This window comes from Mytilus galloprovincialis, chromosome 11, assembly GCF_965363235.1.
Source record: "Mytilus galloprovincialis chromosome 11, xbMytGall1.hap1.1, whole genome shotgun sequence".
NCBI lineage: Eukaryota > Metazoa > Mollusca > Bivalvia > Mytilida > Mytilidae > Mytilus > Mytilus galloprovincialis.
In genome coordinates this window covers 73,801,169-73,873,257 of record NC_134848.1, presented here as the reverse complement: position 1 = coordinate 73,873,257, position 72,089 = coordinate 73,801,169, and the positions used below count along the sequence as shown (strand labels likewise).

Below are 72,089 nucleotides of genomic sequence, written 5' to 3'. Positions count from 1 at the left end.
GGTCAAAGGATCCCCGAACGAATCGAACCACAACTACGTATAACATGGTTTTCGCTAGTTTTTCATTACTCATGCGGCAGCTGACGGAATGCGTTATCGGAACAGAGTAATACATTTAGAAGGGCATTATGCAGTGAATCAATTTAAATCCCAATTTTGGCGTATTAGTATTTACACACAACTTTACACTATCCCCTTTATGAATACTAAAATTTCGAGCCATTATTTCATTGAGATAAACAAAAATAGTGATCTGGTAACCAACACGTATAGTTTTGGTTCATGATGTGTTGTTTCCTTGCATTATCTTTTTCTGATTGAAGATTTCTGTGTTTGCAGATTTTCAAGGTATTTTAAGAACTTTGAATACCATGCAAGTACAGATTGTTTTGTTCACTGTTGATGGTCGTACATTAACATGTAGTTGTTAATTTATGTGTCATTTAATCTCTTGTGGAGTGTTATCGCATTGGCAATCAAACCACATCTACTGTTTATATATTCTTTATTTATTGTGATACAGATCATTACGATACTTCATTTCACATTGTTTTTTTGTTGCTTTATTCACACATTCGAGGACAATTGATATGTTTGTATGAGAAAACCGAAGTAGAACGTACAGGTTTTTCTTTAATTAATACCTTGAACATTTGCATAGTAGAAACGCATCACAGCCTTGTTATATCGTATTCACATATTATTTTCCCGATAGTGCTTAAAACATGATAGTTGTAGTCTGTTTATGTACATGTAGTTCATACGTGTTTCTCATTTCCCGTTTTTATATAAGACCGTTGTTTTTCTCGTTTGAATGGTATTACATTAGTAATTTTTTGGACCCTGTATAATTTGCTGTTTGGTGTGAGTCAAGGCTCCTTGTTGAAGGCCATACCTTGACCTATACTGGTTTACTTTTATAAATTGTTATTTGATGGAGAGTTGTCTCATTGGCACCCATACCACATCTTCCTATATCTTTACACACTTGACTTTTAAAATCCATCCATTTATCATACGTGATTGACAAGACGAAGGAGAGGCTACACTGTTGTCACATATACATCACAATATATATAACATTTCATTTGTTTTAATAACATGTTTTTTAGTTTAATCTATTTCCGTTTTTATTGCGTATCATTTCGAGCCAACAACATAGTTAATTATCTGTATACATCTCTAAGATTCGCCATTATGCGGGAGGAATAAGTGATTGACATGAGTAGCATAAATTATCTGAAGCACAATGCATTAGTTAGATCCAGAAAATTATATAATGCCACAGATATTCATTTTGTTTTTTAAATTTCAAAAGTACAAAATTAGTCACGTGTTAGATTAACGTCACGTGTTACCTAACGTTAACATTTCCGTGTTCAGTACTGCAGTACTCTGTTATACTAGTGATCCAATTTCCTTTTGACAGTTCGTTTCAATTTACAAATGTATTTAAATTTATTTATGTAACTAATACAGGCTTGATCATTAAACTTACATTCATGACAGTTGAATGGATGAATATTTTGGAAAAAAGTTTATAAACACACATGCTATAATGCATTCAAACATTTATATTTAACATCAAATATAACACAGAAATCAAAGGAACTTGGTAAATAGTTTAAAAGTTTGTTTATTAATATTTTTCCAATATTTTTTCGTATTTCGTATTTATTTGTATTTCATTTTTAGCATTGACACGAATATTGCTTTGTTTTCTAGCAATACCAGGACAAAAGACGAAAACTGAAAATATCACGGGAAATGGCAAAACTCAGAATAGTTACCATTGCAAAGGACGAAAAACCACAAACAATGGCAAACAAAAATTAACAACGTCATTGCAAATTTAAAAACAACAACACCAAGACTGAAACGAAAACTGACATTACCATGGCATAATATGAACACTAACAATTATTAAACAATGCAAAAAGACCAAGAAAAATAGACAATACCGGTTAAAAACCGAAAATTAACATGATCAGTTCAATGACGAAAACAATCATTACCATGGCAAAAGAATTGATAAGCCATAGCAAAAGACGAAAAACAGACACTACCATGGCAAATACATAAACTGTGCAAAAGTCAAACACTTAAAATACCAAGACAAAAGACGAAGATCGACATTAACACAGCAACAAACGAAAACTAACATTACCACTTAAAAGATGAGAACAGACAATAACATTTTAAAACATGAAAAGCTGAAAATAATTTGCCAAAAGTTGAAACCCGCGATACCATGGCAAAAAACCCAAACAAGCCGAAAACATCATGACAAAAAAAACAACATCAACAATACTTAGCAAATAACAAAAACTTACAATGCCATGACAAAAAAAAACCGGCAATACCATGATAGAAAGGAACAAAAAATGACAATATTATGTCCAAAGACAAAATCAGCATTTACTTTTCAGAGTACAAAAAGGACTAACTATAATAACATGGCAAAAGACGAAAAACTGTCAATAACCCTTAAAAATCACGAAAACTCTCCTAACCTTGAAAAAAAAAGAAAAACTGACAATAAAATGGCAAAAGACGAAAAACTGTCAAAACCCTAACAAAAGACGAAAACTCTCATAACCTTGACAAAAGAAGACAACTGTCAACATAATGAAAGACAAAAAAACTGACAAGAATATGGCAAAAGAAGAAAAACTGACAATCACCTTGACAAAAAAATGACAATAACATGACAAAAGACGAAAACTGTAAAAACCCTTTCAAAAGACGAAAAGCTGAAAATAACTTGCCAATAATTGAAACCCGTGATGCCATTGCAAAAAAAAAAAAAAACCCCAAACAAACCGAAAACATCATGGTAAAAAAACAACACCAACAATACTTAGCAAACAACAAAAACTGACAATGCCATACCAAAAAAACAAAAAGCGGCAATACCATAGCAAAGAACAAAAAACAAAAATTGACAATGTTATATCCAAAAACAAAATCAGCATATACTTTTTCAAAGTACTAAAAGGACTAACAATAACATGGCAGAAGACAAAAACTGTCAAAACCATTACAAAAGAAGAAAAACTGTCAAAATCCTAGCAAAAGACGAAAACTGTCAACACCCTTACAAAAGACGAAAATTGTCAAAACCTTGACAAAAGACGAAAACTCAATAACCCTCACAAAAGACGAAATCACTCATAACCTTGGAAAAAGAAGAAAAACTGTCAATAACATGGCAAAAGACGAAAATTGTTAAAACCTTGACAAAAGAAGAAAACTGTCAATAACCCTTACAAAAGACGAAATCACTCATAACCTTGAAAAAAGAAGAAAAACTGTCAATAACATGGCAAAAGACGAAAATTGTTAAAACCTTGACAAAAGACGAAAATTGTTAAAACCCTTACAAAAGACGAAAATTGTTAAAACCCTTACAAAAGACGAAAATTGTTAAAACCCTTACAAAAGACGAAAATTGTAAAAACCCTTACAAAAGACGAAAACTGTCAATAACATGGCAAAAGACGAAAACTGTTAAAACCCTTACAAAAGACGAAAAGCTGAAAATAACTTGCCAATAATTGAAACCCGTGATACCATTGCAAAAAAAAACCCCAAACAAACCGAAAACAACACCAACAATACTTAGCAAACAACAAAAACTGACAATGCCATAACAAAACAACAAAAAGCGGCAATGTCCAAAAACAAAATCAGCATATACTTTTTCAAAGTACTAAAAGGACTAACAATAACATGGCAGAAGACAAAAACTTTCAAAACCTTGACAAAAGAAAAAAACTGTCAATAACCCTCACAAAAGACAAAATCACTCATAACCTTGGAAAAAGAAGAAAAACTGTCAATAACATGGCAAAAGACGAAAATTGTTAAAACCTTGACAAAAGACGAAAAACGGTCAATAACATGGCGGAAGTAGAACCTTTGACAATCTTGACCAATAACGGAAACTGACTATACTATAACAAAAGACGGAAGCTGGCATACATGTATCATGGAAAGACTTAATGACAAAAACTGACAATATAACTTTAACAAAAGACAGAAACTGGCATACATGTATCATGGAAAGACTTAATGACAAAAACTGACAATATAACTATAACAAAAGACGGAAGCTGGCATACATGTATCATGGAAAGACTTAATGACAAAAACTGACAATATAACTATAACAAAAGACGGAAGCTGGCATACATGTATCATGGAAAGACTTAATGACAAAAACTGACAATATAACTTTAACAAAAGACGGAAGCTGGCATACATGTATCATGGAAAGACTTAATGACAAAAACTGACAATATAACTTTAACAAAAGACGGAAGCTGGCATACATGTATCATGGAAAGACTTAATGACAAAAACTGACAATATAACTTTAACAAAAGACGGAAGCTGGCATACATGTATCATGGAAAGACTTAATGACAAAAACTGACAATATAACTATAACAAAAGACGGAAGCTGGCATACATGTATCATGGAAAGACTTAATGACAAAAACTGACAATATAACTATAACAAAAGACGGAAGCTAGCATACATGTATCATGGAAAGACTTAATGACAAAAACTGACAATATAACTATAACAAAAGACGGAAGCTGGCATACATGTATCATGGAAAGACTTAATGACAAAAACTGACAATATAACTATAACAAAAGACGGAAGCTAGCATACATGTATCATGGAAAGACTTAATGACAAAAACTGACAATATAACTGTAACAAAAGTCGGAAGCTGGCATACATGTATCATGGAAAGACTTAATGACAAAAACTGACAATATAACTTTAACAAAAGACAGAAACTGGCATACATGTATCATGGAAAGACTTAATGACAAAAACTGACAATATAACTATAACAAAAGACGGAAGCTGGCATACATGTATCATGGAAAGACTTAATGACAAAAACTGACAATATAACTATAACAAAAGACGGAAGCTGGCATACATGTATCATGGAAAGACTTAATGACAAAAACTGACAAAAATGGGAAAAGACGTAAAGTAATGAGACCATTGTCAAAAACTAAACTTACAATATCATAACAGAAGACAAAATATCATTATAATATAGCAGGAGACGAAATATGGCAATATCATAGCAGAAGACGAACTATTACAATATCATAGGAGAAGACGAAATATTATAATATCATAGAAGAAGACAAAATATTACAATATCATACAGAAGACGAAATATAACAATATCATAGCAGAAGGTGAAATTTGACAATATCATAGCAGAAGGCGAAATATGACAATATCATAGAAGACACCGAACTATAACAATATCATAGCAGAAGACGAACTATGACAATATCATAGCAGAAGACGAACTATGACAATATCATAGCAGAAGACGAAATATTACAATATCATAGCAAAAGAAGAAATATGACAATATCATAGCAAAAGACGAAATATGACAATAGCATAGCAGAAGACGAAATATTACAATATCAGCAGAAGACGAAATATGACAATATCATAGTATGAGACGCCGAACAATTACAATATCATAGAAGACGCAGAACTATTACAATATCATAGAAGACGCCGAACTATTACAATATCATTGCAGAAGACGAAATCTGACAATATCATAGTAGGAGACGCCGAACAATTACAATATCATAGCAGAAGACGAAATATTACAATATCATAGCAGAAGACGAAATATTACAATATCATAGCAGAAGACAAACTATGACTATTATGACAGAAGATGAAATCCTACAAAAAACTATAACGAAAGAAAAACGACGAAATTACAATGACATAAAATGAAAAACGACAAGACCATAGGAAAATTTCAACTCTACGGAAGGTACTTGATAAGTTCGTGACAAATTTATAAACGTCGAATCCCTCCGTATGTCGTCGGTAATATGTACGGGTCAAAGATTATAAGACCGACTGATGTATTTGACTTCACATAGCAGTTATATGTCCGGGTTAAAGTTGACAAGACCGAATTGACGTATTTGAAGTTATATAACAGTGAGCTAAGCAAAATGATACAGAAAGGGAGATAACCGACAACTTTATATTAAATATATAGTCACGTTACGTGCTTGTTTCATAACCTCCTTATATTTGAAACTATTTATTGATATTTTTAGAATTGGGACAAACGTAACAGATACTATCATAACTTCTTGAATTATTAAAAATATCAATAGCAAAGAAGTAACTATTTATGGAACTTACAATATACCTTTTAGTGCATTAAGTAATGGTTGATAGCTATTGAGATGTACATTAAAGTCTGTACTTTAACATAGAGCTTCCTGCTTAATTACCAGGAATTGGAGTAAAATAAGGTATATTTAGTAGAAAATCCATAATAAACATAATTTTATGACTTTCAATTTTTCATAGGTGCCATGTACATGATGTACTCATTTTCCTTTTGTTTTGAATGGAAAATGTGTTGAAAAAGTATCAAATTATACATATCAAGGTTTATTATTAACCCACCATTTGAGTTATGGGGATATGACAAAAGTAGTTGCCAAATCTGCCACTAGGGCATTTGGGTTATTAATAGCAAAATGTAAAGCTCATGGTGGTTTTCAAGATGATGTATTTACAAAACTGTTCAATTCAATTGTATGGTCAGTGATCGACTACAGTGCCTGGATCTATTTGGGTACTAAGGAATTTTCATATATAAAGCATGTTAAACACGAGGCTATGATATTTTTTTATGGGAGTGGGTAAATATACCCCTAACTTGGCACTTTATGGAGATATGGGATGGAAACCATGTACATTGTATTGTTAAACAAATGTATTTTGAGCAAGTCTGTTATAAGAGATATTGAAAACAAACTGTTTATTATATACATGTACCAACAAAAATGGCATTCAGATTTACTAGCTAATGAAAGCAGTAAATTGCATACGTACAGGTTATTCATATGAAATTATTGTACAGGAAAATATTTAATTATTACTATATGCCGGGTAAATATAGAAGTGCATATGCTAAATTTAGAGCAGGTGTTCCTCCGATCAAAATTGAAACTGGCAGATATGAAGGTATAGATGTAAATGAGTTGTAAAAAAAAAATGATTAGATGAAAAACATGTTTTATTAAAATGCTGAGAATACAATGTATGTAGATTTGTGAACGATATTTTTAAAAAACTGTATATAATATAGAAAGTAGTTTTGTAATTTGAGTAATGAGGAAAAGTTTGTATTTGTATTTCATAACGACAAAGTTTTTTTTATTTTACAGCCATAATCTGCTATGAAATATTTTTTGTGTATTTTATACTCGTAATAAGTGTATATAATGTTGGTTTCTGTTTCTGTATAATTGTTTTAATATTATGGTGTTTAATGCAAAAATATATTGATATATGTTATAGATGTAATATATAAATGTATTTTAATCGGTGTTTTACAGTCTCTCATAACTCCTGTTAGAGTGGCTCTTTTATTAATTGATCTGTTAATATCATATTGTGTTTTATATTGAAGGATTTAAAGAGTAGAGACTCTTATGAATTATTTCTTGCTTTTGTTGTTGTAAAGGTTGTAAAATCCAGAAATATGAAAGTACATTCAGATATGAACGTGTATTATAAAAGGATCCCGGGGCTACTAAAGCCTGAATCGATAACCCGGAAAAACATTTATTTAGGATTTATTTTCAGCTGTGTATGTATTTGTTTTACCAGTGAAATTATCCCAATTTCGTATGTGTCCAAATGTAAAATTTAAAACAATAAAAGTTAAGAAACAACAAGAAAAATCATTCCAATCAACAGTCAGCTGATAGGTTCACTCTTGTTATTTAGTTGCTGTCCTTGCCTTTGTTATCAATATTTTTTGTGTTTTATTATAATATGACCCGCTTCTTCCGCTTTTGGAATAAACCCATGCTTTAAATCCCATATTATTTTTGTATGTTTCATGTAAGAATTGAATGCTTTTTTTTGTAAATTCATTGGGGTGTACAAGTGTTGACCGAAGTACATTTTGTATGAACCCTATGAAGTTACAAAGAGAAGCCTTCAATACTTATAATTGCATTTTTTTAGCTAGGATCATGAAAACACGTATGCATGCTTATATGGAACTATGTCAACATATCATACAAAAGAAACAATTGACTTAAAACTTACCAACAATACCGACTATATTTGTATCTTCTGTAATGATAGTCGGTCAAAGGGTAGATTGTGGAAGACAGAATACCGATTATATTTGAATCTTCCGTAATGATAGTCGGTCAAAGGGTTGATTGTGGAAGGCAGAATACCGATTATATTTGAATCTTCCGTAATAATAGTCGGTCAAAGGCTCTTTATTAGATTTAATTAAAATATTATATATTTCTTTAAATGAAATTTTGTCCAGATTGTAATACAATCCATGGCTATTCATCTTTATGTCTTGTTGAAAATGAATTAGTATATGTAGATGTTTTACTCTTTAATTTTTCTTTCCAAGATTTGGGTATAGCTTTACGTAAAATACATGTTTCTGCTATCCAATTTTGTTTCCTTTTAAGTTTGTCTAAAAAATTTTGAGAAATTTCTCCTTTATCGTCGATTATGTCGTTAATAAAAATTATATCTTCTTCTATCCAATGTTTAAAATACAAACTTTTGCCTTGATTTTTAATATATTGATTTCTCCATATAACTTGTTTCCTTATATCTAAAAAGTTCTCAGGTTTTTTTGTCTTCCCGTCACCATTTTTAATCCAGCATTTTAAGATTTCTAAGTAAAAAGTAGGCAGGTTTTTTATGTTCTTTAATGATTTATGAGAACCCAGATTCATTTTAAATATAAGGTGCTTACCCCCAAACTCACTTAAATAGTAGGTTGGAATAATTTTCCAGTTTGCCCAAGTTTCATCTGTAAGCCTTTTAACCCAATTTATTTTCATTGCTTCAATGTAAGAATCTAGATCTGTCATTTTTAACCCCCTTCTAAATAATTTTTTCTTAGCACTGAGCGTTTTACTTTCTCACTACCACCGTCCCATAATAAGTTATATATCATCTTCTTAAACTTAGATATAGTTTCTTTGCACAGATTTATTAGTGATGCAATATATGTTATATTAGGTATGACAAGCTGAGCAGGGTATATTTTTTACTCTCACCCAAATGTTTAATGGATTTTCATTATTAACTACCATAGGATTTCTGGCGTATGTTTGAATTAGTTTCTTTCGAATTACAATACCATTGGTAAGCATTTTTTCCCTGTCCTCATGATTATCAAAGTATAACTTCCACACCCCATCACTCTTTATAAGCCTTTTAAGTGGCTGGGGTCAACAAGGAATTCAACTGCTTTATATAGTTGGACATGCGTGAGATATTGATCTCTTGTGGGCTTACTAGAGCCAAATAAATCATCTTCCATTATGAAAATGGGTTTTACGTCACTTACTGACTGATCTTTTGAGGATGTATCTTCGGAAGAGGCTATTTCAGCATACGTTTTAGTCTAGGTTTTTGGAATTTTCCGCCATATTGTATAACAACAATCAGCAAAACTACACTATTTTTACGATAAATAACTTCAATATGCACCTCAATTTACACTCAACACTAGGACAAATGTTTAATGAAGTCACATGAGATCAAAATTTAAAGAATTGCTACGTATGATATCAATATTTCTTTTGTTTTTCGAGGAGCTTAGCCTACCGTGTTTATGGCAAGGGCGCGTTCGAATATTATTATTTGCAGTATAAGAATGTATCATTTTTTAAAGCTTTAATTGCTTAAAAAAAGTGTACATCCAACTAACATGTAATTTGTTTTTGACGTTTGTGTTATGAATTCTGTCGAATAATGTGTTATGTCGTATCGTTTGTTGTCTAAATAGTTATAACATTGCTTTTATATCTTCATTTTCATATTCCTGAATATGACTGTTATACTGTAACTGAATTTGCTTTGCTGTGTAGCGTGTGTCGGCGTTTTGTATATCCTACATTCATAGATTTATGTTTGATGTTTCTGTTGTGGTTGTTTCGGTTGGATAATCTGTTTTGTTGTTTCGTTTGTAGTCCAAATGATTATAAAATTGCACTTCAATACCATGCATTGTCATAAAAATTGTTTGGACAAAAAAATTGTGGAAATAAATGTATAAAATGTGCTGTTCTTTTGACATGTAGTGTTTAAACCTCCCGTTTAAAAATTATAGCTGAGTGTTTAAGCGATATTTTTTTAAGCGGGATACTTGGCATGATATTAAACCATGTCCATCACAAACCTTTTTCTTAAAATGTCCTGTAACAAATCAGGAATATGGTAGTTGTTGTCAAATATTTCGTTTCTTTTTGTGTTGGCGTTTGATTTTGTTGCACATCGCTGTTCCTGATGTTCTTTTCTTTAATTGTATATCCCTCGGTTTTGGTTTGTAACCCGAATATGTTTTTATCAGTCAATTTATGACTTTTGAACACTGGTTTTTTCTGTTGCGTCTATTTTTTAACTTTTACTGGTAAATTGAATATAAAAATATGAAGATATGGTATGATTGAAAATGATACCACTCTTCATATAATTGCCAGATATCTAATTCAAGGATTTAACATTAAGCGAAATGATTAACTTGCTTTATGATAACTTCACACATATTCCAAAGTTAACTGTAGATTGCGGGGTGGGGGGGGGGGACCCATATAGTTTTTGAAAATCTGTCTAAATGTAGTTCAGATTATGTTTTTTTCAAAAATTTAATATAAAGGATCGGTTTCCGGTCTTCTCGAAGAAGATTGTGCAAAATTTACAGATTTTGAACTGACTATGCATGGCAAAAACAATTTTGTGTGGTAAAACGAAATCTACAAAATATAATTGTAAGTTAGAAAATGGGAATATACATGTACCTCTATTGATAACCTTTCAGGTAAAAAAAAAAAAAAGGATCAACGGACTTGTCTTTTGGCAACATTTTGAAATAGGTAAATTCACAACACATTCTGTTATTAAAGTTACATAATCTGATTTGTTTCTAAAGTTTATAAATAAAAATATTGAAAGAGAATGACTTTTCAACATACCATCTAGTAGATAATAGTTCCACATTTCAAACTTCACAATGCCTTGAATAATAAGATGGGTTGCTATTCCGTACATTTATAAGTATATTTTTCTGCGTTTCGTAGTATAGTAGAAACATAATGTATTGCACGGTTAATCAAAACTAAATGTAGCCACATGTTCAGAATGACCAATGGTCAAGCTTTTATATGTTTTTTTTCTTGAGTGGTATTCATCACTAATGACGGGGATAAAGAGTCAAGAAAAAGAATCTTTTATATTATTTCTGAAATAGACAAATCTGTTAGTCTAATTTATCATTTTCGTATTGATGTATTGTATATAAATATGTATCGTCACATAATGTCAGAATATGTCATATTAAATGGCAGCTAGTTCGTCCGTACGGGAAATGTAAAATATATTTGTTGAGTTATTATTTAGTTCATATATACTGAGTGCCAATGAAAACGCAACACTTTTGTTTTTCAAAAAAATCTTATAATTTTTATTATATTTATATAAGAACTTTGTACAGTTGGTTTAAAATGACTTTTAAGACAATTGATGACAACTTTACGGTTGAGTGATTTTTGGAACAAATGCGAAGTAAGGGTTATTTTGAACGGATAAAACCCGAGTTCACCGCTTTTCAACATAAGCACCTTTTTCACGATTTCGTCATTTAGAGCTTGGCTAATGTCATGAATTTTCCCGCTCTTATTGTAAGGAAACTGCAATAAACATCTGAGTTAATGCCTGGACTTTCTGACAACCAGCGACATGCAATTTTTGGCATGATCCAATGAAGCCTTTCACTGCACACAATTACGAGAAGACTGAAGTTGTAGCCTCTACAATAACCCAAATCATCCACAAATTCAACCAAAATGGATCATTTAATGATAAGCGACATCCCGGGGTACAAAAAGCATGAAACGCTCAGCCAGACCGATACATTTGGTCTTAAGCATATTCGATATTGACCTTGATGGGTGTACAAAGGTCACGAGAGTTCAATGGTGGTCACGGTAGATCCTTTGGAGCAATTTCAGTAAAGCACCATTTGCGCAGAAATTGTTAAAGAGCATCAAGATCTTTCCTTAGTGACATCTAAACGGCCGTAAGGCGTAAATATCGAATTCTATAGACCAAAAATCATTCATTGTGTACCCAAAACCGTCAGTGGCGGTTACATAGACATTTGGCACCCATCTTGGCCAAAATTCATGTGTTTCGTCCGTTTTTGGTCCAATCGAGAACATTTTGCATCAGATTGGACATGGTTTAGACGATGAAAAACACCACCAATATCATAAAGTCAGCTTAAGTTTGATATGCGGGACAAGTGGAACAATATTCCTCGAGATCACATTAAACGTCCGGGATGATTAATTTCACGGCGCTGTCGAGATTGCGCTGCACCACGGGGTTGTAACACTGTTTGTTAGGACTGTGAGTTGATGATTCGACATTGGATGTTTCGTTTACCTATAGCGTCTGAAAGATGACAATGAAACATTTTTGTTTAATATCGATCTAATGTTAGAATTATTAATTTTCAAGAACAATTTATTTTGAAAGATTATCATTTCTAATATTAATTTTATTTATGAAAAACCAAGTGTTGCGTTTTCATTGGCACTCAGTATAGTTTGAAGTATAGTCCAATTTGTATTTTTGTATAATGGTCAGTCAACATCTTGAGTATGTTTGGTATATCTAGTATGGTATAGTTAATACCTTTTATTTTTTATTTTACAAATTTAACAATTTATTTTCTGATTTGTTCTGCTTTTTAAATCATCAATTCGCTTTTCAAATTTTTCCTTTGTGTCTCAACCCGTAGTATTTACTATTCGATTGGTGAAGTTTGTTAATTTTAGAGATCATCTCTGTCGCTTTTATATAGTCTCACACTTGCTTTTTACGTTATGCAGTAGTTAACTTTCAAACTCACCTTTAAGAGCACTAGTGGTGTTATTATCAACAGATTAATGAGAATGAAATTATAATTTAGACTTATGGTCAAAATAGTCACTTGTGGTTGTTGTATATTAAATGTATTTTAACCTTAAAAGTGTAATACTCATCATCTGTTAGGTATATTGACTTTTGTCGGTACAAAATCAATGTAATCTTTTGAATATGCGTAAAAATTCAACTATTTTGTTGTTTAATTACTATTATATGTAGTGGGAAATTTTGAAATGTTAGTAATGTTACCCATTGGAAAATAAATACTTCCATTTTATATACAGTCCGCCAAAAGTTAAGCACCACCTACTTTTATTGCATCGATTTTTTTTCAAATTTAAAAAATCAATTGTTCCTCGAAAAATAGAAAACAATCATATAGCAATTTTGCTAATGTATACCATAAACAAACCACAAATATAATTTTGGTCACTTATGAAGGTTCTATGCATATAGGTTTTTCGTTCATAGAAATAGTGTAAATTACACAATTAAGAAATGGAATTTAAGTTTCACTGTGTTTTTATTTTTTTACAACAATTAATCACCCAATACCATTAAAATTTTCTACACATAATCTTTGGTATGTTTGGCAAATTTAATGTCAATATTTGAGTCAATAGCATGTGTAACAACCTCATTTCCGGTACAGTTTCATAACACGACCTATCTTTCTCGGTACAAGCCTTCAAAACTTTAGTTGAGGAAATCTGTTGCATTAAACAACAAATGCCACTTTTAAATCGACAAACTTTTGTAAAGGTGAATCTCTGCGATTGAGATTTCCGACAATGGCATCTCAGACATGTTTGATAGGGTTCATGCATGGAGTCAAGGAAGGCCAAAAATTAGTGTAAATGGCTGGTAGCTCTTTGGACTCGGTTAAAATTCTTGCCCTGCGTGGTATAGCGTTGTCATTCAGGTACAAGTGTCTTGACAATGTTGACGCAAGTGGGGGATTACTAAAATGACGGACTACAATATGTTAAGGCACCAAATCTCTGTATGTCTGTCCGTTTATGTTACCCTGCAGAATATATATGCCGGACACGTTGAATACGAGAAGGTTAAACACGTTCCGCATAAATAAGGAACTTATAAGTTTTTACCTGAGAAGGGGGCTAGTCAATTTGCAATCAAATATATTATATTTTCGTGATCCCCTTATAATGTTTCACTGTTTATAATGCAAATCCCTCATCCTCAAAAAGATTAGAAAAAATGAGATCCCTCATTCTCAAAAAGATTTTAAAATATTGTGATCCCTCTTTTATACTTTTAAATTTTAACAAGCCAAACACTTACCTTTGACAAATATTATATGTAGAATATACTTGAGGAAATGTTTCAAAAGGGATCAAATTCATCCCTTCATGACTTTAAAAAAAACTGTACCCCCTTTTCAATTTTCAGTAAAAATACTTAATTCACGCTACATTTTGACTATCCACCTCATACCCAATCCCAGGTAAACTATGATAAGTCCTAAAACATGCTATTTTGGCTATCTCGCCATTGTCATTGAAATTTATTGTTCATCCTAAAGGAATAATCTTATATACACAACGCTGAATTTGTATGCATAAATAATAGATTACATTGTGCTTGGTATTTGCACTGCTCATTCTGTTGACAAAATTGATGTCAAAACATGACCATATTCCAACGAATTCTGTTTATGATATGCCATGTACAACGTCATTTTAGATAGAATTTATGAAAAATTGGAAGCATTTTTGAATAATTCTCATGAAAATGATTATATATGTTGTACATATGCACATTATTCATAAGTGAATAAATCAATATATGGTATAATACCCTAAAATCCAATCACAGCGCACCTAAACTTGATTCCGTCACCTGCCTTTGGCTTGGTTACACGGATGCAAACCCTAAGCCGGGAACTTGTTATGCATCTACTAACTTGTTTTTCATTTGCGTGGGAAGGGTCCATTTGTCCGCATACAGTTAGTCTACAGTTGACAAAAGGAAACATATTGTGATAAAAGTGTGAAATAACGTAATTAAATGGGTAATTGGTAAATATACTATTATATCACGTTCTAAAAGAGAATAATACATTCGTACTTTACAGTTATTCGTGGAGGTTATTTAACATGTTTAACAATTGTGATGTTTTTATACACTTAATAAATAGTAAATATTAGGAGATGTGGTAATAAGCCATGTGATTGCCAATGGGACCACTATCCACCAAAACGAAGTGCAATGAATTCGTAACAATATAACCCTAATATCCAATTCCCAAACCATGTTGTTTTCCACCTGTCTCTTCTGTTGAGCAGACAGTCAGGATCCCAGGCTACCATTTTATTCTTAAAATGACCCAAGACATACCCCTGGGCCAAACCCCATATATTCTCATGGAGAAATTAAATTCGTGTAAGCATATTGTAGATAATTGCCTCTGTCCTGCAGATAGCGAGATGGCGAGATCTTTTCCCTGACAAGTCAAAGTGATAGGGCGTCACTTTGGTTTAAAGAAGGTTTATCAGGGGGATGAGAGATGTAAAAAACAATGTTTAACCTAACCGAGTTTTTGCGCCTGTCCCAAGTCAGGGGCCTCTGGCCTTTGTTAGTCTTGATTTTGAATTCTAGTTTCTTGAGTATGATTCGGAGTTTAGTATGACGTCCATTTTCACTGAACTAGTATACATATTTGTTTAGGGGCCGGTTAAAGGACTCCTCCGAGTGCGGGGGTTTCTCGCTGCATTGAAGACCAATTAGTGGCATTCTGCTGTTGTGTGCTAGATATAGTCGGGTTGTTGTCTCTTTAACACATTCCCAATTTCCATTCTCAATTTTATGTAGGCGAGCACCGTAGATGTATTGACAATGGACGAGAGCAGTTTCTGAACGGCTGTCAACGCTCGGTGTGCGCACTACAGTTTATTCAAGGTGGTTCCATTCGAATACTGTTTTTACGAAAAATGACTTAGAAAATTGTGGTATTTTGCCCATTGATATCTAAAACACTTTGCGTAGTTTTTGATCTGCATTTTTTTCCACAACATTTCTTGACTCTAAATTGTTTTATTGGGCCCTTGGCAGAAATTCAGTGTTTATTTTGGACGAGCTTTTTTTATTTTAATTGTCAGGTTCTATAGCACTGAGAACCCCGCACCTCTATCACCTTGTATAGAAATATAAGCTTCTGGCTTGAGCGTTTTGTCTGTATGTCTTGTTGTTTCAGTTTGTTGAGCGTGTTTGAGACGCAACTAACTTCTCTGGATTTGTAGTCTCCTGTTATAAATCTCGCAGTTTGTTGCTGTATTCTTTGAAGCTTATTGATGTTTGTAGGTGTGTACAGGTCTCATACTATTCACCATATGATATCTCATTATTGACCTGATCATTGAAATATATGCGGTTTTCTTGCATTCCGATGGACAATATCTCAAATTTCTTATCCTATTGTTAATTTGCCTTCTTGGCTACGTTGGAAATATTGGTAGGTAGTCCATTTTATGTCCTCGTTTAGTTTTCTGGTTCCTTTAGATGTTATTACAAAATAGTGCATACTCAATACAGTTTTAACATATAGTATACATTAACAAAGTGACTCATTTAGAATATTTTTGTAATTCAGTTTGTTTTGCAAAGTACAAATATGATATAATAAAACATGTTTAATTTTCATTATTTAGGAGCCAAATAAATAAAGATTGTACATTTAGTCCAAAATTTGCGGCCCAGGACAATTTAAGAATAAATTTTCAAGCACCGTCTTATATTTCATGTATTTAGTCTTATTTTGACCCGGTTAAATATTAAGTAGAAATGTCCTGCCAAGTGACAGTAATATATTTGCGAAGTTGATAAGGAAGCCCTTTCCAGCGACAATGGATATATACCTTAATAAAGGAATTGACACACCCCATCCCAGGTTTGGTGACCAGTTCAGTTTGTTTTGCAAAGTACAAATATGATATAATAAAACATGTTTAATTTTCATTATTTAGGAGCCAAATAAATAAAGATTGTACATTTAGTCCAAAATTTGCGGCCCAGGACAATTTAAGAATAAATTTTCAAGCACCGTCTTATATTTCATGTATTTAGTCTTATTTTGACCCGGTTAAATATTAAGTAGAAATGTCCTGCCAAGTGACAGTAATATATTTGCGAAGTTGATAAGGAAGCCCGTTCCAGCGACAATGGATATATACCTTAATAAAGGAATTGACACACCCAATCCCAGGTTTGGTGACCAGTTCAGTAAACAAACATGTTTATTTGAGGTCACCTCTATATAAAACAGATTCCCTGGTATACATGCCATATAATGTAAAACAAGCAAATGTATTTATCCATTTGTTTTTCTTGATATGTATGTGGTGTACATAATTGATAGAAATTACTTCAGTATATATTCCATATGGCGGTGCACATACTTACAGGAGGCTTTTACACCTAAGATGAAACCGAGCGCCATCTGTCGTCATAATGATCGTAAGCATAATACAACGATGACATTTCACACATTGACATTTAACGAATCGACAAGTTACAAATCATCAATATACAAATTGACAAATCACACAGTTGCAAGTTACAAATTGATAAGTAACGAATTAAAATTTTTGACTCCGTTGGCTTTCTATTATTCAGGACCTACAAAAGTTCCAAAAAGAGTGAATCTAGCAAACGACTTTCAGTGAAAAATTGCAAAGGAATGGCGACTTTTAACAAAATGAATTAATCCCTGTTATATTTAAACTATGGGAGGCATGTTAGGATGTCAAATGTTTCATTTCGTAGTTTATTTATAGTCAACTATACGATATGATTGTCGAAGGCCATACGATCGTATATAATTGCATACATCCACTTCATTTAAACTTTGGTGGATCATGTGGATAGTTGTCTTACTGTATGGCAATACTACGATACCTCCTTATTTTTCATGTGTTTTTATATGGACAAAAATAACATGCATTGCTAAAATGGTCACCACGTCATATTTTCAAACGCGTTGAATTAAAACTCTTAATGTCTCTATACAACGTAAGACTCAATTCCTGAACAAGAAGAACTGAATACGACATATTCCAAAATGAATGTTTGACCAAGTTAATGATATAACGTGTTAGCATTTTACACTGATCATGGTACTATTGATATGAGACAACTTTCACCAGCAGAAGCATCGACATAGTACATGAAGTAGTTGTAAAATTTCATCATTCAAATTTAGTACTTTAGACACAAGTTTCATCTAAATACAATGTACTATCAATCAATGACACTATAAAAGAGAGGGACGAAAGATACAAAAGGGACAGTCAAACTCATAAATCTAAAATAAACTGACAACGCCATGGCTAAAAATAAAAAAGACAAACAGAAAAACAATAGTACACATGACACAACATAGAAAACTAAAGAATAAACAAGACGAACCCCACCAAAAACTAGGGGTGATCTCAGGTGCTCCGGAAGGGTAAGCAGATCCTGCTCCACATGTGGCACCCGTCGTGTTGCTTATGTGATTACAAATCCGGTAAATAGTCTAATTCGGTAGGTCAGAGTCATGAAAGTTAACCACAATTGACAACAACCCTAAAGTGTCTCCAATACCAAATATTTTAAAAACGTTGTGAAAAAGTAATAGTTGTAAATTTTCATGATAAAATTTTAGTACGCTAGACAAACGTTTCCTCTAAATGCAATCTATATGACGTTATAAGTACACCCAAATTAATAACAATCTTAAAGGGCCTCGAATACCAAATACAAATGTATTATGTGAAAAATCACAATGAAACCATCTAGTATGATCTCGAGTAAAATCGAAATTTCTCAATGGGCATACAAATGATTAATAAAAAAAAGTATATAAATAACCTTCAATATGTAAACAGAAAAGTAAATTAACCATATTCATACACATTTGTTATTTTTATAAAGACATGTCATGATCTTTCAAGATTTACAATGTAACTATCATGTCACGAGCAATCTTATTATCTGTCTTGTATACAAATGTAATGTTATTTACTGTTACAGAAATCAACCCAAAGGCCTGTTCCTTGGAAAGTACATGTTTTTCTACCTTGACCAGTACATGACAATCAATAACCCATGTTCTACAAGTACTTCTACGACAAACACATCTGTTTCTTTAACTGCATCAGCTTTTTAATTCTTCATTCATAAAATCATGCCTGTACAAAGGCGTAGCTTCATTCATGAATATGACAGTAACAAGAATTTCATTCATAATCGTAATACAAATGAATTAATGAACAAGCTGTTAAGCGTTTTTGTCATATTGATAAAGTGAAAATAAAAATGACTCTATTGTGTTGTGTATAATGGAACTACCAATCCTGTCTTATAAGTAGACAAAAACAACAAAAACATGTCATTCTGAAAATGTAATTGACTATTACTTTATGCCTAATCGGGGATATAGTTTATTGGACTTCTAATTCATTTCTTAAAGCATTTTAACATCGGTGACGTAGTCAGTTCTTTTGTGTTTACATAAAATATAAATGATATTTTCATTTTTCCATTTACTCTTATAAATGATGTATTATTCATAACACTAAGGGTTTTCTTCCCCAAACATAGATTGCAGTGAATGTATCTGACACAATTACTCGATCGGAGTTTTCTATGGTTAAAGATCTTCTACACGTGCATGATTTAGAATTCAAACTGTTCTATTCTAAGGTGGGCTGATGAGTCTTATATGGACGTCTGGCATCTCCAAAACATAAGATTGAAATTAATGATCAGTTAATATTCCGACCAGTTTGACAATTTTAACAAAAATGTATAAATTACAATCATATCTTAATGTATGTTGAACTTTAACTTATATTCTCAAACAAAATTACATTGATTTAGAATATTTTGTACTTTGAAGTTGATCGATTTTAAAGGTAGCACGTACTCTGCCACATTCAAATCTGCATGAAGCAATGATTATTGGTGTTTGAGTATAGTTTACATTTTCTAGTTTGTTTATGCTAATATGTCCTTTATATTTAACAGAAATTGTAATTCCAATAAGTGTAAAAAGTAAATATACAAAAACACCGAAATGTGAGATATATTAAAAACGGAAATTGCAGAGTAAAATGGCAAAATCAAAAGCTCAAACGCATCAAACGAATGGAAGGAAACAGTCATATTCCTGACTTGGTACAGGCATTTGCTTATATAGACAATTGTGAATTAATCTTTTATAGCTAGTTTTACCTCTCACTTGTATGACAGTCGCCTGAAATATGTTTTATTGCCCCCATGAAGTTAGTATGTTAATCAAACAAAATTAAAACTCACTATATAAAACAAATATGGCTTGCGCTTCCGAGAGGAGCTGTTAACTGTATAACAGATGTAGTATGCTTTGCAATGACCAGAATAAAGAATAGACGTTTTTAAATTAATCTGATATTACGTATACTCAAGTTCCCATAAATTTTGACATCAATTAAACAAATTTGACGTCACAATTAAAAAGTGATTATTGTTTGATGTCAAAGGATTAATTGGAGCAGATCTTAGGTAATTCGGAGACACAATAAGAAACTATATCACAAACTATTTTAGAAATTACTGTCTTTGATGTATTTACCATAAGTAGAGAAACGTGGTCGATGTTACTTTAAGGTTTAGGTAAAAGATGTTTGAATAAATGCAATTAGACACGAAATCCTCCCCATGCTTTTCGTTTGTACCTTTTTTATCATTTTTATTTTGGAAGAGCACACGTTTGTCTTTATATGATGTGATGCTACACTATTGTTTCAGGTGAGGATGATGGTGGTCGCCGATTACAAACGTTTAAAGCTGTTGTATTTGTTTGCACATGTCAAAAGTCAGGAACCTGATGTTCAGTGGTTGTCGTTTGTTGTTGTTCTTCCTAAGTGTTCTCGTTTTTTTTATATATATATCAGACCATTGGTTTCCTGTTTGAATGGTTTATACTAGCCATTTCATTGGGACTCATACCACATCTTCATATATCTGTTATAGTGGTAACTTACTTGCGTAGATCTTATTCCGGAACAACAGTCTAAATATTTTATGAAATACGATTGTTTTTCTTTTAAATCAAATATCATACCCGTGATCATACAGTACCCATATAATCTTTAAAAGGTTCTATTGTCTAAAGTTATGAGTTATTAAGAAATTATGTTTAAACTCCTTTAAGGAAAGATGACATGAGGTGTATTCTGATGATATTATTTATGTCATGGTATGTTGTAAAGCGTTTCAACTGTTTCGGTTCTGACACAACAATAGCTTCTCAATATTCCTCTTAAAGCGTTCGTGATGACTGTGAAACCGGAAAAGCTCTTTAGACAAATACGTTGAAGTACAATTTTACAATGTGTTGGATTATATGTTTGACCTACCTATAGTATATATACAGATTAAAGGCGATATGACAGCAAACCGACAGCAAAATGCTGTCATTCTCGTTAAATGCAGCTAATTTGTTTTGTATGTATTTTTACGATATTGTGTAGAAAGAAAGATCACTCAGAAATCGACTATACAAATGCATTTAAACGTAACAAATAGTCGTTCCGTAAGTACAAAACAAACTGATGAAAAGTTTAAATATTTGATTTTTTAATAAACAACAATTAAATGTTATAAACGTAACATAACAAATCTGCACTTCCTTCTCTCGACTCTTCAAGAAATAAATGTACATGTATTTCATCAACATATGTTATGGCGAAAACATAAAGAATAACAGAACGAAAAAAAAAATAACCGCAAAACAAGAGAAGAAATAATAGCAAGAAGAAAACAGATATCATTAATACAAATAATCTTAGATCACATATTTTCTATAACAAAAAGAATTGACATGCATAAATTTTACACGGTTTCTATAATATCGTCATTTATTGTTGCCAGATGAAAGGTATATCAGAATAGATATTACTTTAAAAATATAAAGTGAAGCATAATTGTAAAAATGTAAAAGCGTACACCAACACGTTGTGATTGGTTTAATACGTGATCAACAATAGAAATTCAACCAATGACGTAACGTTATTTTCATTTTGGTGTACGACTAATGAGATTACCCATAGTCCTCTAGATTCTTAAAAGGCGAATTGCCAATCAAACTCATACCACATTACATGATTAGGATAATAAATATACATATACTAATCCAGGTAGTCAAAATAATACTTTATAATGTTCGTGTGTGCACAATGCTTTTTTTTCCTTTCTCTGAACTCTTATAACTTACCTTTTTTAAAAGTATATCGACAGGAAATAAGCTTCTAATATTGGATTAAAAGTGATATTAAAAGAAGAGTTTATTTCATCTGATCTAAACGTTGTTTATGAGAGGCGGTATTTGCTCTCTTGTCAATCGATCTACGCGGAAATTTTGAAATACACTTAATCATTGGAATCACAATTACATATCAAAAGCCCTTCAAGATCCGATTTACTAAGATTACACATATCGCATGAATAACTCTAAGAGTGCATTTCTTTCTAACACAAACGATGCAAACGGCTAAGTGCGCAAATGTTTTTATCATTTGTTTCTAACATACTTCTGCAAACTTTACGTAAACTTTGACAAACTATGCACTCGCTAGAAATGCGTTTACAGTTTGTCTTTCATCGTTTGTTAGTAAAAACGCTACAATTTATTTGAATTTCATACTGATTAAACGATGTATTTGTTTCTACGTTTGTCAAAATTTCTGTTTACCAACAAAATGTGCATGCATTATTGAAAGTTCAAACAGGGTTAGTAAACACTGATTAAACGATATATGTGTTTCTACTTTTGCAGCGTTTAGAAAACAACAACAAACGCCAAACAACGTTTAAAAAATTTTGGTTAAAAAGACATGTACTCTGTGTGATTGGTGAGAAAGCACACGTTTAAATACTAGCCAAAGACGTTTTATGTATATGAAAACCCTTCGATGGACATACATGAACATTTACTAAGGAGTACCAAGGACAGTTTCTTTAATAATTCACTTCAAAATCGTTCAAAAAAAATATATGATATATAATTTCCAACTTCAGTTTTTACTATAAAAAAGTTTATTTTTTAGGGGTTGAAAAATAGCAAATGTATTCGCGTTTTCAATTTTTCTGATTTTTGTCCTCCTTTAAGATTGGATTTATGTGATATTACTTTTTCGTGATTTTTTTCTTAATCACGAAAAAAGCGGGAAAACACCTTTAGATGGCTCCATACTTTACACTGCAATATTTGTGAGGACATATTAAATCATATAATGTGTTATTACGTTAAAAGAGTATTTTATTGGTTATGATGAAAAATTGATTTTGAATGATATACAGGTTAGGCACTATGTAAAATGGATTGGTTAGGCCATGCATTGAATAATTTATAAATAATCTCAAAAAGTATATTGTTTATCACATTAAAACAACTGCACAGTTAAAATATAATGATTATGCTTCACATGAATTCGACAGTTTCATACAAATTTTAGTAATTCACTTGAACTACTTTCGAAACTGTAGCAGAATTGTGATCTAATTGTGTTTACCTTATTAGGTTAACATTTGTTTGTTTTGTTGTTTAGTTTGTGTTGATCATCGGATGCACAATGAGGTAAACACAGTGCGATATATAACTGACTAGGTTCAAAGGGATTGAACAATTATATTGATTGTTGTTTTCTTCACATTATGTTGAAGCTAGTACAATTCAAGTTGACAACATATTATTGTTTCGGAGTTGCAATTTGACATAAACACCATCTCTTGGAACAAGCATTGGTCGCAGTGCTGTTGGTAACGGGTCCTGAAATTTAAAACATTTGTTTTATTGCATTATAAAAAAATGAAAAAAAAAATGAAATAAATATACTGCAGAAAAAATGTCTGTAACAAGTCCGAAATATGACAGTTGTTTTCCATTTGTTTGGTGTGTTTGAGCTTTTGGTGTCGCCATTTGATAATTATGGACTTTCCAATTTGAATTCTCATCGGAGTTCATTATTTTGTGATTTTACTTTTTGCATGAGTATGGTACTTCATAAATGTCAATATACCCCGTCGTGAAGGACTTTACTACGTCTATTGACACAATTGTCTTCACTGTATTCACAATTGGTTTGTTAAAGTGATCAGAGTAAAAGCTTTGTCATTTTCTATAAAATGTATGTCTAATGGTCTTGTGTTGGTGTATTTTGTTTTTGTCTGTATGAAGTCGTTGGTTAGGCTATTCGTGTAAAACATAATTTTGGTTTTCTGTCGAAGTCTAGTGAAAATATTTGGACCAATATTGAAAAAAATATATTTGTATAATTAACATATTTGTCAATTTTGCCACAAATGAATCTGTTAATAAAAATAAACATGTTTTACCTTAGTTTTTTCACATGGTTTCAATACAAACTGCCTAATTATAAAAACAATAGCAATTTTCATCAGTATTAAAGCTATTCTGTAACCAGGACATATCCGTGGTCCTTGTCCGAACGGTAGGAAACTGTTCGGATGGCGCAAGTTCTTTTCTTCGTCATCGAATCTTAAAAAGAAAGCATATCGTTTATGATAAGATACACATATCTGATTGAATATGCAAATATATATCAATCTTTAAAAATTATATGGGCTATACAATTAGTAAAAATCTGTCATTATCAGTCGCAGTTGCTTTGAGTCACGGTTACTCAAGCTTTATCTTACTACAAAAGAACGAAACACATTTTTATTTCAGATATATGATAAAGTGTACATGACCTGGATGTCTATATATATTGCACATTCTGGTAATCCTCTCTTAGTATTATGGTATTTACTATAATAATGAGCTGTTGTGTCAAGATCCAGGAATTATTGTTGAGACTTTATGATTAATATTGATCCATGCAAAAGGAGTTCTTGTAAATGAAAAACAAAGGTATTGGTGGTTTATGAAAATAGTACAGCATATATAAGCTTTGGAATTCAAATATTTTGGCCACAAGCATCACTGAAAAGACATGTATTGTCGAAATGCGTATATGGTACAGGAAAATTGGTACCGTTAAATTATGTTAGTAAAGCCACAGATGTTTACCTCTCTGGTTTAAACTGTTCTGGTGAAGGATAGATTGTGTCGTCAGCATACAACGGACATAACATTATTCTTAATACCATCCCCTTTCGGAATTCCACTCCATTGACCGTACAATCTTCTGTACACGTTCTTGCCACCCTGCAAAACAAGTTGTCAAGCCTATACATGACGCATTTTATAACTTGTGGATTAAAGATAAATTTTTCAACGATTATGTAAAATTGAGAATGGAAATGGGGAATGTGTCAAAGAGACAACAACCCGACCAATTAAAAAACAACAGCAGAGGGTCACCAACAGGTCTTCAATGTAGCGAGAAATTCCCGCACCCGGAGGTGCATTGTAAATGAATAAACATTGATAATTATTATAGAATTATATAATGTTTCTTTGTGTATGATTTATAATGTCAGTTAATTAATTTTGATTAACATTATATGATAAACAAATTTAATAATACTTTTAGATATTTGGATGATATTTTGGCTCTCAATAATGACGACTTCAGTATGTATATTAATGAAATTTATCCTGTTGAACTTACTTTAAATAAAGCTAATACTAACAATGACCACTGCCCTTTTCTCGATCTTGATATCTATATCACTAATGGAAAGCTGAATACTAAAATTTATGATAAAAGGGATGATTTTTCATTTCCTATCGTTAATTATCCGTTTTTAGATGGTGACGTTCCCTTGTCACCATCTTACGGTGTTTTTATATCTCAACTTGTACGATTCGCTCGTGTATGTAACAATGTTTTAGATTTTAACGAGAGAAATTTATGTATTACTGAAAAATTATTACACCAGGGTTTTCGATATCACAAACTAGTCAAAACATTTACTAAATTTTATCATCGGTATAAAGACATCATTCGTAAATATAGCTCAACATGCAGACTTCTAATACGTTCAGGTATTTCACATCCAATTTTTTATGGTAATATTCTTTATAAAGCACAAAGGTGTCAGTATTCACCTCAGAAACTTACAAAACCTTTGAATAGACTTATTAAGAAGGGATATAATTACGATACTGTTGTCAAGTCATTAAAGATTGCATATTTTGGCGTTAATATTGAGTCACTGATAAGGTCTTTGCATCGGAACTAAACACATTTATTCTAAAAACAGTTGTTGGCATGACACGGGTTATGTTCTTCTCATATATGTTATGATGGTATGATACTAAACCCCTAACGGGAAGGATTGTGCCTGATGTTCATATGATGAAATCATAATCTTTCAGTCAGTTTAATTGAAGTATGGAGCTGGCATGTCAGTTAACTGCTAGTAGTCTGTTGTTATTTATGTATTATTGTCATTTTGTTTATTTTCTTTGGTTACATCTTCTGACATCAGACTCGGATTTCTCTTGAACTGAATTTTAATGTGCGTATTGTTATGCGTTTACTTTACTACATTGGTTGGAGGTATAGGGGGAGGGTTGAGATCTCACAAACATGTTTAACCCCGCCGCATTTTTGCGCCTGTCCCAAGTCAGGAGCCTCTGGCCTTTGTTAGACTTGTATTATTTTAATTTTAGTTTCTTGTGTACAATTTGGAAATTAGTATGGCGTTCATTATCACTGGACTAGTATATATTTGTTTAGGGGCCAGCTGAGGGACGCCTCCGGGTGCGGGAATTTCTCGCTACATTGAAGACCTGTTGATGACCCTCTGCTGTTGTTTTTTATTTGGTCGGGTTGTTGTCTCTTTGACACATTCCCCATTTCCATTCTCAATTTTATTATGTGATTTATAATGTCAAGTGTATGCATGAAGCACAATGCATATACAAAGTGTTGATGTATAATTAGGTATCAAAGGTACCAGGATATAAAGTGGGCGGAGATAATGATTCGACAATCCTGTGTTACTCTTATTCTAATTGAAGACACATGACACAATCAAACGATTCTTCTTTCAACCAATATAATTTCTGAATGTATATCAATTGAAAAAATACTATTGATAAGCTGTTGAACTTAGAAATTTGATAGTGGTATATTATTTTATATTTTGTAAGATATTATTTTGACCAGCTGGGTACAGTAAGTAAGTAAGTAAATAGTTTATTAAAGTGTCACATATTGATTGACATAAATATAAGCAACATTATATAAATATATACACATAAAACAATCAATATCCAGCCATTACAACGACTTATGAGACACTAAAAAGCTTAAAAGTCTATAAAAATTCAAATATATTCCGTAAAAAACATACAAGTCACAAAAAAAATCACCATTAAAATACAAAAATCAAAAAAAAAAAAAAAAAACATTAGCAAACTCATTTTGAATGATTTGTTATGTTTAAAGAAGTCAACTGTTCGAAGAAGTATATAGGTTATCAAATACACTCTTTATCGCGAGATATCTGTTTTCAATATGTTCGTTAATCATATATAAAATCCTACTTAAACACGAAAAAAAGGAAACAATCATTATCAAGGCATTCACGAATCTATATAGATTGATATTGTGATTCCACAGAACTTATATATCAATTTCCCGTTTTTTCTTCACTATATGTATATGAATTTATTCTAATAAAATACATACCCTGGTGCACAAGGTAATATTCTCAGAGTTTCGTTTATCACATTGTCTAAATATTTCATTTGATGAATACTATCCACGTCTGGGTTATCCTAAAATATTTAATTAATCTATACAAATGATTAAGATATCTGGTCATAATGCAAAGTTGGTAGACTTGTTTGAAGACAAGGTAACTTAATGTTAAATATAAATCGGATAAAATTGAATCAGAAAGTCATCATTCATGCTTTTGAAAAGGGGTATATCTGTTTGTGTTTAATTTTGAAGTCTTTTCTGATTAAGTGAAAATCAAATTTAAAGTTTTTGTATTATTTGGGGAGCAGTGCCATTCAGATAAATATGTAAATAATTTTTATTTACACTTTCGTAATATCAGTATTCGTTTTATCATTTTCTGTTATAACATATTAAAGCACATCTAGAAGTCATTTGTGTTCAAAGGAAATCCACGATCACGATGTACTTACACATTTAGGCAATGGTATGATTGTTATTGTTGACGTTCATAAAATCCTTCAATTTAAATTGGTCAACTTTTTAAATTTATTTCCGTTCGTTTGTCCGTTCGTCCGTTCGTCCGTCTGTCCCGCTTCAGGTTAAAGTTTTTGGTCGAGGTAGTTTTTGATGAAGTTGAAGTCCAATCGACTTCAAACTTGGTACACATGTTCCCTATGATATGATCTTTCTAATTTTAATGCCAAATTAGAGATTTTACCCCAATTTCACGGTCCACTGAACATAGAAAATAATAGTGCGAGTGGGGCATTCGTGTACTGAGGACACATTCTTGTTTCTATTTGTTTTGCTTTTTATATTACTTCCTTCTGGCGTATTATATTTTCCTTAATTTTTAACAATCATTTTAGTATACTTTGAAAAAAATTGTAAATTTGAAACCTAACGGAGATTTGCCTAAACTACTTAACCCCCGTTTGAGCTTCTAACGTATTCAAGAATTCACATATCTTTTCATTTTTAAATGTTTAAGATTGAACGCTACTTATAAAACTTCACCAGAAAAAGTCACATAAAAAATGTACAAAAGTTTCTTAGTTTTATATTTTTTTCTGAAACAAAATAAAAACTTTTGAATGAACGTTTGTTTTTCATTGAGCTTGTGTTACGAAAGTAAAAGTCACACCGATTTTATTGTTTGGTCTATATAATTTCAGTACTTACAAATAAACCACAATTGTGTTTTATCTCTTGAAATAATTTTTCTTGAACATCTTGATTCACTGTTAATTGATGAAGTACAAATGACAGAGCAGCATTCGTTGTTCCAAATCCTCCACCAGTTATACTATTCAAATGAGCAACGATTTCTTCCACTGTTAAATGTCGCTGCTGGTTCTTATCATTGCTATCTGTTATCTTAGTAAAGAGTAGATAGTCTATCACATTGTCAATGACTGGTTGTTGACCCTTTGATAAACGAAATGAGGGTTTTGAAATATAAGTGAAATAACGAAAATACTTAACTCCGAGGAAAATTCAAAACGAACAGTCCTGATTCAAATTGCAAAATTGAAAGCTTAAACACACCAACGAATGAACAACAACTTTCATATTTTTGACTTTATACAGACATATTCTTAAGAAGAACATGTAAATGACAAGTTTGCTGTTCCTACTTTATTTGTTCTTGTTAAATTATGATATACGATATTCTCCTGATAGTTCCTATTTTTCTAATGATAAATTATTGGGTGATTTGAATTGATATAAATATAGGGTGTAGCTCACAGGCTTATTGTTGAAGTTTTTAAAGCAATCTTTAACATGCAAATAAGCTCATCATAGATACCAAGACTGAATTTTGTATATACGCCAGACGCGCGTTTCGTCTTCAAAAGACTCATCAGTGACGCTCGAATCCAAAAAAGTTAAAAAGGCCAAATAAAGTACGAAGTTGAAGAGCATTGTGGACCAAAATTCCTAAACGTTTTGCCAAATCCAGCTTGGGTAATCTCTGCCTGAGGTACAATCAGCAATGTATAAACTGCTGTTCTATGTTACACGTGTTCTAATCGGTATGTTTTTGGCGTTTTGTATTGTATAGTCAGTGAACTCGTATTACTTAATGTAGATAAGGATCTGAACAAAATCATTTTTGTTGTCTTGTCACAGAAAACAGTATTTGCATTTATTCGTATTAGCATAACATTGATTTTAAAAGCTTTCTTCTATTTAAATAATTATTTAGTATATAGAAATGAAAATAATACAATTTTATTTTAGTTTAAGTAAATATGATATACCTGTTTCTGTCTTTTCTCGATTAGCTCTCTTAGTTCATTAATATGTTGTATATGTGTACTCTTATGCTTTGTATCAAATAACTGTAGAAATGGTACTAATGAATCATAAACTCCTGGGAATATACAACAAAAACATTATTTTATATTTACAAAGTTACTTAAGATATATTTTTTACTTTTTTTAAATTTTGAAGTCGACAAATGTTGGTTATGTTCGCAACAATTTTTCATGTTTTAGAAATTAACCATTTTTTATAATGTACAGCATATGAAAGTTTGACTGCGCACGTGTAGTGCAACGAATAAAGATGTTTGATTTAATCATGCATTTAACCATGTGCATATTAAAAAAAACCTGACGTTATATAACTTTTTATTTTTTACTGCTTCAATGTAGATCGTATGACATGTGTAATTATCCCTCTTACATCTGATTCCTAGAAAACCGTTGTGGATTAATCAACGGAGATTGTTGCGCTTCTAAGTACCTTTGTCGATTCTTGTATAGATATATTTTGCTTGTGTATGTCTTATTGATTACTAGTTCTACGTTTTCGGTCCTTATACATAATGGGATTTTAAATATTCGGAGTTGAGCGTTCCTGATGAATGGTAATAAAGAAAAATGCTTTGAATGCATAAAACTTATAACGTGTTTTCTTTTGTTTTTATCCAGTAATAGCAACAGAAAAAATATAAATCTTCCAATTCAGATATCGTGTCTCAATTACATCCTCATTTCTTAATTGCAAACAAGTGATATACTCTCAAATCATGCAGTGCCTATTTTCTGTTATTATATTTACTTGCAAGTCCTGCCACTGGATTATCTGCCGAGGATGACTCGTTAAAAACTTTCATAAACTGATACAATGTAGCATTTTCATCTCTCATACTATTTACTTTGTAATCAAATGCTGCATTGGCAAAAGCGTCAAGGGTGTACCGGTCGACGATCCTGGAATGAAAAATTAAAACAACACTACATTTGCCAAAACGAGACAACGGAAAAGACAGTCATACATACAGACAATAAACAATTGAATTTATATAAATTCTTCCTATGGTAGGAATAGATGACAATGGCTGTATTTAGCAAAACCTTTTTGAGATTTTAGGGTCAAGATTTGTATTGTAATTAAATGCTGCAATTGCAAAAAAAAGAAAGAAAACAACACGTTTAATAATCGTCAAGGGTTTATCAGTCAACAAATCTGGAATGAAAAATGAAAACTAAACTACTATTGCCCAACGTGACAAGGGAAAAGACAATCATGGATACAGACGATCGATTAATAATTAAACTTCATATCTAGTCCATACTTCCTATTCTAAAAAATAGATGACCATGACTGTATTTGGCAAAATCATTCAGGATTTAAGTTTTTTGATGCTCTTTCTCTGTGATCCATATTTGGCCTTTTAACTTTTTGGATTCGAAAGTCTTTAATGTGACTTATGTAGACGAAACCTGTTGTCAAGACTGTAATTATAAATACTTGATATTTAAATAAATTCTATATAGCCTAATTCTAAATCCGTGTTGAGGAGTAAATCATGAAAAACCAAGGTTTGATGATGTCAGAATCACCTGGCAAATATATGTCTATGAGCTGATATAAAACTTGTATTAAAAAAGGCATAGACTTATTGGTCAAAATCAATGTCTTTTGGGTGACCAATTTAATTTTTTTTTCTGTAGACATATAATTTAAAAGATTTTCCCCCGTACAGGTATAATAATCTTAATTGATGTAAAGTGGTTAAAACACTTAAGACTTTGTTTGACCTATTGTGGTTTTGTTTGTACACTGAATACATACGACTAATCAATGGCAGTTCAAAATATACGGAAGTCAACAGGAGTAATTACGAAGTTCTGTATTTCTAAAAATGTTGTGCAGAAGCTGTTGTGCTTGTAATGCATGCTATAAACAAATCCTATAAGTTTTAATTTCTCAACAATTTAGGGAGAAAGAAGACAGAATAATGTGTAAATGAAAAAATGAATCAACTCGACAATACTTCTCTTGCATTCACATATCGTAAATTTATTAAGAAGACACTAATCAAGTTATTAACCAAAACTGGTTGCATCGACTGAGTAAATCCATTTATCTTCTTTACATCTTTAGGAATATTATTGGTTAAACGAGTCCGCGTGGAGACCGGTATATTCCATTTTAGGTCAGTGGGGAGGCGGGGCTTCTTTTGATACACGATAAGTACCTTCCAATGTCGAATCCGTCTGTAAACTTGAATGCAGCATCAGACAATATATCTGTGAATTCTGCTGTTGTCTTGCACAATCGTTCTGAGACCTATTTGAACAAAGTAATGGTAAAATAAAATAACTGTACTATTTTCTTTCACTTTACACAAATTTGAAAATTATACGTGCACTCGATTGTGTGCAGCATTGAATAGTATTTTTATTTAAATATAGTAACAATAAAGGAGAAACGAAAGATATAAAAGGAACATTCAATCTCATAAATTGAAAATAAACTGGCACCATAGGGCTAAAAAGGAAAAGACAAAAAGATAACAAATAGTGCACAAAACTCAAGAAACACAAAGACTTATAAATAACAATCTGATCAAAAACTGGAGCTGATCTCAGGTGCTCCTGACTGGTAGAAAGGTCCTGCTCCAAATGTGACAAGCGTCGTGTTACTCATTTGAGTACAAACACGATAATAAGTCTTATCCGGTAGGTTACATTCGGGGGGAAAGCCATTTGAACCCTATCAACTATCAGCTGTGCAACGGATATTGCATCAGGGTCAACTATGGCGTCCGTAAATTTCGGAACGTCTGTCCAATAATTTAATCTTACAATATTTAAGAAGTAAGCTAGTCAATGCTGCACACAATCACGTCATAAGGAATATACATATTATGGTAGGAAAGAATATGTAAAGAATTAACAAAATTCCAAAGACCGTTTTATGGTATAAGATTCTAAATATGCCATGTATGGATAGCGATACTTCCAAAAATCGGCTTTAAATGAATAATTGTATTGGCTGAACAGAAACGTAATTTGGTATGTCTTTACGTCAAATGGTCATGGGATCATTGTCTCCGATTACAAATGTACTATAAGCACAAGAGTTGCAACCCATCCAAGAACCCATAGATTGTGGATGTTTTATCCTCTTTGCATGACAAAATACAATAATAAGTATAATACATGTTTCGAATTAGTCTTATAAGGCCTGATATTTATTTCGTTTTATAGCGGTTCATTTTGGTCAGTATTCAGCTTTCTGTTTTATGTCTGAAGACTCTTTTGTGTATAATAGCGACGTTTGTTTTGTATGTATATTTCTTTCGATGGTCTTTGGCCATAATATTTTTGTGTTTTCCCTCTAGTAAGGACTTTTGTTTTACCTAAGGTGTTGTTTTTGTTACGTCCGGAAACATCAATTTATTCTTCTCATGCTTAAAATATAAAATGACTCACATTATGTATTGGCAATGAATTAAATGCAGCTACTACTGCTTTCCTCTGTGTTTTCCATCTAGTTCCGTGTTCATTTAATAAACTATATTCATCGGGATAATATAGGAAGGGATTATATATCTGTTAAAATGGAACAAAAATTATATATCTGTAAATTTAGAACTAGGAAGAAGGACAGGACGACGATTATAACAAATGGATGATATCCGTTGTCATCTGTAAAATAGATATTTCACACTTGTAATGTAAATAGGTGTTGCAATGATATGTCTTATATTTATTGACAAATAATGTTTTACTTTTACAAATTGGGAATTGGACGGAGATTTGTCTCATTGGCACTCATACCCCATATATATATGTAAATTTGCAGTACAATCATATGTCATACATGTCTGTAAGTACACCACTGAGAATGGAAATGGGAAATGTATTGTATTCATAGGTTATACATGGGTTAATCAATGCTAATGTGAAGTTCAAAACTGAATAAAGGAACACACAATTTAGGTAGAAACTCGAAATTAACCATACTGGTTTTTTCTGTTAAAATATTCCGAATTGTCTATTTTTAATTATTCTTTTTAGTTATCAGGATTTTAAAAATAATTGACATTAAAATTGTACAAATGTCATAAAAGTCGGAAAGCTATAGCAGTATAAGTATTTTATGATCGAGTACAGATATTATCAAAAAGTCAAATAATAAAAATACCGAACTCCAAGGCAAATTCAAATCGGAAAATCCCTTATCACATGACAAAATAACAAAATGACACGTGACGTAAACATCAACATCTACCAATCAACATAAGTAAGCACTCTCGTGCGTTTTAAGTAGGGCGGAACTTAATCTGTTACAATAAATGCCTTTATTGTATTTCTTTGAATACTCGTTTTTAGTTTACAACATTTCTTGAAGATTTTCATTAAACTGTAAGGCTAAATGAAGGTTTTGTTTCATTGATAATAATTACAGACATCTAACTTCTGTATAAAATGAATTTAGATTCAGCCTCGTTTTATAAACCTGCAATGTTAACAGTTAGTCTAGAACAATCAATGAATCCTGGGGTTTGATAATATAAGAATTGAGACCATTTTGAGACGTTTCGGTTGAAAGTAGATAAAAAATGGCGTTGAATGCGCTATATTTGATAGGTTTCATTTTCAGGAAAAAGAATCATACGATTTCCTAAGGGCATACCAAGATTCACAAGTCATGGGTTTGGATATTTTACATGATAAGGAAATATTGACAAGTTAAGCAATCGTATTTATTGGTGTATTACTTAAGATATTTAAGGATTGAGTTTTCGTACTTTTTTTTTATTTCGGCATCAAATATTACCCAATATACATATTATGTTTAAACTAAGAAAGGTAGTTTATTTGTTTTTCTTCAGATGTTACACAAATATTGTTGGTATTTTAAGACATAAAAGTTCCGATTTAGTCCAGCCATAATTAGAAACTATGAGATAATAGATAAACAATTAGCGTTTCTTTGAGCTGGTTTGGTGCATTGGATGTTTCCTCAATCTATTTACAATTTCTTTTTTAAGATACTGGCAAAGGCTATTTTGCATGATACATTCAAATCAAATCGCTCAGAGTTAGTAAATTTATAATTTTTATATTGAAAGATAGATAATTATACTTGAGATAAGGTAAAAACAAATGCAGATTTCTATTATTAGATTTTACGAGTAAGCTGCACGTAATCAAACCAAGGATAATAACTAAAGATGCTTTGGTAGATCAATAGGTTTTGATAATAGGTAATGAGTTTAAAGAAATAAACATGGGGTAGATTGTAACGTAATGGACTACAGCTTTAGCACAAAAGCTAAGATATACTGTGCATACTATGCATTATGATATCCTTCTTAAATTAGGGTTGTGGATGTAGGCGGAAAGGAAGTTATTTTAGTAGCCTTATTAATTGTTTCTTCATTACATTGTAAATAATTCTCCTTTTGGTTTTATCCTTTAGAAAGCTTGTTTTTTATTTACAATTCGGTAATATGAATTATTGTTAATTCAGTTGACACATATAGTAATATGTATGTAACTTTGGGGTATATGGAAGAGTAAACTGATTAAACTCTTTTCCTCAGTTATGTTAACCATGTATTTGAAAGACAAAAATTCAAATTTTGTTTTTCATTATTAAATCGACCATATTGATCGAACTGAATGGAATAAGTTTCTAATCATATTCACGGTATTTGTTTAACTTATAAACCGATTAATCCATTTGACTGCACTCGGAATATGTATATGAACTTTGTCGGCAGACCGCTCTTGTTGAAATAAATTTAATAAGCATTTGCGGTTGTATAAATTTCAAAAGTTGTAAACTTCGATCATTGTTTTTCTAATATTTGAATTCTGATCAAGGAAAGTTTATTTTTGGTGTCGTTGTTCTGCTGTGTGGTTATAGTTAATATTGATATCCAATTTCTAATGAATCCTGGGTAATACTTTCAAAAGTGTAGACCATAATGTTCTGAGTGGTTAAAAATGTCATAATCAATGGAAATTTACCGGATGACGTGACGTTATTTTTTTTCATTTTGGGGTACGAACAATAAAGTTACTCAGGATGCATTATATTCTGAAACGGCCAATTACATATTGTTATAAAATACATACTGGTCTTATATGAAACTTTTCAAAGTGTTTCACCAGAATTAGCCTTGACAATTCCGGATCACAAACAACAACACTAGGTTTGAATCCTTCGTAGAACCTACAAAATCATAATGTAAAAAAATTGTGAATATAACTACATATAAAAAAACATATTTGGTCTACGTCGAAGTGAAAATTATGCATTTGTATTATGTAGAACATGAGTAGTTATTCAATAAAGGCAACAGTAGTATACTGCTGTTCGAAAGTCATAAATCAATTGAGAGAAAACAAATTAAAACCGATAAACGCATCAGATATAAGAGAAAAACAACTGAACAACATTAACATAAACAATGAAGAGAACAAAAACAAACGACAATACAACACACAGAGAACCGAACTATAAAATACCAACTGCCATTTTCTTGACATGTGGGTTGAACCTGGTTTTGTGGCACGTTACTATGAATATACTGTTTGCACAACTTAGAACTTTTGAAACACAAAGGCTTTTCTACCTCAAGAGTAGATGACCTTAGCTGTATTTGACAAAACTTTAAGAAATGTCTTTTGTAGATGAAACGCGCGTTTGACATAAATACAAAATTTCAATCCTGATATATTTAATGAGTTTATTTACATCTGAGCACACAGACCACAAAGGAGCTAAAAAGCTTCATTTACAAATGTAATGTCAATTTTTAGTATATATTTTAGGAAAATCTGCGATAATGTTTATCTATTCATAACTCACAACTAAATGAATATAACGATTTGTTACCCAAATAAAATAGTACATGTCAAGGTCAAGGTCAACGACCGAACTGTTCAACCTGATTTTATCAACACTGGGCTGGATCTAGTGAATGTAATGTTTTTAAGTATTTCATTATATCATATATTCTTTAATTTCTTTTGATATATCTAAAAGTATGCTATTAGGTTATTAGACATAATTCTATTTTCCTACTTTCTGTGTTCAAAGCTTCTGATATTACCATAATACTAAGCATTAGACATAGGAAGCTCTCGTGTAATTGTCAATGTAAACACTATCCACCAGAGGCCAAATGACATTGACATTAACAATTAACAAAATCCATACCGCTTAATAAACTATAAAAGACTAGGGAATGGCAAATGTAAAGCAATTCCAACAGATAAAACTAAAGGCCTGATTTATGAATAAAACAATTCATGCAAATAAAATAAAATATACGGCATCAAACGATCTCTTTTACATTTGGAATTAAAATGTCAATTTGATATTCCAAATTTTCAATGTTTGTGTATTGTTTTAAATTCATAAAATAGATACTGACATTGAAAATATCCCCTCCACAAATGAAGCTAATTCATAGTTTTATACTTGTTTACAAAAACAATGAAGTGATATTCTAATATGACGTTCTTCCAACACTAGGAGAACGCACATATTGTAAATATGCATATAATGTATGACAGCTGACCGCCAACATTATGATTTGTTTAGCTGTTCCAATCATCATATTCACACGTCGTATGATTTTTAATTTATGGGTAATTTGACGTCAGTCGGTGTAAATGACGTGATAGAAAGACATCATTGAACTGAACACATACACAATTTGCGCAGAAATATATATGTACACTAAAGTACAGTCTTGTAAAGATTGAAACATAAACAAACGATGATAAAAAATTCTTAAAAGACCGTTTTCGTCAACCAAAATAAGATTTATTTTATGTCTTCAGTATATATATACAAATAAAATCGATAGAAAAATAGGACGAACATACTAATGGTTTGTATACACACATGTTTGTTTGTATGATACACAAGCAACCTCCTTCAGTGAACAGTGCGAGTTGCTATCGCTCGGGTTAAATATATGTATACATAACGGCAATCAGTTTTCAAATCAATATAAATGTAAGCTGCCATGAAATATTCACTTGACAATATCCAGTACTTACATCTACAATGAACTTACCCGTAAACATCACCGTATTGCTTTCTCCAGACTTTAAACATTGATAGTTTGTCCTGAAATTTAAGAGGCAAAGTCGCAATCAAGATTCAAATGATGCATATGTTATGGTTGTCTTTGTCAGAAAGCACACAATAGATATCAGAAATATATTTACCTCCAAAAAAAAAGTATGAAACAAACTGTTTCAAGAAGCTTGTAAGTTGTCTTAATATCGAACCTCAAAGGAATTCAAAGGGATGTTCGGTTTGTTTAAGAGATGAAACACCATGATATTATAAATTGCTATTCTTGATTTCACTTCACCAGGAACGCTCAAGACCGAATAAATTAAAGCTTTGTTAGAATTGAAACATTTGAAGAGATACATGTCAAAATAATAGCCAAAATCGATGTAAGGACAAATCTGCTGAAAGTATTTGAAACCTTATATTATATAAATTCATAAACTAACATTTTTTGAAAGGTTGATTACAAATTATGTTTGTACCGATGTACTGACTACTAAGGCCGTGTTCTCATTGACCTAAACTCGGAGTTGTGTTAGTGTAATTCACACGTAAACTAAACATAAATACGTTTCCATTGGTAAAACTCAATGTTTACATGTAGTATAAATCATGTCTTGTCTACATGCAGTCCATAGTCGGTGTAGAACTTGTGTGGTTCAGTGTGCACAAAACAACATGTATCTTTAGAACATGCATTTTGCTATGCATGTATAAAAAATTGATATTATAGTTTTTTTACCGAATTATTTGTTAATTCGATATATTAATTGGTTTGTTAAATAAAACCCTTTTAACTAGCCTTACTAGGGAGCAATCAGTTAATTACATGCGGGAAGGGGGTTATGGTTTTTATGTTCGACACATAATATTTTTTTCGCGTATAGCACGAACATTTTTATTTAATTTTTCAAAACTATCAATCAAATAATTTTGTTCAAAAATTATTAACACTATAAGGTATGGGGAAACTCTGGATTCAGAATTTTTCTTCCTCGTTGAACAGAATATTTTTTTATTAATTTTAGAATCAGAATATTTTTTATTGTGAAAAAAAAAAAACCCCTTTTTAGTTGAATGGTCATTCCCTGAACCACTTATCCAGACTCAAAGCATCATCATTGCCAAACACGTAATTCATTTTAAAATGTCTTCCTTAATTGACTGGACGTTCATGAAATATTTGCCACTGGTCAATCAACGATTAACTAATAAATGCATTACTAAAACATCCTTAACATCTCAACCCTTCTTCTACGTTTGTAGCCTACGTAATTTATTGCGTAATTAGTGGCAGATTAAGACAGGGGCGGGTTACGGGGGTTTGAACCCTCTTTTTCGGACGATCAATGTTTGGAACCCCATGCATTTGAAAAATTACTTTATCCGCCTCTGGTTATCGAGAGATTTTCAGTTTCTTAAAAATAGGTACAAATCATCAAAATGACTTTCATCACTGCAAGAAAAGTTGTCCAAGAAAATTTGATTCGATTCTATGTAATGAACATTAAAATGACACATAGTTTATAAGTGTGAACAAAACTTATGCACAGGTAACTAAACCAGGTGTATAGATGAGAACAAATTAAATGTGAAACCAGTGTAAATTACATTAAACTTATTGTAAACATGTTTACTGTACATGGCGTTTGGTGCGAACACGGCCTGAGATGATGATACTCTGAGTAACTCAGTGGTTTGCCTACTATGTAAGGCTATAAAAAAAAACAATCTATAAAGTTTATGGTTCTGATGAGCTTTTATGCATTTACATTTTACGAGGCTACAAAACTTTTTTGTTGTTGTTTTTCTATCCTTTGTTTGTCTACTGATTGTATTATTATATCATATGCAAATCGTATGGTTTCGAATTTTTCAAAAATTTTGATGACCCTTTAAAGGCATTATTTGTCAAATTGACGTTAGCCGATGGGACGCAAACTCAGAGGTGCATCCATAGTCATAAAAAATACAAAGTAAGCAAATAACAATACATTGGATCAATGATATGTATAAAATATTTTAGTGTATTTCAGTCTTGACACCATCGTATTAACCATCGAGGCGACCTCCAAAGACTGGTAATATAGACATTAAATAATAAAAGAAATATTACGTTTTAACAATTATTATCTAAACACGCACAATTCATGCATAACACATATCTAGCTTAGAGATTAAATTGAAAGTCATATAAATACAGATTGAGTTCGACATTATTAACTTACAATTTAATAATTCATAAGCGTTGTTGACAAAATTGAACCAAACTCGTAGCTAAAGACGAATTATTATTTCATTATCTTTATTTAAAGATTCAGCACACAAAAATCGTATTCATTTTTATATATATATATATCTCGAAGTTTATGCCCCTCTTAAACTATATTGATTCTAATTTGTCGTACGAGTATTGCAGATAACTATTTAAGTTACAATGCACGTAATGCACTCTAGACTTATCGCGTGCTTATAGGCAATTAAGATGAGATAACTTTGTAATATATACAGACATATCTAAAATCCAATTATTGTATTGAATGCAAAGCTATGAGGCGTACCATGTCCTTGACCTCATAAAATATGTTATAACACAGTAGGTTAAGTAGGTTTTACCTACCACAATAGATAGAATGCAGCAGATGTAACGATATGTTTACCATTTATTTGTTTGTAAACATTTAGAAAAAAAGAAATCTGCACACGTGGAGAGAGTCTTTTTGTGACAAATTTCTTTCGGTTTAGATGTATACATTTTATTTGGAATACTAACTCTCCTTTATTTCTTGCCCGGTTATTGTTATACTTTTCGTTTCGTTTTTATTCTTAACTCTTCAAACGTTTTTGCTTTTTAAAAATTTTGACCTCTACGCAAATACATTAATTGTCATTTATTGACATTTGGATCAGTTAAATATGTACTGTAAATAATATGCCACTGATAGTTATACAGTGTGAATTACAGTGGAATCAGTATAATACGTTTAATACCAGATGTCGTGGAATTCGTGGGTTGAAGAGATTTAAATATCCAACGAAATATACATTGTATACAGACTTCAACAAAACCACAAAATCAAACATTCACAAAAAGTTTTATTGTCTCTTGATTAAAGAAAGTTGCTGACCCGAAAAATAAATGAATTTACAGAAACAGTTTATTAATTTACCTCGTCTTTAAACTCATGAATATTTCCCAGAATCCATACTGGTTTTGGTCCGGGAATTTTAAGTGTCTCAAATACACTATAAGTCTTGCGCATGTTCCTGTAAAATAAATCATACAAAAGTTTATAGATACTGTTTGGTGACAATTTTGAAAAATTCAATTTAAACTATGAATAATTAATTGTTAATTTTTTATTGCTTCTTAGATTATCATTATCTTGGACATTTTAAATTGAAGCAGTGCTTGATCTGTGGGAACATATTGAACTAAACGAATAGAGCTAAAAGTAGATAACAAAAATACCGAACTCTGAAGCAAATATATAACGGATAGTCAAATACATCAAACAACTGGATAACAATACACCTTATCGCTATTTGTCCGCCATTACTGGATATCACACAGGTTCCCGTTAAATTTTGACGTCATAAAACAAAATATCTGACGCCACAATGGAAAAGTGATTGGTGTATGCATCAAAAGTTAAAGCAGGCGGGTCAGCCGGCCGATAAGGCTAATAGCGATTAGGTGTATTGCCACATACCTGACTCGGTACAGACATTTTCTAATGTAAAAAATGATGGATTCAAGCTGGTTTATTAGCTTGCTTAACCTTCAACTTGTATGACAGTCGCTTAAAACTGCAATACTTTGATAACATTGTATGAACAAAACAAACAGACATGCAAGGTAAAATGTCAAAAGTAAAAACGACACTTGACTTGTCAATAAAATTATATTCCAAGGTTTGCGTTTGCTTCTTTATTGTGCATTCGAAAATATTACTTTTTCGTGTAAGTTTTGTCTATTTTGTGTGAATGTTTGTGTTTTGATCTTCTCACAAAAAAATAGAAAATCGATTAAATCCCACACAATAAAGAGGGTTTGTTTATCATTTATTAACAATAATTCCTGTTTATGTGTTTACATTTTTTTCTTATCGTCATGTGTTCGATATATTATTTTGAAATAATTACATTAGATGTATGTTTCATTATAATACTTTATTCTGATTGGCTAACTGCACATCACGTGTTATTCCGTAAGCAGTTGCATTGCTCAATACAACTTTTCATTCATGATAACACGTGGCCAAACAATAAAGTGCACAGGTGAATTAAATAAAAAAAATATATAAAACTCGTGTTTTCATGATCATAGCTAAAAAATGTAATTATAAGTATTGAATGCTTCTTTTTGTAACTTTATCGGGTTGTAAAAGCGTTGACCGTGCGCACAGTTTTAGAATGAAGCGCTTCCGCGCTTCATACAAAATGTACTTCGGTCAACGCTTTTACACCCCAATAAATTTACCCAATATTCATGCAATAACCCTTTTATTGTATAGCAATATAATATTTGAAAGTAAAAATTGATTTAAACTAAGATTGTATCATTGATGACGTCATGAATTTTGAAGATTTATCGCACTAGTGCAATATTAGAATTTATTGCACGCTAATTTTTGGTTACTTTCTGTTTGAAATATTATATTGCTATACAATAATAGGACATATTAAGTATATTCTATATCTGCCGGGAATTGTATTTTGCAAAAATAAATACATTCTTACCTATATAAGTATATAAGCAGCAAAACAATGACAGTAATTGCAAGGATTTCCATTAATATAATATGTTGTTGTAAATTGGTACTGCTTGATCACATCAAAATCCGCTTCTCGTCAAATCAAACTGCACAGCTTTTTTCAGAGATAATCTACGTTCAGAAACAGAATAATTCCTTCCTGAATGTTTTTGGTTTTAATGCAGAAAAAACTATTTTTGTTACAAATAATTTACACTTTTTTGAGTTCAATTAATAGTGCTTACGTATTTTCACTGTCCATAGTTCTTTATAAAAATCATAATACTAAGCTCTATAAATAACACAGCGTAACATTCGTGAGTACTGTTAATTTTAACCAATTAATCCAATGAAATATGTTGACTATTTAATCTTGCAAACGCATCGACAATTAGCAAATTGTGTAATGAAATGTATCTGTAGAAAATCTGTAATTGAGTTATATTAAAGAAATATTATCTATTCTTCATGATAAAAAGTAAATATAACCGAGTGTATATTTTAAATCTAACCGAATTATCAACTATTGTACAAAGACACAAATCTATTTGAAAAAAAGATATATAAAAAGTACGGTCAGTGCACAATTTTGTTAAACACGCACATTTCTGTGGATCACATTCCGCGAAACATTTAGTTCGTATGTAAAAGGTGATCTGTATTCCTTTTGTAAATAAGACCTACAAAGAAGAAAAATGTTGTAAATACGAGGTAAATTGATAAATATGACATTTTGTGCAAGGTATATGATGTTTAACTATTCGAATGAATTTCTATATTTAACAGTATTTTTTCATATTCTTTGGTGCAAATATGTTTGCAATTATGCATGTTATTCTGTTCACTGTTTTATATTCCTATTCCTTGGGTGCCTTAAATCTATATATGTTGGATTGATGTCGTAATACAATATTTAATTGGTCAATTATTCAGAATTTAATTAAAAGTTCAGTGTTCCTATTAGACAGTACACCACTTTGAGATCGAATCATATTCATCATCCACAATGAGTAATTTTACATATTATTAATTTATTGAATGGGAACGAGTGTAATAGTAAGTTTAAAGTCCCTGATGTGTAGTTACAGCAGTCAGGCGGAGCTTAGGCCAACAGTTGTATCCGAGGGGACCATTCACCTACTATTCCACGAATATCAATTCAGTTAGTGTTTTGATATACCGAAACAGACAACAGACAATAAATGTCGGTGCTAAATCACAGATCGTAATATGAAAAGCAGGAACACAATCATACAGTTTAACGTCTTTATATATATTATCAATGCTAAGACTACGTCACGAACCAGTTGACGTCAATCCTAGTTACAACAAGAATAACGTGACGTCGTAACCCCCGCATAATTTTTAACATTATCCAATCTAGTAGCTTCGTTTGGTATTCCGCGAAATATAAGGACGCTTGCGGACAAATATTTTCACTGATATCCATTCGTTGGGAACTATTGACCGGTCAAATAGTTCAACGATTGCAATTTGAAAAATAGTGAAAATATATGGTAATTATTTTTATAGAAAATGATGACTGAGGTATAATAAAACTAAATATTTAGGCAAGAATACAAAGGAAAAGCACAGTACTTCCCCTGAATATAACAACTATAAAAATTAGATTATTTTATATTCTCTAAAAGCATTGCAGTAAAATATACTTTAATAGTTTTTATCCGGAATTTTAATTCTTAATCGATTCATGACTTTTGAACAACCTTTTGTATTATAGCTCTTCGTCTTTTATATAAGCTTTGGATTTCAAATATTTTGGCCACGAGCATCACTGAAGAGACATGTATTGTCGAAATGCGCATCTGGTGCATGAAAATTGATACCGTTAATTTTATCGAACAGCGGTATAAAATGTACTTGTGTTGCCTTTATTTAGGAATTTAAAACATTTTCCGAACATTTAAACAGTCATACAATCAATAATACTTGAGATAACAATAGGGATTCTCGATTCTAGTTCAGTGTTTCTTGATATAGTTGATGAGTTTCTCCAGGTTTTTGGTAATTGCTCGATTTTTTTCCTGTTACATGGGGGCCTTTTATAGCTGACTATGCGGTATGGGCTGTGCTCATTGTTGAAGGCCGTACGGTGACCTATAGTTCTTAATGTCTGTGTCATTTTGGTCTTTTGTGGATAGTTGTCTCATTGACAATCATACCACATCTTCTTTTTTATATTATGACGTTTGTCAGTGGTATTCTGCTTTACTTTATTTATATTCTTGCTACAGTTTATAAGTTTAATCAGTTAAACTGAACATTGACCTTTGAACCATAAAAAAGGTAAAGGTCAATTGATATCTGTAAGACAGGCATGTATGTACATTTCAACATTGCACACACTAAATAAAGTTGACCTATTGCCTCAAGGTTAAAAAAAAGATCAAAACAGATAAACTTAACATTAAGCAATGCACTATTAAAATGCGATCATGGAAAATAAAAACTGGCAGACTGTAGTGTACATCGTAAAATACACTAATTATAGTTAACTTATTGCATACAAGAATATAAAAACACAAAAAAAAGAAAACCGCAACAATGAGCAAAGAACTGTGAAAATGAGGTGAAGGTCAGATCACACCTACCAGTTGGTAATGTACACTTTGGAATCATGAAATACACTAAATATAGACCTTATGCTTATTGTATCTGAGATATAGACATGACCATGAAACTTTACGTACCTTGTTCACTGATCCATGATATGAGGTTGAGATCAAGTGAAAACTGTCGGATAGGCATGAGGAACTTACAAGGTACGCACATTCTAAATATAGTAATATTATTCATCATCAAAGAAATTAACATTGCAAAACGTTCTTAACTTCTTTTCAAGTAGTCACTGAAAAATGAAATAACGTCAAGGACAATAGATATGTGACAGATGGAAACGTCATATCATAAGGCATCTATATACAAAGTATGAAGCATCAAGGTTTTCTACCTTCTGGACAGAAGTCGCAGGCTCGACAAAACCGGGGAATCTACAAACTATGGATTTCTTTTTTTTCGTGGGTATCAATTTTCGTGGATTGCCGAAAACATTTTCGTTTATGTTTGATTTCGTGGTTTTGCCAATCTCTTTATACAAAGCCTATTGGAAAAATGTAATTCGTTGAAGATTTGAATTCATGGTTCACCTGTGCCCACGAAACCCACGAAAATTGGTATCCAACGAAAAATAATGAATCCACAGTCCTTTAATTTCCTCATATGTGTGTTGCCGGTTAACATATTTCCAGAATAGGTCTTTGTTTTTAGGGTAAAATTTGTATAGAAAAAAATTCCCACTGTTTGTTAGTATTTAGCCAATTATATGTAGTCTTTCATTAGCTTGAAAGTAAACCTGATATGTTTTTCCTTTAATATAGAATTAATGTGACAATGATGGACAATGTTACTGTCAATCATTATCCATCGTCACCAGGGTTTATTTATGCACGGTAATAAAGTTTAGTTTTGAGTACACACCTTTTAGGCTATAATGATAGACTTTATGGATACCGTAAGGATCAACTTCCATATCAATATAAATTTTAGCAGCTGTTATATAATTGCCAATGAGACAATCCTCAAACAGAGATCAATTAACATAGAGATCAACAACCATAGGCTAATGTACCATCTTCAGCAATGAGTAAAACCCATTATGCATCGCGATCGATTACATCCAAGCAAAGCAGGAGGTTTGGCTAGCCCAAAAACCAGGTTCAACCCACCATATTGTTTTCAATGTCATGTACCAAGTCAGGAAAATGGCCATTGTTATATGAAAGTTCGTTTATGTGTGTGTTACATTTTGGTGTTGTGTTTCTGTTGTGTCATTGTTCTCCTCTTATATTTGATGTGTTTCCCTCAGTTTAGTTTTAACCCGGGTTTGTTTTTTTTCTCAATCTATTGATGAATTTCGAACAGCGGTATACTACTGTTGCCTTTATTATCCTCTTCAAAACAGTTCTTGCTATATACAGCTCATATCAATATGTATATAAGCAGACAGGGTGTTAACTATGAATTAAGGAAGCAAAAACATAATTCAAGTCTACATAAAGATATTGTCAATATGATTTTTTCAAGCTTATTTTATTTACCGTATTTGTGATATGAAATCAATTGTGATGAATACGAATTCATAATAGTGATATTTCTATTGATGAAATAACGTTTGTTTGTTGTTGTTTTTTTTAATATTACATGTTATAAAATTGAGAATGGAAATGGGGATTTAGTCAAAGAGACAACAACCCAACCAAATAGCAATACCAATAACATGAACGATTGGTGTTGGTTTTTTTAAATGCACCCTAAGCAAGTTTGTGTAATAACAACTGACGACCAAAAGTTTAAGAAATTGAGGTAAACTTTTTAACAACATAAAATAAAAAAGGTGTAAAAGGCTTAGGCATATAATTTTAAACCACTAAAAGAACTTGGGCTTTTTTCATAAAAGTTACATTGGTGACAAATTCGAACACAATGTTGCTAAAGTTTAATACACGAAAAGCTGACGAGAACAATTGGTGGCTGATAAACATGCAGTGGAAAATGAAATGCATAAAAGGTGGAAAACAAGTCTATAAAATCTATAAAATAAAATAAAAAAACACGTACTGACGTTTTTGGCAAATCGGTCGCATGAAATTGATAAAGTAAAATTTTCAACTTAATCCATCTTATTCATGTTTCATAGTTTTATAAGGGGTTAGAGCATGCAAGCACTTTGTACCAAAAAATTCATTAAATGTTTTTGTCAACTGAGATTTCGCATAAGAATTCAAAAGTTCGAAAATTTTATTGCTATTTGGACAAAGTTGTAAGCATCGGAAAATTGGATATATAAATCATAAACATCATGTCTTTTAAAAACAAGATTTGAAGAATATCTGTTTAAACCGAACAAACATTACCGACATCATACAACAAAAGATATTTGAAGAACAGATTTAATCACGTGTCTTCTCATTCAAAATATTTGAAATAATTTCACCTTGATCTTTTGGTCTAAAGTCTTATGAAACAATTGACCGGTGAAAAATAATGTTTATCTCAATATTGAGCCAATGCATACATATATCATAAACGTTGTCTTCTGTGCACGACTTTATAATTTTTTCCCATACATTTCGTATAGTCGTCCAAAAATATTTCAGTCGGTCAGTGTTGTTGTGAAAATATATCAGCTAAGTAATGGTCGTGTTTTGAAGCCTTAGTTTAACGATTGTCACTCGTGTGTAAACAATCAACAAAGAAGCATGAATATTCAGGTAAGCACGTGTATAACAGGTACAATAATATATAGGTTACATTTATGACGGAGCGTCGTAAACGTTTAGTTTTCCATTCGCACTTGCGTATTACGAACACCGGATTTTTACGAGAGAGGCCATTCTGAGGTAACTGTCTACGAAAACCATGTCCGCGAATGGTTTGCTGGAAGCAAGCAATTAATAAAATGTAAACTTTTCTTAATTTAGACAAATAATAGAATTTTCTTGAGAAAAAGGTATATGATCATAAGTTTTATAATAAAAACTAGCCATTAGTTCACAAATGATATCGGATATGTTCCTCACGTCGTAACTACAATCCCCTACTCTTTCATGGTTGTGATTTACCGAATTAGACTATTTACCGGATTTGGTATCTCCTAAGCAACTATACGGGTGCCACATGTGGAACAGGATCTGCTTACCCTTCCGGAGCACCTGAAATCACTCGTAGTTTTTGGTGGGGTTTGTGTTGTTTATTCTTTAGTTTTCTATATTTTGTCATGTGTAATATTAAAATTGAGAATGGAAATGGGGAATGTGCCAAAGAGACAACAACCCGACCATAGAGCAGACAAGGTCACCAACAGGCCTTCAATGCAACGAGAAATTCGTGCACCCGGAGGCGTCCTTCAGCTGGCCCCTTAACAAATATATACTAGTTCAGTGATAATGAACGCCATACTAAACCATATTGTTTGTTTGATTGTCCTTTTAATTTTTAGCCATGGCGTTGTCAGTTTATTTTCGATTTATGAGTTTGACTGACCCTCTGGTATCTTTCGTCCCTCTTTAATAAAAACAAATATGCATATATTATTTTTTAATTTGAAGCTTCGTATGACCTTAAAATGTATGTAGACGTTCAGATATGCAATTGAAGTCCTGTGCCTTGTATCATAGATATTATAAACGAACGATATGTCATCATTTTTTATGAAACAAGGATACATTAACAATGATCCAATTTTACCAGCAAAACAATTTAATTTAAAAAAACGAAAAGTCAAAGTTACAATTATTCCGAAAGACATATGCACATGCAAACAATAAGCAGTGCTTGACAAATATATTGAGTAAAACAACCAAAGACATTTTCAGACATAAACGATATCGTATTCTCTGAAAAGATCGGTAATATATTCCAACATTTTGGTAGTAAACTTCTTTTTTGTAATTTTATAGACTATAGTACGTACTACAAATAGTCTATGTCATTATTTCATAGACGTTATACAGTCCGAAATAGAGTATTCCTTTATTTTGGTATTAGAATATATAAGTACATGTAACCTTTATGATAATGGATAGACATCTTTACATTATTACTTCATTATGTACGTATGCCGTTGTAATATTATGCAGTGTTCATGAATATAGACCATATCTCCTTAATATATAACAAACATATTCATCTGTAAAACGTTTGCAATGTCAATGTTTAATAGTCTGTAAATATATATATTTTTTTAAAAGCAACACATCATAAATATAATGCGTCCGATTCCCTTTTGTGAATTAATTTTCAATTTATAAGAAATGCGCAAAGCCAAACATCTGAAAGGCCAGAACGTATAAAAAAAACAACGAAACTGGTTAAGTGCTATATACCCCCCAAAAAGACCCTAAATTAATAGCCAAGTCCTTTCAAGGTTAACTTTCCCTGAAGTAGTTGAAACATCAGTGTCTTAACATTTTCTCAATTTGTTTCCGGACAAATAGAGAAAGAGATCGTTTGAATCAGCCAGAAACGAAGTACAAACTACTATGCATATAATACAATTAAATAAACTCATCATAGATACCAGGAGTAACATGTTATATATACGCCAGACGCGCGTTTCGTCTACAAAAGACTCATCAGTGAGGCTCGAATCAAAAGTCTTTAAAACAACTTTACTTATATCTATCAATTTAAACACGTATGGGAATCATACATGGCATTGCTGCGTATTTATGTATCCCAAACTGCGAAAAGAACTCCGTTGTCTAGAAAGGATTTGGATTGCTGATTGAAGTAGGTCCTATTGAAGTGATGTATGTCGATACCCTTGTCAAAAGTAAAATAGCAAAAATACTGAACTCCAACGAAAATTCAAAAAGGAAAGTCCCCAATCAAATGGCAAAGTCAAAAGTCCAAACACATCAAACGAATGGATAACAACTGTCATATTCCTGACTTGGTACAGGCATTTTCTTATGTAGAAAATGGTGGATTGAACCTGGTTTTATAGCTAGCTAAACCTCTCACTTGTATGACAGTCGCATAAAATTCCCTTTATATTGTCAACTTTGAATTTAAAGGAATACTGAAATACGGTAAATTCCTATCATCTTTTCAATTTGGAGATGTTTCAAAAACACTTGTTAAGGTTGCTCGAACGTTAAAGATTAACGTGTATTTTTAAATGACTTCGGTATAAAAATATATGAATAAAACTGTCAAACCTGTGTTATTTATGAATTTCCAGTACCAACGGTTTAGTTCAGGGCCTTTATAATAGTACCCAAAAATGCAGACTTTGAAACGAGCACTTTTGGACTAAAATTTGAATAAATATTTGTAGTCTTTTAAAACAATTTTATAATTTCCTTAGTGGTTGTTACAAATACTTATTAAATGCTTTCTGATTTTTAAGTATGCATTGATATCATCAGAGATAGGAATAAGATGCTTTATTTGTGAGCTAACATTTCGGAAACAGTGTTTCTTAAAAAAATATATATTCAAAGGTATACCTTTGGAAAGTGGTAAAGAATCGTAGATAACCGATGAGGCCACTATAAATGGGCATTCTAATAAAATCTTAATGATATGCAAGTTAGTATACTTACAAAGAAGAATTACAATTATTACATTTTCCCGAATTTAATTTTCACGCAGCGTCATTTTACTTAATTATATTCACATTATTTTGTTTTTGTCAATTTTTAATGGCATAGAATGCATTAAATGTTAGTAGGGTTTTTGCTGTAGTACAGTTATTTTGTATTCATAAAATATAAAAGAGTGTTTTATATGGTACGCTTACATTTCGGATGTACATATATAATTTGAAGAAGACATTTTAAAAACAATTGTTTTATTTATTGTATTTTACAAATATTTGTTAATTATAAATGTTCATACATAATTTCTATTAATTACAAATTATAGATGTAAAACTCATTTAGTACAAGTGAAAACACAATCAGGTAAATTGACCAATATATTGCTTAATATATCTTTCTTATTATATTAAAAGTGTGTATTTACCTTTCTGAATGCTGAAGTTTACAAACTTCGAAATACTTTTCCGTCAAATGCAAAAACAAAATTTACGAAACGTTACACATGTTGTATTTATATACAGGTGTTGAATATTCATAATGTAATTAGACTATTAAGCATAGCTAATCATTTTACCTCTAAGCATATCGGGGGCGTTATATATTTTTTCTCACCATCATTGCGTGGGGTATTATATTGAATGAACATTCATTATACTACTCAACATTTGTATATTTCTAATTGTAGACAACGTCACGTGACCAGCTAAGCGTAATACAACAAATTGGATTTCTACAGAGATGTATTTTTTCTCGACTTTGTAATGACAGTATATTATCTCTATAGACATTGATGAAGTGTCTCAAAAATAAGAAATGCTTAATTGTTCAGTCAATTATTGTGATTGTAGATAAGTGAATGCAGCTTCGTTGTACTTATGAATCAACGAGACGGTCATGATACATATTGGAAATGACGCAATAACGTATTTACCAAAGTACGATATATTAAAGACTTAACTGTACCAAGTCAGAAATATGGCAGTTGTAATAGTACGTTTCTATGTAAGTTGGCATTTGTTTTTACTGCACTTCGTTGTTCCTTATTTGCCTTTATTGTCCTCTCATAGGTGATGTGTTTCTCTCGGTTTAGGCTTGTACACCGGATTTGTTTTATCCCAATGGATTTATTACTTTAGAACACCGTTATACTACTGTTGCTATTTCTTAAAACAGTCTCATCAATACAGGTAGAGAGGGGTATACGTTAATCACACAGCAAACGAACTTTAAACACAAATATCGTATTATAATCAAAATCCTATTTTTTTTTATTTTCTTAAACTTTCTTCGATTTGAATTATAAATGCATCTCTTCAAACGAATATCTACAGTGGTAATTAAGTCATTCATAGCGATTCAGTGTTTAACTGTAGTTTACCGATGTTCCAATAGGTAGTCAGTGTGGTACTGTCATGATTATGGTATGAATTTATTAACGTTTTGTTCGTATGAAACTGATACAATGTGTTCGGTTTCGTATCCCACGGTTTTCAATTTCGTCATGACGGTTCGTCTTGTTGACTGGAAAAGAGGAACGAACGATTCCAGAGGGACAGTCTAACTCATAGATAGAAAATAAACTGACAACGCCATGGCTAAAAAAAAAGCAAACAGACAATAACAGTACAGAAGATACAACAAAGAAAACTAAAGACTAAGCAACACGAACCCCACCAAAAACTAGGGATGATGTCAGATGCTACGGAGGTAGGTTGCAAGCTTTATTTGATAATATCGACGATAAATGAAGTCAGGAATATAAAGGTTGATGTTGTTATCCATTTCTTTGATGTATATTTAGCTTTTGCTTTTGCCATTTAAATATTAACTTTCCGTTTTGAATTTTCTTCAGACTTAATCACAACATGACAAATATCATAACTTCAAATGTTATTTGTTGTCTGTATACAGTACGACGATGATTTGAAACTACTTACATACTACATGTATATCCTATAACTGTTCATTTTCCCTTAACGTGGAATATCGGCAAAAGAACAATCTCCCCCATAAAAATAATTTCTAACGTGAAATAAAATGTGAAAAACACATCAAAATATTTAAATTAATGATGTATACCAGATTATTGCTTCGTTGATTTGTGTTTTTTTTTTGTGGAAGGGGGGGGGGGGTAAAGAGGGGGGGTTGTTATGTGCGTTTTTAACAATGAGACAATCTTATACCGCATAGTCGGCAACAATATCATAAAAATGAGAAATGTAAAAATATATAAACGAGTAAAAGAGGGACGAAAGATACCAGAGAGACAGTCAAACTCATGGATCTAAAATAAACCCACAACGCCATGGCTAAAAAAAAGAAAAACAAACAATAGCACACAAGACATAACATAGGGAACTAAAGACTAAGCAACACGAACCCACCTAAAACTAGGGGTGATCTCGGATGCTATAGAAGGGTAGGCAGATCCTGCTTCACATGTGGCCCTCGTGGTGTTGCTCATGATATTACAAACCCAGTAAAAAGTCTTAATTCTGGAGGTCAAATTTGTGGTGAAATGGGAAGTGGATTGTAATTACGGCATAAGGAACATATCCGATATAATAACGGTCACTGAACTAAATATGGCGGCCGTAAAATTTACGAAGGGACGATTTCAACTTCCTTATTCGGAACTCTTGGTTTTACATTAGTAATTTATGGGGCCCTTTATAGCTTGCTGTTTGGTGTGAGCCAAGGCCCCGTGTTGAAGGCCGTACCTTGACCTATAATGGTTTACTTTTATAAATTGTTATTTGTCATTAACACTCATATCACATCTTCCTATATCTATTAACGCTTGAGAAAAATAACCACCTGATTTATTAGAGAAAAAAAAATACCAAAAGAAATATGTTAAACGGCAAACACTGAATCATGGGCTCCTGATTTTGAAAGGCACTTATAAACAGAATGTGGCGACTTTAAACATGTAAGTATCCTGGGACAGTGTTTTAACAGACCAATACTAGAACTACAAAGTTTCCCGGTATGGATACTTTTGTGTAAGTTGGATTCAATTCTGCAAAGATTTTGATTAAACTACATGTATTTAGATACGGCATGTTGCTTATTAAATGTAGTTTTTTTTTTATTATTTGAGTTCTTTTTCTAGCTCTATCTTTAAGTCTACATGTGTAGAAGTTTGATTTTTTACATAATTATGTAGCTCTATCTTTGCCTGTCAGGAATATGACAGTTGATATCCATGCATTTGAAGTGTTTTAGTTTTTGATTTTGATATTTGATAACGGACTTTCCGTTTTGAATGTACCTCGGAGTTTGGTTCTTTTTTTACATTAATTTCTCTTCAGCTTTGTACCTGTTTGGCTTTATGAATATTTTGATTTGAGCGTCCCTGATGAGTCTTATGTAGACGGAACGCGCGTCTGGCGTACTAAATTATAATCCTGGTACCTTTGATAACTATCATCATATTTTACTGTCTTAATAAAATAAAAACAATTCAAAGCCTAAAAGTTCATAACTAGGGATTGTTCTGTCTTGATGATTTTATTGTTATAAAGAATAATCATCTCTATAAATATGTACTGTTTCCTATCTGTTGATACAAGGAAGGGCTTAAAACATTCAGTTATTTTGTTTATGATGTATGTTCGATGGAAAATCATCATATGTATTCCCAACAGAAATATAAAGTATATTTATTTGAAATGCTTATTTTTGTTTCAAAACGAGTAACACTTCATTTATAAAAAACACCACATGGCACTCTGTTATGAAAACAAAAATTAAACAACTGAATGCAAAAATGTTAGTATTATTCAGAAGCATGAAAAATATACTGTAGTGGAAGAGTTAATGACATGAGGGGCACATCTCAATGGAACCCGATACTTATTGTGATATCAGTTCTGGTATAATCCATTAGGAAAGAAAGTAATCCAGTGAGCTTTTTCTGGGAATACTTACTAAAAATATCATTACCTTACTACTTCTAATTTGAGGCATAATTAATAAAACAGAACACAAATTGCAGCACTGTAACAAATCCTTTCAAATTGTATTGTTTGACGCCTTAAAGAAGAAGGTTTTTAAGAGATGTTGTTGAGCTCTGGTATAGAACAAATATTGTAAAATTCTTTAATCTTTTCAAAATGACCTTTCATTCATAAATACCTAAGATGATAAATATTGATATTTAGTACGAAATGCCGGCTGTTGTGTCACTGTGGCATCATAAACACGTTGTAATAGACAATGCACAGTGTAAAATGCCGGTTGGTATGTCACTGTAGCATAATAAATATTTTAGAATTGACAATTTTTATTCATATTATGTACGCATTCCGGAGTAAAACGTTAGTTTCTTTTTTTTTTAGAAAAATCATTAATAAAGACGTGACTCCATTCAACATCATACACATTAGATGTTGATTTACCTTCATTGTATGTCGTCGAAAACACTGAATCATCTGACATGATAGAATTGTTATACTGATTGATTTTTAGAATGTGATGGACCGAAAATATGGCCTTGACAAACCATTTACCTTCGATACTCTTTCCATAAAACTAAGTATAGAAATTGAATGTTCTATTATACTGCAGAAGTGGTACCGGGGATTAAAATATCGAAGCTTCCGTAAAGTTAAACATAACGGTAATTTTGTCAGCTGAGGCGGAAATTATTAGCCAATGATATTCTTATCGCTGTATATTCATTATTATTCGTTGGATATCTTTGTTCTTGGGTTCCGCGGGTATATGTGAACAACGGAACGGATAGAAAGCCGTGGTGTAGTGGTTAGTGCATCGGACTACTAACACAAAGGTTCCTGGTTCGATTCCCGTTTGGGATGAAAATTTCAGGAACTCAATTTTCGGCTCTCCCTTGACACCATCTGCGAGTATGGTCTTGAGGAAACGATGATAGTCCGTCGGACAGGGACGATAAATGGCTGACCCGTGTTAAGAGAGAGCCATATCTCTTGCACGTTAAAGACACCCTTGTAGATTTCGAAAAAGAGTAGGCTAATGCCGCTACAAGGCAGCACTCGCACCCGCAAAGTGGAAAGGGATTAATATAAGTTGCAAAACTTGTTTCCCAATCCACTATAAATAAATATGTTTAAACTAAATTAACGGATTCAAAGGTTCAACGAATATCATAATTTGAAAACGCTTCGTAAACAGAGATCTGCAAATCTACGAAATCAAATATCCCAGAAAGTGCAAGTTTTCAGCCTTCCGCGAAAATTGATACCAACGAAAATAAATGAATCCACAGTACCTCAGTAAAAGATATACATTACAGTCATCATATAGTTATAAAATACGATTGTCATTTTAGTAGAAAAGTATGAAGGAAGACGTGACCTAATATCCAACTCAAAATAATAAATATTGATGGTGATATAGTTATGGGATCAAAAACAGTGAAGCATTTCACTTGATAGAAGTATTGTACTCAATGGTTCTCGAATTTAATGGGCTATTAAAGTCGTTAGCAGTATCTTTAAACATCACTTCAAAGTGAGAGGGTTAGCGCTATAAAACCAGGTTTAATCCACCATTTTCTACAATTGGAAATGCCTGTACCAAATCAGGAATATGACAGTTCTTGTCCATTCATTTTTGATGCGTTTTGTTATTTGAATTTGCCATGTGATTATGGACTTTCCGAATTGATTTTCCTCTAAGTTCAGTATTTTTGTGATCTTACTTTTTTTCCCAATATATTGATGATTTTCTCTTACTAATAATGTAATATTTGATGATTATGTTGAAGGCATCAATATTATTAACTTTGTAATAAAGGATACCATAAATATAGTTGATAATGAGGGTACGATGAAAACTTAGCTTTACATCATAAGGGGTGTTTATCTATCTTCGGATTTCAAATGTTTGGCTTTGAGCGTTCCTGATGAAGGTAAATCCAGAAAAGCGCTTCGGACGCAATAAATTATTAAACGTGATGTTTTCCATTTTTCAGCTTCTCTGTTGTAAACTAGCAACATTCACGCAGCACCTGCATACAGGAATAAATATTTTCTGGTTGATACGATATTCCAGAGGTTGTATGTCTGATCATGATTTCCTTGATGTAGGGTATCAAAACGAACTTATATAAATTAATTGAACTGTTTTATGCAATATTGAACAAATAAGGAGTGATTAATGTGGCATCGTTAAATATTTAGAAGTAAAATTACAAAAATAACATACTCCGAGGAAAAATTAAAAGAATGGCAAAATAAAAAAAACTAAAACACATCAAACGAATTGATTACAATTATCGTATTCCTGGCTTAGTACATACTTTGTGTTTACAATGATCAGATTTGTGTCATCTTTCTGTTGATATCTTAAAACTTACATTGACAGAATATATATAACAAATGCTATACACAAGTTACATACACTGTTGGTGGATATTTATTCCCCGAGGGTATCATCAGCCCAGTAGTCAGTACTTCTGTGTTGACCTGAATTGTCATTTATATGGTCATAAATAGAAATTAACTGGTTACAAAACTTTGAATTTTTGAAGTAGTATGGCTTTTCTACCTCAGGAATAGGTGTACTTTAGCTGTGTTTGACAAAATTGTGAGGATTTGTTTGTTTTCAACGCTCTTCATCGTCGAACTTTTGGCCTTATTAGCATTTTCTTATTTGAGAGTCACTGATGAGTTTTTTGTTGACGAACCGCGCATCTGGCGCACATATAAAATTCGGATCCTGGTATCCCTAATGAGTTTATTTAGCTGACGTAAAATGTTTGACAATTCTAATGATTATACCTATATCAAGATTTTTAACCGAATTTGTTATAAAAAGGTAACAGATCAATTCTATTTCTGTCAAAATTGACAGAAATTATGTGGACAACAATTATCACAAACGATCACTGTTGTTTTTTCTCTAGTACCTAGTGCCAGAAGGTCTGTGGATATTGGTTAACGACTACACTTATAATTGATTTGTATTTATACATGAATATAGGTGTATTTTTTTTTATTATTATCAGTTTCTTAACTGGAATAAGTGGTAAAATTATTGATAATGAAGCAATTGTGTCAAGAGGAGCAGAGTCTGCTAACGTTTCCTGGGAACCTGAGATCACCCCCAATTTTTGGTTGGGTCCGTGTTGCTTAATTTTTATTAATATTAAGTATTATTTGTCTTCTGTCTTTTTTTTGTATCTATAATGTTGTCAGTTAATTTAGGATTTATGACTTTGACTGTCCCTCTGGTATCTTTTGCCCCTCTCCTTTAATAAATATAAGTTGACAGATTCGTTCAGGTTGTCTTAATTACTTTCATGGTATTGTCAACTTATCTAACTATTAAACCCAATAATAGCTTATATCGTATTAAAAATAAGGAGTAGATGTAATATAAAGTTTGACAACAGATGTATTTTGAGGAAAATTGAAGCATTTACTGTAAACCAACTAATTTTCACGGACGACATATTTTCGCGATTTTCGCGAACAGAAGTATAACGCGAATATATATCGTCGCGAATGTGTAAAACTTGGATCTTTCCTTATTTAACTACATGAATTAAATTTGAAAATCGCGATCATAAATAGCCGCGAAATGGTCTTGTTAGGGCTATTAAAGTATATCCGCGAAAATAAGTTGGTTTACAGTAATTACTTAGTAAATACTTTCAACTACAAAAACAGTCACTTGATCTGATTGCAAATCTCTCAAATTACAATTTCTTGTTTTAGGGCACAACTTTACAATGTACCAATGTGTCTGAAATTATGCATTTATAATTATTGAATTATACTAAATAAAAAAAACATATGTATTTGAGTTGAAACAGTCGTTGCAATAACATTAAAGATGTTTGCTTGTCATGTTTTAGAATTTTTGTCACATTATCGGAATCCTCCAAATAAAATTGCCCATTGATCCCCATTTTCTTTTTATAAATCTTTTACATACATAATTATACGCCATCTGTAATAGTCTTATGAAATGTTGTTTTAGTTTTTGAGAGCTGAAACTTGTCAATTATAAAGCTATAAAAACCCAAGAGAGATCATTTTCCAGCCACAATTGCCATGGTTAATATCGCGAAAACAAGCACATTGACCAATGTTTTTGTTTGGCTCTTTTTGATTCCTTTATTCATCCCCTATTAACATATACTACTGCTTTGAAAAGCTTGTTATTTTGAAACTAAGTAGCGAACGGTTCCAATTTTTTTTTGCAATTGATGCGCATTTCGACAATTAATTTCTCCTCAGTGATGTTAAAGGTCAAACAGTTTGGGAATATAAGGCATATCAATATAATGAAGCGTTTATGACCCAAAACGGACTAAAAAGTTATCATCAAGTCGGGCAAGTAATCAGAGCTTTGCAATATATCTTGTGCACATTTCGAAATTATCTGATTAAGTCATAACACTTTACTTTACAGATTATCCTTAATCCCCTTTACTGCCGGATATATCTTTATCACTAATCCAGGTGGTTAATGTAAACAACTGTTACTTCAAAAGAGTATATTAAATACTTTATCTGCAACCTATTACAAAACGCTCTGTTTTATGTGTTGTGATACATATTCGCTGATTGTTTAATTCTGTTTATAAGTAGTTGGAATTGGTTGTAGGTTAACATCCCATATATTTTTTTGTTTTATTCTTTTTCGTTGATCGATTTGATGATTGAAAAGATGAAAAAAGGACGATTAAATTTCTCTATTTTGTGGATAATACATTAAAAACATATTTTGTCAGTATTTTTATATATTTAGCCGTATTGACTGTTGTTTAAGAAATATTTGATGCAAGCTATACTTTAATGTAGTTTCAAAATGGGTAGGCATTATCTTCGTGATTATTTTTGCTCGAGCAATAGCCCATGTTAAAACTAGAACAAAGTATAGTTTGTATCAATTATTTCGATTCTGGTTAGGACAATTAAGGTAATTTCTATGTCCGACGTGTATAAATATAGTTCGTTTTTGTAAGTTTTAAGACTATAACTATCATAACCTTTCTTTTTCCAATCTTTTACAAGTTGCCAACGATTAGGGTATTCAGGTCAGATATACAAAAGTTCAGAAAAGGGTTATGTCGATTGTATCCCAGTTACTTTCCAAATGGGATTGCATTCTTACGTGTAGACAAGGTAAAATATACACGTTTGAAGAAAGAAGTGATTTTTCTTTACTTTTAAGCGTTCTATAATGACAACTACATTTGACAAAAATATTACGTTCTTGATGCTGTTTACATTTAAACTAACAATGTCATAATAAAATCATTTTCAACCCATGTGTGTATCTCGTATAACGAATTTAGTTAAAGAAACATAAATGTTAGCTCAATGTTCAAAACTAAATATTATTCAAACGTTACTGCATACACCATTAGGGGGCGGGGGCTCTGTACGAAATCCTCATGTTCTGTCCATCAGTTGAGAAAAGTGTCTGCATCTGAGAAATTCAGGTACCATTTGATTGGGGACTTCTATATACGAGGTAATTATTTAACCGAGTGTTGCCGTTGAAAACATGTTTTACTGTTATTCTTCATAAAGGTATCCCCATTACAATCCTCTAATACATATCTTCTTTTAATGTTTATGCTTATTCCCTATTTTAACCCTTTAGGATATCATATTTGTATCTTCTCCTTATAAAAAAAAACCAACAAGCTTGTTGTAACTAAAATTGGAAGGAACCTTGAATAGACAAATTTCTATAAAAGGGTCCACTGTTGGTCTGACAAATTCACTTGACCGTCAGATATGTTTTGATTCTAATTGGTCTCTTTTTAAAGTCGTCAATTTAACAAATGAATAGTAGGAAAATGATAAGTTAATCCTACACAATCTTGCATACTAAACTGACAACAGATTAATCGGTTCCAAATCATTTATAATTTAGATCATTTTATTATTTCTATTCCTTGTTCAAACAGAGCTAGCAATTCTAAGTACCGATCTTTTTATAGACATGTGTATATGTAGGAAGGAACAAAAATGCCGCCAGGTACACAATCAAAAACAAATATGAACAAATTGAAAAATCATATATATTCATAATATACAAATTGCGAATAAAGGTTAAATTACTAAATGTGTTAAATATTCAATTGTAACGACCCAAGATAGAGATAGTCTTTAAGGGAACATTGGGTCTGATTTGTGTCTTTATGTAGATAGTTTGAAGGGAACATTGATGTATGATTGTCTTTCAGGGAACATTTGGGTCTGATCTGTGTCTTTATGAAGATAGTTTGAAGGGAACATTGAGGTCTGATTGTCTTTCAGTGAACATTTCGGTGTGATCTGTGTCTTTATGAAGATAGTTTGAAGGGAACATTGAGGTCTGATTGTCTTTAAGGGAACATTGGGGTCTGATCTGTGGAACAGCACAAAAAAAAAGAAAGGTAGTTGTTAATCCTTATACCATATGTTTGCTTGATAAGAAATCGAATTAAATTCAATAAGATGTCATAAATCAATATCATTCTTAACAGTCACTGAAAATGTTAGTTTAGGAAAGAACTAGGTTAGATGATTACAGGTTCGCTAAGTAATATTTCACAGTTTTTAATAATATTTTAGCGAGCATTGGTAGACAAGAATAATACATATTCAATAACAAAATATATTTTGTAAAGACAAACCTACATCATCATAATTATATTTTTGTTTTCTGTTCAGAGATATTAAATAACGTTCAAGTATATAAACAGATAATTACCATGTTTTTATTGTTATATTGATTTAAATTAAATCGTACTACCTTACAAACCTTAAAACGGGGGTGTATGTGAAAGGCCTTTAAATGATGATTAATTTATGTAAACACCAAAAATAAAATGTTTTACGACGAAACAAAAAAGTGGAAGATACTAAAGGAACCACCGCAATTCATATGTCGGAGATTAGCCGACCGCTCGGTGTCTCTAATTGACAGGACATTAGTCTAAATATAACTAAAAGCAACAAATGCGACTGTGTAACACGAATTGCAACGAAAACATGGATGTATAAGGTGCTCTTGAAGATGAATTGATTTTCCCTATACCTGACTCCCGTCGTGTTTGTAATTAAGTCTTGTTTCTTCGATTCTTCAAATACTGGGTCGATCTTACTGACGCTGTGGGTTTTTTCCTCGCGTGTTTTAAATGTCCAGTAGTCAGCACGTCTGTTCACATGAAATACCAATGATATGTTTATATTTAGAATAATTTTTGTACAAAACTTTGAATTGTATGAAACGATTTTCTATCCTAGTAATAGCATACTTACCCTGTTTTGGCAAACCTTTATAGCGTCACTAGACAAAACGCTCGTCTGACGTTCAAAACAAACATCATTTAGTATAAATGTTGTTTTATTTTAATCTGTTATGATTAGTCACAATCGGTGATAAGTCTCATTTCCAACATTGTACAGTCAGTAATGTATTTGTAAATAGAAAGAAAAACAGCATTAGACGGTACTTCTATGCATATGTCGCAAATAGAAATAAACATTAAGATACATATAACTCCAGTAATGTTTTAACATCTTTTAATAGCAAGAGACATGGGCGTGCAAACCTCATTAAGTAAGTTATAATGTTTTTTCTTCCGATAATCTCACGATTTCAAATACATTATGACCCTTCATAAATACGTTTTTCAATAATTCTACTTTTTTTCTTGAGAGATAGTCCAAGCATATATATGTTACAGTAAATAGGTGAAATTAGGAATTACACGTAATTACTAAACATTTCAGTAAATACCTGTAATCACTAGTCAATTTAGTAATTACATGTATTTACTAGTTGTTTCAGTGATTACAGGTATTTACTGATGATTTTTTTTTGTTATTTTTACAGCTATTTACTTACTTGATATTTTTGTTTAAAAATTAAAGTCATAATTCATGATATCAAATAAGAAAGTAAGGGGTAGGGATTTTTAGGGCTTACTTAAGGATCAAGGATTATAAGGCACATTAAAAGTGCATACTCTTCAGTGTTTGCTAATTGAAACTGGAAAATGGTTGTTTTGTAAGTTTTGAAACTCCCAAAAAATCATTTTGAGCATGCAAGACAATGATATCAATCCAAAATTGAGAAAAACATTTTTGAGAAATTTATAGGCAACTTAGCCAGCCATTTTTAAGATAGACATTAGATTATGGCAAACTTGGTTAAATGATTTTGATAATTCTTAAAATCTCATAATTTTGTTATGTTAAAATCTCCATCAGGCATACTCTGCATATCAACTTGGCCAATTACATGAGTTAAATTCCTTTTACAAAATAGGTTTAACTACGACTTCTTTTGTCAGACATTTGCAATGAAGCTGACATTCTTCACAAACAAATTTATACAAATTGCTGGCGTTAAGAGTCACATTTTCATATCTGTGTTTTTATGAGTTCTTCAAGACCTCAAAACTTAAGCTTATATACCTCCAACAAACTTTTATCATCGTTTCTTCCTGTATAAGAATGATCTTATTGAAAAAGTCAACTAAATGGTCCATCCCTTTTGTTTTACTTTCAATGTTGACATTCTTTTCCTTTTCGTCGAGCCTGCGTTTTTTGTCGCAAAAGCGAGAAAATGCGAACCAACCTAATAATTCCGTCGCCATCGGCGTCCACAAATATTCGCTCTGTGGTTATATTTTTTAGATTTTGATAAGTTTCTCAAATTATCCTGGATTTCTACCAAACTTGGACAGAAGCTTCAGTTGTTTATGATCAAAAGATAAATTTCAAGAAGTAAATTTTGTAAAAATAAAATCAAGTTTTTCCGTATTTTACTTATAAAGGGACTTAGTTTTATGCCAGTTAACATAACATTCACACTGTGGTTATTTTTTTTTTAAATTTTAATAACTTTCTCAAAATATCCTGGATTTCTACCAAAATTGGACAGAAGCTTGTTTGTGATCATAAGATAATATCTAGTAATAAAGTTTGTAAAAAAAACTATACTTTTTCGTATATTACTTATTTAAACGGACTATTTTTTTCCAGTTAACATAACATACACTCTGCAGTTAAAGTTTAGATTTCATAAACTATCCTGAATTTTTAACAAATTTTGATAGAAGATTCTTGCAGAACTAGTCAAAAGATAGTATCTAGAGGAAAATTATAAATATTTTTTTCCTATTTTTGTTGGGCCTGCGACTCACAGCAAAAGTAGGCGAGACACTGGGTTCTGTAAAATCCTTAAAATTTTGATAGCTGAATACTCACTGATTTTCTAATTATTATTACCATAACTTTTGATCAGTTGACCATATTATAACATTGTTTTAACAGTTAGTAAATAGGTGTAAAACTTCATTTTAAAATCAGTAATTACTGGTATTTACTGGGCAGTCTTAGGAATTACTTGTATTTACTAAGTGCATCGGGGATTACATGTAATTCCTAAATTTTAGTAATTACATGTAATTCTTAATTTCACCTATTTACTGTAACATATATATGGCTACTTATACAAGAAAGCAATCTTCGTGTAGTTGCGTGCACACGTTGATCATCTATTCCAAAAATGTGATGGTTTTTTTTTTATTTTACTAGTTAAAATGATGTGTTAATCTTTTAACTATGGATTTTATTATCCGTTAAACTGTAATGTAACATGATCCGGATAGGTTATGCAGACTGTTTGGTCAAACATAAACTTAAACACAATTAAAGCAACAGTAACGGATGTGAAATTCTTATATATTGATTATTAAGTTAAATGTAATAAACAAAAAATGAAAGAAAAACATTACAAAAGAGAGGCGAAAGATACGAGAGGGACATTCAAACTCATTTATTGAAAAAAATGACAATGCTTAGGCCAAAAAAAGACAAACAAATAATAGTACACAAAACACAACATAGAATACTTCATGCGTCTGAAGCGTCTTTTTTTATATAAATTCAACAGGGAATATTAAGTCAAATATACCGTAAACCAACTAATTTTCGCGAGCGATTTATTTTAGCTAATGTCGAAAGAAAATAAGTAACACGAATATAAGTCTTCGCGAACCTTCAAACCTTGACTTTCCTTTTTCTAATAAGAACAAGAAAATTTGCAAATCGCGAAATTAAATCACCTCGAATTGATCGAGAAAAAACAAAAATGCAAAATAAAGTATTGGCATAAAAAAGGTTTACAGTATGGGGAACCCAACGATGGAGAAAGGCTGAGTGATTTAAATGTATCCAACACGGGATCGGGTATGTCGACAAGATTTTACCTGCATCATGCGCTGCTATGTGTATCCGCACTCAGTCAGACATCCAGACCATGAGTTGTCGGTGTAATTTTGTCTTATTAAAGTGAGAAGATGTGGTATGAGTGCTAATGAGAAATCTTTTTATCCACGTCCCAATGTGTATGAAACAAACATTCACAGGCGTTAAACTGTCTAGTATGTTTAACAGACTATATCTGTACAACTGTCGAGTATGTTTAACAGACTATGTCCGTAGAACTGTCGAGTATGTTTAACAGAATATATCCGTATAACTGTCGAGTATGTTTAACAGACTATGTCCGTACAACTGTCGAGTATGTTTAACAGACTTTATCTGTACAACTGTCGAGTATGTTGAACAGACTATATCCGTAGAACTGTCGAGTATATTTAACAGACTATGTCCGTAGAACTGTCGACTATGTTTAACAGACTATGTCCGTAGAACTGTCGAGTATATTTAACAGACTATGTCCGTAATACTGTAGAGTATAATTAACAGACTATGTCCGTAATACTGTCGAGTATGTTTAACAGACTATGTCCGTAGAACTGTCGAGTATGTTTAACAGGCTACGTCCGTAGAACTGTCGAGTATGTTTAACAGACTATGTCGTAATTCTGTAGAGTATGTTGAACAGACTATGTCCGTAGAACTGTCGAGTATGTTGAACAGACTATGTCCGTACAACTGTCGAGTATGTTTAACATACTATATCCGTACAACTGTCGAGTATGTTTAACAGACTATGTCCGTACAACTGTCGAGTATGTTTAACAGACTATATCCGTACAACTGTCGAGTATGTTGAACAGACTATGTCCGTAGAACTGTCGAGTTATGTCCGTACAATTAATGTCGAGTATGTTGAACAGACTATGTCCATACAACTGTCGAGTATGTTGAACAGACTATGTCCGTACAACTATCGAGTATGTTGAACAGACTATGTCCGTAGAACTGTCGAGTATGTTGAACAGACTATGTCCGTAGAACTGTCGAGTATGTTTAACAGAAGACTATGTCCATAGAACTGTCGAGTATGTTTAACAGACTATGTCCGTAGAACTGTCGAGTATGTTTAACAGACTATGTCCGTACAACTGTCGAGTATGTTTAACAGACTATGTCCGTACAACTGTCGAGTATGTTTAACAGACTATGTCCGTACAACTGTCGAGTATGTTTAACAGAATATGTCAGTAGAACTGTCGAGTATGCTTAACAGACTATGTCCGTAGAACTGTAGAGTATGTTTAACAGACTATGTCCGTAGAACTGTCGAGTATGTTTAACAGACTATGTCCGTAGAAATGTCGACTATGTTTAACAGACTATGTCCGTAATACTGTCGAGTATATTTAACAGACTATGTCCGTAATACTGTAGAGTATGTTGAACAGACTTTGTCCGTAAAACTGACGAGTATGTTTAACAGACTATGTCCGTAGAACTGTCGAGTATGTTTAACAGACTATGTCCGTAGAACTGTCAAGTATGTTTAACAGACTATGTCCGTAATACTGTCGAGTATGTTTAACAGACTATGTCCGTAGAACTGTCGAGTATGTTTAACAGGCTTCGTCCGTAAAACTGTCGAGTATGTTTAACAGACTATGTCCGTAATTCTGTAGAGTATGTTGAACAGACTATGACCGTAGAACTGTCTAGTATGTTTAACAGAAAGCTGTCGAGTATGTTGAAAAGACTATGTCCGTACAACTGTCGAGTATGTTTAACATACTATATCCGTACAACTGTCGAGTATGTTTAACAGACTATGTCCGTACAACTGTCGAGTATGTTTAACAGACTATATCCGTACAACTGTCGAGTATGTTGAACAGACTATGTCCGTAGAACTGTCGAGTTATGTCCGTACAATTGTCGAGTATGTTGAACAGACTATGTCCATACAACTGTCGAGTATGTTTAACAGACTATGTCCGTACAAATGTCGAGTATGTTGAACAGACTATGTCCGTAGAACTGTCGAGTATGTTGAACAGGCTATGTCCGTAGAACTGTCGAGTATGTTTAACAGACTATGTCCATAGAACTGTCGAGTATGTTTAACAGACTATGTCCGTAGAACTGTCGAGTATGTTTAACAGACTATGTCCGTACAAATGTCGAGTATGATTAACAGACTATGTCCGTACAACTGTCGAATATGTTTAACAGACTATGTCCGTACAACTGTCGAGTATGTTTAACAGAATATGTCCGTAGAACTGTCGAGTATGTTTAACAGACTATGTCCGTAGAACTGTAGAGTATGTTTAACAGACTTTGTCCGTTGAACTGTCGAGTATGTTTAACAGACTATGTCCGTAGAAATGTCGAGTATGTTCAACAGACCACCAATGCTACTCCAAAGGAAGGAATTGTTATCTTCTTTGTGTTTTTATTTCGATACTGAAAGGAGGAATAATATAGCAATCAATCTATATAACAGTTTACGGTTTCAAAAATTAAACATGTATTCATACATCGAGGCAGAACACAATTATATAAGATGTAATGATAAAAAAATATTCGTTAGTGTGACTCTTGAATTCAAGTTCAATATCATTTTAAAACGCCAGCACTTTTAAATCCCCAGGATGTTTATCATTCAACTAAGCATAAAGACTTGTTTACAACGAAAGAAGAATTAACATTGCTTTCGACATCCAGATTTAATTTATGCAAATTACAACAAAAGATGGTTTCAAATTAGTTTGTTAATGTCATCAGATCACTTCTTCAATTAATCAAAAGATAATAGATTTCCATTTTATTGAGTCTCCCACGCCAATTCGAATGTACTTTTGTTCGTAATCGAGTTTTAATGACAATATCCTCCCCCTTTGCAGAAATTATAATTCTCAGTTAATTATCAAGATCTATTTTAAAGGTCACTTACTTAGACAATGTACGTATAGACTTAAAAATAAATCAATCACATTGAGTACATGTTTAACTTGTCCAATGATGTTGTAGCGGTCAAATAATTTGTTTTATCTCATATTGTTTATACTAAGGACATTCTTTGTGCGTAAGTAAGTACGTATTGGATGGCATATACCGCATTGCTGTCCGTGCGAGTATATGCAGCCAATAAAATTTGCGTTAAGCATGATTAAGTATTGCTTTCGGATTTGAGCTAATGTTTGCCAATATTTATCAAAGGTACCAGGATTATAAATTTAATACGCCAGACGCGCGTTTCGTCTACATAAGACTCATCAGTGACGCTCAGATCAAAATAGTTATCAAGCCAAACAAGTACAAAGTTGAACAGCATTGAGGACCAACAAATCCAGTTGTGCCAAATACGGCTAAGGTAATCTATTCCGGCGATAAGAAAATCCTTAGTTTTCGAAAAATTCAATGTTTTGTAACAGGAAATTTATAAAAATGACCATATAAATCATAATCATGTCAACACCGAAATGCAAACCTGTGTTTAAAGAGAAGACGGAAATCAAAGGGACATTTAACTAATAAGTTTAAAATAAATAGACAAAGCCATGGATAAAAAGAAAAAGAGAAATAGACAAATAACATTATACAAAACATATTCAAAGAATACATATTCCTTTGACTTCAGCAACATATAATAAAAAATCATGTCAGCATCGAAAACCTGTCGTCTGGCCTTAGGACTAAAATTGACATGTATGACATTAAAATTTAGACAAAAAGTAAATCACAAAAATAAGCGTGTATTTTCCCGTAAAATGCTTATATTCTGGACGTCGGGTAGCTCATTCATAAAAAAAAAAAGCATATGACGTGGGAGTACGATCGGAACAGCCCAAACTATATATATTCATATTTTACCGCGGGTGGTTACACAAAGCGTTTGAAGGACGTAATGTTGTTATTACTTATACATAGATACTAATGTGCCTTTCTTCCTGGATCATATTGTGCATCTATAATTTTTGCACACAAATAATCTCCGCGGGTGATTACACAAATCGTTTGAATGACGTCATGTTTTAATAACTTATACATAGATACTAATGTGTCTTTCTTCCTGGATCATATTGTTCATCTTTATTTTTTTCACAAAAAATAATGAAAAGTTAGGTTAAGAATGTCATGGTCAGTTTGTTCCTGTCAATGTATTTACATCAAATCGGCGATTCTACCTTAAATTGTCCGTACTTAATCATTGTATACATTTATCTACCCACTACAATCAATGTCAACAATTAATTGTTTTACTTTTTTCAATTAAATCTACCAGCTGTCCTTTAATCTATTAACCTGAAGGTAAATATGTATAAAGGTATTAATATTATACATTCTCACAGTAATAATGTTTAGCAACATCTTTCATATTCATCTTATATATTGTAGCTATTTAGAACCATTTTTCACTCTTGCCAGTCATCTCGGACGTGTAGGTTGTGAGTTGGTCCTGTTATCTTGTTTGTAAGATGTTGTTGAAAAGTGTAAAACGACTTTAAGTAGCTTGCCACGGACTTGGACCCTCATCTGGCATTGTGGTTGTAACGCATCTTCTGATTGGCTGACGTTGTTTTGTTTATCAGCTCATAGACATAATGTAGTCATGTAACCGTGACGTCATCAACGTTTTTTATGGTCAACTCCAGTTTAAAATGGAATTTAGAATTAAATTATAAGAAATAACTTTTATATTTTATCTGTCTATTCGAAATAACATAAGCGGGTTATTCAGTGTGCAGCACATTTTTTGGTGTTATTTCCTCAAAGACAGAATAAATATTACAGTTAGTAGTCGGCACTTCGGTGTTGACATGAATATATATTATGTGGTCATTTTTATAAATTTCCTGTTTACAAAACTATGAAATTTTCGAAAAACTAAGGATGTTTTTGTCCGTGGAAGAGATTACCTTAGCCGTATTTGGCTCCTCAATGCTCTTCAACTTTGTACTTGTTTGGCTTTATAACTATTTTGATATGAGCGTCACTAGTGAGTCGTATGTATACGAAACGCGCGTCTGGCGTACTAAATTATAATCTTGGTACTTTAGATATCTATTTATTTAACATTTTTCTTTTAAGCTTTTTTACATTCTTAGGTATTCCAAAATAGATTATGCTTAAAACAAACCATAATTATATGCTACTAGTTTTGATGGTACCTTCAAACTTGTCATATTAAAAATACCTTTAACTTCTACGGTCAATTTCAACAAGACTGATGCAGATGTTGCATGATCCAATATCCTTTCAAGGGTGAAAATATAAGAAATTTCCACTAATAGGAAAGTTTTGGACTTACCAACATAAAGTGTGCCCCACATTTTTTATGTTATTTCGAATAGAAAGAAAACATATTACAGTCATTCATTCACAGCCGCAGTAAATCATGAAAAAAAAAGTTGATGACGTCACGGTCTCACATGATATAATTATGTCTATGAAGTAATGGACAAAACAGTGTCAGTCAAGCAGAAGACGCGTTACATCCAAAATTAAATTATAATTAAATTCAAGATTTTTGGGGTCCATTAATAAGCTAATATGTTGTGCTGACGAGCTATAATATCAGATAGCGGTAACCGAGATTTGTTCAATATTTTTTGCGGTTCAAATATTTTTTTATATAATCTTATAGTTCATATCTATTTTTAAAAAATAATGTGTAAATTGACAATTTAAGGTTGCAGATGTCACATTATCCATGTTAATGTCATTATAGTGACATCAAATTGGCATTTCTGCTTTAAATTGTCAATTTATATCATCGTATGCATTTGTCCACCCAATAAATATAAGGTCAACATTTCTAAAAGAATTGTTTTATTTTTTACAATTATAACCACGATAATGGTCATGTGATTATGATCCTTATTATACATCCTCCACATTTATATTTTATATTTTCAATAAATATTTCCAGATGTCGTTAAACTGTAGTATCTTAGTGGTTGAAAACCCCCTCAAAGTGAGGTTAAGTTTCAATCAAGTGTTCTTTCTGAACTTGACTTTCTTTCATTAATGTCCCAAAAAGTTATCAAAGGTACCAGGATTATAATTTAGTACGCCAGACGCCCGTTTCGTCTACATAAGACTCACCAGTGACGCTCAGATCAAACACTTATGAAAACATGACCTAACCTCTTGCTAACCATTTTTGTAACTTCATGCTTCACCTAGTTGTCACATATTTTGATTCATATAAGTTCAAAACGAGAAAGAATGATTTAAGATGTTAATGCTAATAAGATATCACTCTTATAGAACAGAAGGCAAATCGTATGGTAATTTAAAATGCCTGTACCAAGTCAAGAATATAACAGTTGTTATCAATTCGTTTGATGTGTTTGAGCTTCTGGTTTTGCCATTTGATTAGGGACTTTCCTTTTTGAATTTGTCCTCGGATTGCAGTACATGTATTTTTGTGATTTTAATTTTGAAGCCACTGCAATGCAAAACGTTTAAAAAAGACATTATGAATTTTAATTAAACTCTGTCTGCCAGTTGCGTTTGTTGTTACGTGATTAAACCAATTGGAATATACATCAAAGTCGTTTGCAATACGTCAAAACTGTATTTTCACGCATGACTGATATTCTCGTGTACTATAGTTGGAAAGCCAATAAAACGTCATTAATATCGTGTGGACGGACAAGTGCATCATGAAAATTAACCTCATTGTATAAAAGTATCAAAAAACGTACTTCCATTTAAAATACAACGAACTATTTTCGGCAATTTTATGGCGTAATAATCAATGTAATTAAGAATGATAGACCGTTTTCTAATTGAAAACTAAAGGAACTGCGTATTAATTTCTTTTTAAGCCCCTAGTTATGGTCGAACTTGAAATTTGTTAATTATTTGTACTATTAAAAAGAAGCTAAATGGCAAAAATAGACTAAAAGGCTTGAAACAAAAAAATGTGAAAATTTCTCGGGCAAATTGCATTTATTTTGAGACAATACAATTTGAATAGACACCTCGCTATAGCGTAGGCGGTATA

At 31.9% G+C, this 72,089-nt stretch overlaps 1 protein-coding gene across 1 annotated transcript; it reads right to left on the bottom strand.

Annotated features, from left to right (window-relative positions):
* Positions 1-21,621: 21,621 nt before the first annotated feature.
* On the bottom strand, positions 21,622-51,401 carry LOC143052780 (cytochrome P450 3A4-like). The gene is made up of 14 exons (XM_076225881.1): positions 51,328-51,401; positions 42,764-43,457; positions 41,191-41,287; positions 38,016-38,068; positions 36,061-36,157; positions 33,403-33,522; positions 32,163-32,254; positions 30,740-30,891; positions 29,934-30,046; positions 28,852-29,097; positions 27,673-27,761; positions 25,098-25,235; positions 24,401-24,563; positions 21,622-23,834 (listed from the first exon to the last, which is right to left on the bottom strand). Exons 2-14 carry the CDS (start codon positions 42,814-42,816, stop codon positions 23,739-23,741), a joined length of 1,509 nt encoding a protein of 502 aa, XP_076081996.1. The 5' UTR covers positions 42,817-43,457; positions 51,328-51,401; the 3' UTR covers positions 21,622-23,738.
* Positions 51,402-72,089: the final 20,688 nt, after the last annotated feature.

Bases quoted from the DNA above. Each gene is read 5' to 3' on its own strand.
- LOC143052780 (XM_076225881.1), bottom strand. From the start codon at position 42,816: ATGGAAATCCTTGCAATTACTGTCATTGTTTTGCTGCTTATATACTTA. The intron at 27,762-28,851 runs GTAAGTACTGAA...TAAATATTTTAG, and splicing joins AACACAATTGTGGTTTATTT to GATAACCCAGACGTGGATAG. The intron at 23,835-24,400 runs GTAAAACATGTT...TTTAAATTTCAG, and splicing joins AACCATGTGAAAAAACTAAG to GACCCGTTACCAACAGCACT.